Source organism: Spinacia oleracea, chromosome 4 (genome assembly GCF_020520425.1).
Source record: "Spinacia oleracea cultivar Varoflay chromosome 4, BTI_SOV_V1, whole genome shotgun sequence".
In the NCBI taxonomy this organism is placed as follows: domain Eukaryota; kingdom Viridiplantae; phylum Streptophyta; class Magnoliopsida; order Caryophyllales; family Amaranthaceae; genus Spinacia; species Spinacia oleracea.
In genome coordinates, this window is record NC_079490.1 from 31803137 (window position 1) to 31875225 (window position 72089).

The 72089-nt window shown below is 36.8% G+C and overlaps 2 protein-coding genes, 1 long non-coding RNA gene and 1 other non-coding gene across 5 annotated transcripts; 3 read left to right on the top strand and 1 right to left on the bottom strand.

Moving 5' to 3' along the window:
• Window positions 1-5662: 5662 nt before the first annotated feature.
• On the bottom strand, window positions 5663-7273 carry LOC130459259 (uncharacterized). The gene is made up of 3 exons (XR_008918530.1): window positions 7012-7273; window positions 6416-6491; window positions 5663-5818 (listed from the first exon to the last, which is right to left on the bottom strand). It is a non-coding gene; the product is annotated as an uncharacterized lncRNA (long non-coding RNA).
• A 5792-nt stretch (window positions 7274-13065) lies between these two features.
• On the top strand, window positions 13066-15663 carry LOC110801091 (uncharacterized). Its single transcript, XM_022006408.2, has 2 exons — window positions 13066-13573; window positions 14549-15663. Exons 1-2 carry the CDS (start codon window positions 13239-13241, stop codon window positions 15201-15203), a joined length of 990 nt encoding a protein of 329 aa, XP_021862100.1. The 5' UTR covers window positions 13066-13238; the 3' UTR covers window positions 15204-15663.
• Window positions 15664-30764: 15101 nt separating this feature from the next.
• On the top strand, window positions 30765-41637 carry LOC110801089 (uncharacterized). 2 transcript variants are annotated; one of them, XM_022006406.2, is made up of 5 exons: window positions 30771-31109; window positions 31357-31505; window positions 32175-32336; window positions 36343-36458; window positions 41189-41450. In XM_022006406.2, the coding sequence occupies exons 1-5, from the start codon at window positions 30902-30904 to the stop codon at window positions 41208-41210; spliced, it is 657 nt and encodes a 218-aa protein (XP_021862098.1). In that variant the 5' UTR covers window positions 30771-30901; the 3' UTR covers window positions 41211-41450. The 2 variants fall into 2 exon arrangements, with proteins under 2 accessions (XP_056682713.1, XP_021862098.1); XM_056826735.1 differs by lacking the exon at window positions 36343-36458 and having other exon boundaries at window positions 30765-31109; window positions 41189-41637.
• A 16650-nt stretch (window positions 41638-58287) lies between these two features.
• LOC130460459 (small nucleolar RNA R71) lies at window positions 58288-58394 on the top strand. Its single transcript, XR_008920324.1, has one exon. It is a non-coding gene; the product is annotated as a small nucleolar RNA R71 (small nucleolar RNA).
• The last annotated feature ends 13695 nt before the right edge of the window (window positions 58395-72089 follow it).

Here is a 72089-nt window from a genome sequence, read left to right on the forward strand (position 1 = left end):
TTTCAAGTATTACTTAGTCTAGACTTCGACTCTCTCTATTGGTTTTTCACTCTTTCTTTTGTTGGTACACTTTTTAGTTCTCTTTTTTTTTTGTCATTCTTTAGATTTTCGAAACACTTGCCCGTGTGACATTTATAATTATTGGCATGTTCGGTTTTGGTGCCGAGCATTGTCGTCGTAGGAGGCCTAACAACGACGCAAAGAGTTATTTTTTTTATGAGTCGCTTTTAGAATCGAGTGCTTTTCTTACGCCCTCGTAGCAATTCTTTTTACGAACGGTTTTTTTATGCTACGTATTTTCCTTTTGCGCGGGCACCGAGGCTGTTGCGCCTGACCAGAAGGCCAAACAGCAACTTCAGCGCCCAGCGTCGGGCGTGAGAAATTCTGGCGCCCAGCCAGGGGCGTTGAAAATGCGTCCCTGGCTGGTTCTCGTTTTCTACTTGCGTCTACTTTTGTTTATGCGACTTCGATTTCGCGTGCTTGCCTAATAACGTCCTTTACGCGTTGTGCAGCGTTTGTGGGATTCGTTACAGGCTATCCCGAGCGTCGCTTATTTTTGTGGCGATCGTTCGGGTTTGCGGAACACGTGATTCGATATAACTCTTTGGCAAATTGGTTTCTGAATGTTTGGGAAATTTTTAAGGTCGTTGGTTTTTCTAGGATAGTTTGTCACACACAATCATATATTTCGCTACACATAACTAACATTCCATCATGAGGCAATAATAATATGTCATGTAGTTTATGATAGGCTTCTATGGGTAGTTTTTGCGCCTGGCTTGGTACCGCTTCTATCGTAGATCCAACACATGCCCCGGTCGAGGTAGTGCCTTCAACAGACGAATTTCGCTCAAGAGGCCAACCCGCAAGTGCAAGCCAAGGGGGCATGCAGGCGAGAGGGACCTAATGAGCGAGCGATTGGGTTTGGGGCGGGTGTACTACTAGCGAAAGTGCCGAGTGGACAACATTCGAAGCGTATGCACCCCCCGGTTGGCGATGGGTATCCTTAGTCCCAACTCCCAAGATGAAACACCAAGGGAGCTAAGATTCGTTATGCGGTTCTGCCCGTTCACATTAATATGCTGATTTTCAGGTCGTCCCAACTTGATGGGGAAATAAACGCGGGGTAGGATAGTTTCACCCTTCGGCTATTTTGATTACCTACAAGCACGAGTATTTCCTTCACTATCCCCAGTGGAGTCGCCACTGTGAGGGGGTCGAAAAAGCACGAGGCTAATGCGTGACCTCGTCCCTCGTGGGTGTGACGCTTCTTTTTGTCAAATCAAGTGTAATTGGATTTCCTGTGAGTTTACACCCAATTGACTAGTAATATAGGAGTCGTCATTCAGTTTTTAACGACAATGAGAAAAACTGACAAAACCCGGTTATCGTGACATAAAGGGAGTGCAATTATGTTTGACCACGACGGCCGTAGGTTCCCTTGTGATCCCTGGTGGTGGGGATCGCTCAACGTACACCCGCAGGGTAGAGATTGAGGGTTCGGGGGACTGTAACTACCGAGAGGAGTACTCGCTCTTCGATAACTCCAGAGGCAGGATATCCTTACTAGCTCAGCGTAAATAATTGAAGGGACATGCGTTAACTATTAAACAAATCTGAGTTGATTTTAACAATATGCAACATATAGTACTAGATCGAGCGCGATTATCTGATTTAGATTGTTTTAAGGGACCTAGCATGATAATCCAATTTCTCAAAAATATCATATTTATTAAGCGTGATCGAACAATCAGATTTAGTTAGTTTAACAGTTCATAAAAGGGCGAGGAACGCAATTAAACCATGGAAAAGGGACACATTACGACGCACCCTTGAGAGGTGCGTCACGGTTCTCAGAAAACTAACCACTTTGACTTTGCTATTTCTCCTTTTATTTAACGAATCTCAAATTATGGGACGGGATAAGTTCTGTTCGATTTATGGATCGATTGCGACAGAACGCGTGATCAGTTTTGCAGCGTGAGGCTTAGGCTTAGGGGTTTAGAGTCAATACTCAGAATAATAATTGTGTGTTGTGTCCTTTTCACGTCGAACTTAAGGTCCTATTTATAGAAAAGAGTTCGTGGAAAGATAGAATTGCAGAACTCTAATCCACGAGGAATTAGGAAAAAACACGTACCAGGTATTTTCAGCGCCCAGAACCAGGCGTTGAAAATAGGGTTTGGGCTGTTTTCTTAGTCAGATTCGGATTCCTAGAATCCGGAGTATTTGAGATTTAATTGAGTCTTTTGGTGCGTATTAACCTTGTGACGGGATGCGTCTGGGCCCGTTACGAACTCTAGGCTCGTTAGGATTTTAATTAATACGTGACTCTTATTTTCGAATCATATTAGGAATAGGATTCTCTCATAATTTCTATCTCATTTAGGATTTATATTGGAGTGCAACACCTAATTCTGACAGGTTTCTATCTTTTATGACTTGCCACTTTTAACAACTACCCATTACGGCAGTTACTATTTTTAGCAGGTTTCCATAAATAGCAGGTTTCTATAAATAGCAGGTTTCGGGTGAAATGAAAAGGGGAATTGAGATTCGTTATTTTATAGGAGATGCGTTGTCAAGTGGAGATTTACGTTTTCATCATCGAACCTTCCCTTTCGGGAATGGGGACAAAAGTAGGTGTCTACATTAGGAACTCTTACGTATGATAAATTTGGGATGGAAGAGGATTCGGTTTTTTAATTAGAACTCATGGCTATTTAGGAAATGGAGGGCTAAACATGCAGCAAGTCAAGTGAACACTAGCCTCGTACTTATAGGCAGCAAGAACAAAACGGCTATATTGTAATAAAACTAGCCGTTGGATTCAAATTCTGCAGTTTTAAAGGAGTTTGGGTATTTGCTACAAAGAATTTTATAAATAGGTGTATACTATGCAAAAACTTTATATGTAGGTGTATTTTATGAATTATAAACACGACTTAACGGAGGACTAACGGAAAGTCATAATAGGGGTATTTGGTGAACAGTTTGGAAAAAATAGGGGTATTCTATGAATTTTGAAACGCGCAGGGGTATTTGGTGCATTATTGCAAACCTCAGGGGCATTTCATGAAAACACCGAAAAAAATATGTGAAATGGTTAACTAAATATGGTTTAAATAAAGTCCAAAAGTGTCGCATGTTAGGTTATGAAAAATATGAAACATATATTTCATGCGGAAAAACCATAAAGCCAAGAATCCAAATTAATTGTCACATAGTCAATTAGCATAATCTAGGATACATACATGTGACGCGTGCCTTCCCTAGCTGCTCCCGAACCGAACAAGAACAAGTTTAGGACTCCAAGTGTAGTCCCTCCGTAGATAGTCCACAGCACGTTCGGATCCGCCTTAGATTCAATTAACTAGAATATAGTCTAAGGTTTTACGTTATTCGAACTTAATTATTTGGCACATTATTAAGCTTAGTTTAATCTTAAAACTATATGAATACTTGAGACTATGATGTATAAATTGTGATTATTCATCACCTATTTATAGGGTGGAATTATCGGACTTAGAAATCCACTAGGATTCAGTTTACTAATTCAATTAGAATTATACTTAAACTAATCCTTTGTTTTTAGTGTTTAATTAAACGACTAACTCTAGTGGATTTAGGAAAACAATCTAACCGGAAAAATCCTAAGCGTCTAAGGATTCGAGGCATGCACGAACACAACCACACACACGCACAAGCAGCCCACGAAGGGCGCTGTGCGCGCGCGGCCCAGCAGCGCTGGCACGCGGCCCATGCGAGGGCGAGACCAGCCTGCTGCCTTGCCTTGGCTGGGCCTGGCCTTGCCTTGCGCTTGGCTGGGCCTGCCTTGGTTAGGTGGGGCAGCTTGCTTTGTTGCTGCTCGCTTTGCGCAGGCTTCGCTAGGCGCGGGCCTGGCTTCGTGCTGGGCCCTTGCGTCTAGCAAGCTCGTCCGATGTTTATTTCGTACGTCGCGCTTCCGATTCGTTTTCCGATTCCGGAATTCATTTTCGATTCGAACAATATTTAATTTTTCAGATTCCGGAATTAATTTCCGTTTCGAACAAATATTTAATATTTTCGATTCCGGCAATATTTTCGTTTTCGGCAACATTTCTGATTCCGCCAATATTTCCATTTCCGATTATATTTTCCGATACGTACCATGTTTCCGTTTCCGGCAACATCTACGACTTGGATTATATTTATATTTCCGATACGATCCATATTTCCGTTTCCGGCAATATCATCTTTTTCGGAGTATTCATAATTTGCCTTTTGACGATTTCAGCTCCCACTGGAAGCGAGATCCGTCAATTCCGAATATCCATAAATGGAGCATTTAATTCACTTAAATACTTGATCCGTTCACGTACTATTTGTGTGACCCTACGGGTTCAGTCAAGAGTAAGCTGGGGATTAAAATTATTAATTCCACTTGAACTGAAGCGACCTCTAGCTAGGCATACAGTTCACTTGATCTCACTGAATTATTAACTTGCATAATTAATTAATATTGAACCACATTTATTAGACTTAGCATTGAATACATAGTTGGACCAAGGGCATTATTTCCTTCACCGCAAATATTGGTGTGCTCCCGGGAGTACCTCGGACAGGGAAAAATAAATATTAGCTTCATATAAAGTAACATGGGGGAGAAAATAACATTTTATAGAAAATAACACAAGCCTATATGAAAATAACCTAGGTTTAAAACCATTTCTCTAAATTTTAAACTACATAGCAAATTTACATCCAATTTGAATACTAATGTAGTGAAATGTTTTTGAAATAGAAAATTCGAACAAAATTTATAGAAAATCAAATAACTCAAACAAAAATGGATTCAAAATGAATAATTTTGAAAATTTTAGTGCTCAACTTACTTTTTTCATTTAACTTGTGTTTTTTTATTTTTATTTGTTTTTCCTCCATTTGAAATCGTTGAAACAAGAACTATAAATTCAATTGAAACAATTGAATTTCTGTAGCAAGTGAAAAAGAGAAAGAAGCTTTTGAAAGTTAAAAGTTGTGTTAAATGTAGGGGAAAATGGTGAATTTAGAGAGAGAAAGTGGAGAGGAGAGAGAAAGTAAATAAATGAAATGTGGTGATTATGATTTTAATTTTATTTTATATTTATAGTTTCGCTATTATGAATCAGATTTTCATGTTTATCTTTATTTTTATGCTTATGTTACTAAAAACGTTATTATTTATTTTGATGCTTATATTACTCGATTTAGTATGTGTTTCATTCACGCACGTTTAGCTCTTTAATAGTTGTGTTTTTGACGCGGGAGTACCATTAGGTACGTACTTTCGGGAGTATTATTCAGTGATTGCAAAAGTGCAAACAACAATATGCATGTTAACAATAGAGGCTTGTTTGTTATTTTTTTTTAATGCAGAAGAACTGGAAAACTCGAATAAAGAAGGCAAAAAGTACAGGAAAGGAAAACAAAGCTAACAGCAAACAAAGAAAAAGCAGAAACTAACTAAAGAGGAATAAGGCGTGGGAGTGCCACCCCTCTAATATCCTCGTCTAGGATTCGAACAAGTGCCAAAGGTGTAACGTCCCGACCTCTAACTCAAGTAATTAAGCAGCGGAATACCTTAATTCGGTCGGGACATTACCGCCGTAACTCCCTCTTGGGAATTACAAGGCTATTAAACTAATATAAATATGTTCTATATTAATATTCAAAAGTGACTTTACATAACTTAGTAGAAAATTCTTACTTGAACTTAGTACAAATTAAGCTTAAACTAGGTGAGCCCTAATAAGACGAAATCCTTGACACTAATCGCATCCGCCGTCCCGGTCGGCACCTAAAACATAAAACAAAACGGTGAGCCGAAGACTCAGTAACGTACTATTCTAGCAACGTAAAAATCATTTCAACTCATTTTAGTTACTAAAACAGGGAGAATAGAATATCATAAAACATTTAATAAAACATCATGTTAGTTTATTAGTAAACTTTTCTTTATTAAGATACTAGTTGTTGGCAAGTATAAACTGGTGGAACGTCTTCCACGATGGACCGGTGTCCATAAGAGCCTGTGCTCAACTGTGGGCCTGTGCCCCTGGGTACATGCATGACCGAAACTGTAAACTGTGAACTGTAATCTGTGAACTGATACTGCCAACAAAACTAGGTCTTTCACTTTTATTTATCATGTTTTAATGAGTTTAAAATTCTCAACCTCTTTACTTCAGTTGAAGTAAAATAACTCTTGAGATCAGGTGATCAATAAAACATAATTGTTTCATGGTTCTCATAAATATGAAATAGTTTACTTAAAGCATGCTTCTTTCCCGCAAATCATAAAACACGATAAAAATGATTAAATAAATCAAATGTAACTTCGTAATTTTATAATCTCATTTAAAAGGGACTTGCGGGTACTAGCAATAGCCGTTACCTCTATTCGTGATTGACTATGCTTTTTCTCTTGCCTTATTTATCGTCCTTCCTGAGCTCCGAGTCCGATTTTTCTTCTTTTTATATTAGAAGAGATATAGCAAGCTTAATAAGTAAAATTAATAATAATGATTACATGTATAGAAAATATTTATATTTATTAAGAACTATATAATTTATTTTTATTTTTATTTTTTTAAGAAAGAAAGGGAATATGTATACTAGTTTCATGCTTAGGTTTTATAAACTAAAACACGGTATCAATCAAAAAGGATAAAAGTTATACCTTCATTTAAACACAAAAGCTTTGTAAAATTGGTTTAAACAATTTTAATTAAACACTAAACTTTGTAAACCAATTCGATTAGGCAATATAACTTGAATAAAGGCCTACCCAAAAAGATTGAAGTTGGGCCACTCTTAGCACTTAGTTAATGGGCTTAAAGAAACAAAGTTCCAAATGGAACTTGCTTCCCGACATTTTTGGAGCGCCAGCAACGGAACAAAGAGCCGCACGAAGGAAAAGAGAAAAGAGAAAAGAGAAAAGAGAAGGTGGCGGCTACTAGTTGGCTTCACCAGAGTAAGGTGGTCGGATACCTGAGCGAAGCTGGATGGAAGCGGTATGCCGGCAGCAACGCCAGTGACAGTTGCGGTGGTTTCCGGCAGAATGGGGCGGCAGTGGTGGTTAATGTGGTGGTTTTGGTAATTTTCCAGAAATTTATCTTGTTTAAGAGGGTTTTAATGGTGGTTTAGAAATTAAAGGTCAATCTGAATTGTATTGCATTTGGGGATGAACTGACAACTATTTATAGAGGCCTTTGTGCTCTATGAATTCAACAACTCAGCTTAATTGTGTTGATAAATGGAAGATTTGGAGAATAAGAATTGCTGATTAAGAGAGGCTACTCTAGCTTTGGTCTTTAATTCTATAGGTAGGTTGATGAATCAAGAAGTTGAATTAAAAATGGTGAAGACACATCAAAAGATCATGGTTGACTCTCATGGAGGAGGTGACACGGTGAAAAACAATAGCAGAGAGTGTTTATTGGTCTTTTGACTCAAATAGGGACATTTTGATAATTAGGAAATTTTCAGATTTTTAATTCTCCTTTTTGCTGAAAAAAATCAAATATCTAAATAAAATTAAAACAATTCCTTAATTAATCATAAAATCTGAAAATAATATTTATCATTAAGACATTTAAAATTTTCAAAATAAAATATTCATTAATCAGATTAAAGCTTAATTAGAAAGGCTAATTAAAATAATTAGCATAATTAATCAAGTTTAAAAATATGGGGTATTATAAAAGGAATATCCTCTAAGATGACAGTTGTTAGAGGCTTGTTTGTTATCGTTGTGGGTTTATAAATTTCTATCTTTTCCTAAATTAAAAACAAGATATTAAAAGGCCAAAAAAAAAAAAGTTAAAGAAATTGTCCTACAAATGCATCTTAAAAATCTTGTAAGCTCATGGTTTACGGGACGCTATGTAGAAGGCAAGTGCATAACTCTCCCAAGAATTCTCCTCACCCAACCTTAGTTAATCTAAATGATCTAAAATTATTCGACAATACCATCCACTGAACCTGTTTGAATGTATTGAAGTTTGAATTATACTTAGGTACTCTCTCCGTTGCATAATGTTCCTCACTTTTCCATTATACGAAAATCTACATGGAAAGAAATCCATGAGATCTACAAGTTAATATTTCTTCTATTATTTATATTAATAATTATGGTAAAAAAAAAAAATTAACTTTGATCATATAAAATAGTCATGAAGAAAATTATGGAACGGAAGAAGTATTTGATAACCCTAATCCTAGCTTATCGAAACTTCTTGCCCCGGACTTAGACTTTAAAACGAAGTAAAACTTAATTTGTTTGCATATATATATTTGAGAAATTTCAAAACAATCCCCTTGATTGGCATATCAAGTGGTATTCTTGTAATTGTAATGAACAAATATACAATCTAAAATTGTAGTATACAGTTTATTTGATACTTTAAAAAAATAAAAATAAAAATAAAATTATTATAAAAAGTGATTGTATATTTAAATGTGTAGATTGTATATTTTGACAATTTATTTACGAAAATCCCCGTTGATATATTTTGTTGGCCAATCACGGAGATTGATCGGGCGGAGCTCATATATATTTAACTCATTTTCCAATGAAAATGAGAAAAAATGTTCAATGATATAGAAACTACGGAGTATGATGTTGCATGGAAACAGTACATAACATGATTTTTTTTTTTTGAAGGTAAGATGAAGTGCCCTATTGGGTCGGAACCCCGCACGGGTCAACCCGCCTGGGTTAGCAGACTAGACACTTTGAGAGTGGGGGAATGGTAAGGGGAACCCTCCCTCAAAGTGCCCCTAATGGAGATTGAACCCCCAACCTTTTGGGTGGAAGGTGTAATCCTTTCCACTAGGCCAAAACATTGCTCTGTAGTACATAACATGATACATGTACCAAAAAAACACATTATATTTTCTGCATGTATAAAAATGCATTTTGTGTTTTTCTGATCAAAGTTCTCTATTAATTAATCATCTTATGTCGATGTCCTTGTTGTATGTATAAGTATTACGGGCTTATAGGATACTACCTCCGTATTTAAATAGGAGATACACTTGACCGGGTACGGATATTAAGGAAGAATAGTTGAATGAAATAAAATAATAAAACAAGTGGGGTTAGGGTAAATATTTTAATCAAGTAAAATAAGGCCCCGTTCACCTTATTTCTCCTGATCTGATATAAACTTATTTTTCCAGATCTGATCTGATCTGATTTGATTTTTCAGAATTAAGTTTAAACAAAAATATACATTTATTAATATTATACGACTTACGTGTAAAATAAATGTTACACAAATTTATAACATTGTTATTATTTATTTGACTTTGCTCATGATTTAACTATTAATTCCTTATATTTGATAAACTTGGACATGATCTAGATAGATCGGTTATGATCTGGACATAACAGTTCTGATCTGGATATGATATGTACAGATCGGTTCTGATTTGGGGATAATATGTACAAATTTGGTTATGATTTGGACAGATCAATTATGATATGGACATGATCTATAAAGAAATTTTGATATGGACATGATCTATACAGACAAGTTCTGGTTTGGACATGATCTGGACAGATAAGTTTTGATCGAAATATAACGATTCAAATTTGGACATACGGGACATGATCTGAACATATGGGTTTTGATATGGACATGATCTTGACAAATCAGTACAGATTTAGACATGATCTAGATAGATCGATCCGGATATATGGTTGGTTCTGATCTGGACAGGTCGATTTTGTTTTGGACATGATCTGTGTATATCAATTCTGATTTGGACATGATCTATACATATCCATTCTAATCTGGACATGATTTGTACAGATCAGTTCTGATTTGGACATGATCTATACATATCAGTTATGATTTGACCATGATCTTTTTGGACCAGTTCTAATCTGGACATAATCTGTACAAATCAATTCTGATATGGACATGATCTATGCAAATCAATTATGATCTGAACATAATCTATACAAAGTCGATATCTAGACGACTAGACCAGTTCTAATATGGACATATCGATTCTGATCTGGACATGATCTGTACAAATCGGTTATGATCTGAACATATTGGTTATGTAAGGATTTTACATGATTTGTAAGGATCGATTCTGATCTAGACAATATCTTTGTATATCTGAACATGATCAGGACATGATCTGTATAGATCATTTATAATCTGGATATTACCTAATCATACCGGTTCTAGTCTGGATATATTATGGTTTTGATCTGTAAAAATCAGTTCTGATATGGACATGATCTGATCATATCGTTTCTGATCTGGACTTAATGATTTTAATTTGGACATGATGAATTTGAATATTTTGTTAATGTTTTTTATACCTTAAATAATAGATTTTAATTGCACCGACAACAACATTCTTTTTTACTAAAACAATAAGGATAAATTGTTTTTTACCACCTAAAAAAATCAAAAAATTGTTTTTTACCACCTAGAAAAAACTTGTGTGTTTACCACCTAAAAAAACAATAAAAGTTGTTTTTACCACCTAAAAACGGAAAAATTGAAGAAATTATTGTGGGGGAACTAGTTATGTGAATTGCTTCGACTTGACAACGTCATCCTTATTTCCAATTAGTATATCAACTCTTAACAACGTACGATCTATTACGAGCTTTGGGTTTCATCTAGATGACAATAGTTGATGAAGATCATCATCAGCCAATGTCTGCCTTAAGTTCTCACCATAATAATAAAATGACCTCTCACTCTCCAAGACCCTAGGAAGGACCATGCTCCTCATGCTCCTTAAAAATTTCAGGCTCATGCTTCCTTGCAATCTGACACAATGAGCTTATTAATTGTAGAGAAACTATCCTTGAAATGATTGGCATCATCAACACCCTTGACACAAACATCCCAAAATATCTTCTTACATATGGTCGGCCACCACCTGGAGCTGAATAGCAGGGTACCCATATCGGCAATGGTAAGATGACAGATCACTAAGTCACTAACAGTCTAACACAGTAGGGAGGTGACGGAGCTTGACGGGGGTTGAATCAATGGCACCGCACAAGTTAGGCTTAGTAGACATCAGACGGGTGCCTCTACCAGTACCAGAGAAGGGGGTCAGGAGGAACGAGAGCAACGAGAATTGGGAAACACCATTCACATGAGTACTTGCCTCACATTACGGTTTTTTCAATTTTTCTGTTTGTAGGTGGTAAAAAACAATTTTTCGATTTTTTTAGGTGGTAAAAAACAATTTGTCCAAACAATAATAGTTATAAAATAATAGTAATAATAACAATGATATAATAATAATAATAATAATAATAATAATAATAATAATAATAATAATAATAATAATAATAATAATAATCTGATCTGATATGAACTTATTTTTTCTGATATGACCTGGTCTGATATGGTCTGATCTGATCTGATTAAATCTGAAATAAGTAATAAGGTCATGAAATAAGGTGAATTAAACATGGCATAAGTGAGACCATTAAATTTTGAAGGGGTGTGGGGTTGGGGGTTTATGAAATTAATTGTTTAATGTGGTAGTAGAGTTGAAGTATTATTTAATTAGAGGGTGTAGTTAAAAAGTTACTAAAAATGGAAAATGTATCTCCTATTTTAATACATTCGGAAATAATAAGTGTATCTGGAAGTATTAGGCGACATACAACCTTAATATAATTGATCAATTACTTTTATGACGATCTCTTGTGACTTCAGTCTTCATATATATATTTTTCGGATTTTTCACCAAATGCCCATGAGGTTTTCTTTAATGCACCAAATACCCCTAAACTTTCCAGAATGCACCAAATACCCCCGACTTTTTATAAAATAACACAAAATGCCCTTAATGAGCATTTTCCGTCCATTCCGTTAACTTTTCCGTACACTCTAATTTTTTTATTCTTTTCTATCTTCTCCTTCTCCATGTCAGTCTCTGTCTCTTCTTCTTCTCCTTCAATTCTATGGCTTCTCTACCCCCACTGCTCTGCCCTCATCCTCCTACCTCCATGGCCAGTCGATCACCTTAAGCCCCCTTCTCCCCCCGTCATGCCTCTCTCTTGGCCCATTTCCCTCTCTTCCTCATTGCTCCACCGGTGAACACCACCATCCAAAAAAGCATCTGTCGCAACCAGCCAACACCGCGCCCCTTTCGACTGCTACACCGCCCAACTAGAATGTTGCAAACCCCAATCAAATCAAATTACCAGAAAATTGAAAATCCATATTATTTCAATCCCAATTTATTGCAAGTAACTCAAATCACAAATCTCCAACCTCAAGTAAATTGAATTTGGAGGAGAGAGAATCAAAGGATGTTAGAGCCTGCGATGGTGGTGGAGCTTATTACCCTCGATCTTCGATTGAGAAGACTTATATCTGATTTTTCGTTCAAATTTGCTGAAATTTTGGATGGTTATGAATGAATTTGCTTCACTTTTGATAAATTAAATTGAAAATAGATTTTCTTAGTCGAATTTAATTTGATGGATGTGATTTTTTCTGGATTTTGGTGTGAATTATGTGGGTGATATAATTGATTTTTTTTTGGGTTAAGATATGATTTTTGGGTGATTTATTGGATGAATTGTTGGGTTAAAGAAAGAAAAGAAGAAGAAGAAAAAGAAGAACATAGGTGTTCTTGGTGGTTTTTGGCTGCGATGGTAGTCGCAGGTTTGACAACAGAGCAACAAAGAGGAGAGAGAAAGATATGTGGGAGGGAGAAATGACAGGGAGATGGAGGCATGGAGAGGTGGAAGACTCCATTAAAGGAGATCAAAAGAGGCTGTGGGAGGTGGTGGGAGGTGGAACAGGGAGATAGAAGAATAAAGAAAAATAATTAAAAAAAATAGAGTTAACAGAAAAGTTAACGGAATGGACGGAAAATGCTCATTAAGGGCATTTTGTGTTATTTTGTAAAACATCGGGGGTATTTGGTGCATTTTGAAAAATTTAGGGATATTTGGTGCATTAAATCAAACCTCAGGAGCATTTGGTGAAAAATCCGTATATTTTTCCGACCTTACATAATCAGAATCTAATTTCTTATGCCGTTTAATGTCAACAAATTTAATTAGGTAGACGGACCATTTAACCCGAAAATCTAAATCAAATACCGTTTGCACCGTCGCGCGAATTGAGTCCTCCCTAATCCCTATAGAACAAACATCAGAAGAACTCCCCTCCCGACGCTCCAAACAAACCCACACAACTCCAAAGAAAAAAATGGGACTATTTTCATCATCATCTTCAACCTCACAACAAAAGGGGATACTGATCACAGTACCTGTCCTAGTCCTTGCTCTTTCTACTTGCGCCATTTTTCTCTTCTTCTTGCTTTCTTCTCTCTCCTCCTCTTGCTCATGCCCTTCCTCCCCTGCCGTAACCGGAGGATTTCTTGAACCTTCTGGAAGATCCGCGGAAAGGGTTTCGACATCAACGGAGGATATTGATTGGGTTAGGAATCAGATCCAAATTAATGGGTTGCATATGCAGGATAATGTCTTGCGTAAGGGGATTAATCCTCGGACTAGGGATGAACAACTCAAAGATCTCCGACAGTATGCCCTCTTTCTCATATTTGGGTTTTTGTTACTTTTCAATTATACTTTTATTGTTTGTTGCAATTGAATTTTTACGATGGTGGATTTGTTTTGAGTGTTTTTGTGTTGAAATTGATGAGTGAGAAATTGAGTGTTATGAAGTTTCTTGTGAAGATGGGTGTAATTTGATGCGTTAATGTGTGACATTGCTACTGAATTTTAGTAATGTTTGATGAATTGTCTACTTGAAACTCAGAGTTGAGTATTTTGTGTGGAGTGTGGGGGGAGTGGCAAAGGACAGTGATGTACACGGGATTTGATTTGAGGTGTCGGTGATACCCTGAGACTTTTATTTAACTAAGCTAGTAGGCTTCCTCTCGAAATCGAGTGATTCTAAACATGATGCCATTGCGAAGAGTGAATCCCATGATGAACTTCTATCTGTTTACATTGCGTGATCATTGATTAGCGATGCTGTTTTGTTTTGTTGTTTGTAATTCGTGTTAGCAAATCTCATCATTGGTTTGAGTAATTGTTGCTGAAAACCAAGTGAAATTCTATCACTGAAAAGTGAAAACTAGGAACGCTCATGGCGTGTGATTTTATAGGAATTGACCACAACTCAGCTCAAACTTCTACCACCAACCAAATGGGCTGTCATTGCTGTTATGCATTCCTGCAGCAATTATATATCACGCCGTTTGTCGCCTCATGTTTTGATTTAAATGTATAGTACCATGAAGGACAATAGTTTAGCTAGTCAGAACCTATTGAGTGATTCAAGCACTTATTTGGGTTGTGTATTTTTGGCTTCCTCGGTTTTGAACTTTTAACAAGAAGATGTGGGCGTATTTAGAAATATTAGAACTTGCTTTGCTCTCTTATTTCACGCATATTCATCTTTTCATCTGCTCTTTTTGTATTAAGATCTGCAGCCTTTTATACCTATCAAAGTAGCTAGAAATTCAGACAATACCTTATTAAATGTTTCAGGTACAAGGGTATATCACATTATGAAGGGGATGACTCCAATAACCACACTGCTTTGCCCTGCCCCGGTGAGCTCCTTGTAGAAGAGCATCATAGTAACTATGGTGAGCCATGGGCTGGTGGTAGAGATGTGTTTGAATTCCTTGCTGAGTCTGCCCACCTTAGTCCTGATGCACAGGTTCTGGAAATTGGATGTGGGACACTTCGAGTAGGATTGCACTTCATTCGGTACTTGAAACCTGAGCATTTCCATTGCTTAGAGAGAGACGAGTTGTCTCTTATGGCGGCTTTTAGGTATGAGCTTCCATCCCAAGGTCTGTTGCATAAGCGCCCTATTATTGTAAAAGGTGAAGACATGGACTTCAGCAGATTTGGATCTGGGGTGGTCTATGATCTGATTTATGCTAGTGCAGTTTTCCTACATATGCCTGATAAACTTGTTTGGGTTGGTTTGGAACGGTTAGCGGCTAAATTAAAGCCATATGATGGTCGTATCTTTGCATCCCACAACATAAAGTTCTGTTCTCGGTTAGGAGGAGATGAGTGTACAAAAAGACTTGCAAGCTTAGGACTCGAGTATGTGGGTAAACACACACATGATAGTCTGCTTTTCAATCATTATGAAATTTGGTTCGAGTTTCGACGAGTAAAGGCTTAACAGATTGATAGGCAAAAACTTATAGTATTGTTACTTTTTTCATCCGAAAGGAAAAGGTTAGGTTTGCCAGTGTCTTATGTCATGATGGTGAAATCTGGGGGATCCGATGGTCAATCAATGTAGAGCGCTGCGCAGAGGAAGGAATCCTGATGAGTGAATTTGTGATATCTGGAGTTGTTACGACACAGAAGCATGTTCTGTGTGTTGTATCACACGATGTGTACTGTAAGTTGTCTTGAAACTCTGCAAATAGGAGGGGCTATTTTTTGCTCCTTGTTTCTGGGAAATGAATGGAGAAGTCTGGTGTCTGGGTGGTAATTCTTTCCTTTTACTTACTGCTAGTGCTACCTATCTGTAATTCTTTGTAGATTGTACAATTAATTTAAACAAATATTTTTAATTCATAAATTGAAATTTAATTAGAAACGCGGACGCCCGTCTGTGTAATGTTGCACCTGTATTTGATTCTATTGTAACTTGCTCTTTCCAGTGTTACACTTTACTTTTTGTGTTGCAAAAAGGGACTCACAAGCTCATATTTTCCACTACTTGACTCCTGAGGCTATGTGCTTTTTTTTTAATGAGGAAACTCTTGTGCGTTTTATTTCTGAGGAAGGTTCAACATGATTGTTCACTCTATGAAACTTCAGCTGGTTAGTCGTTCGACTCGTTTGCATCAACTATTTCACCTAGTATGAGCCACGAAAGATTGCAGGTTGAGACGAGCTTTATTATACTGTTCCAAGCAAGGACAAGTGTTACCGTAAAGGATAAACATAATGTTATCGAAACAGAGTAAATAGATCTGCAGATCCCTAAACTTTGCCAAAAGGAGCAGTTAGGTCCCTCAAGTTTCAAAAGGAGCATTTAGGTCCCTCAAAATGGATGGAAACCGCTGCTTTTTTACTTCTGTTACTAACGGCCGTTAAAATTCAATTAAATTAAAAGGAAATTAAATAAAAGGCACTAAACGACAAAAAAACAGTTACATTTACCATTTACCAATAATTAAATAAAGGGAAATTCATTTCAGTTAGCTTTTTACAAAAATATAGCCGTTGAGGCTCTCAAAAAACAGAGTATTTAACATTCCATGGCAAATAAAACACTTAAAAATTTTGTAGAACGTGAATTATGAATTTTGTTACAAGTTACAATTAGACGTTGCACTTACCGATATGTCCAATATTTCATGCTCCTGAATCTAATTTATTTATCAAGTTTAGATGTGTGTTCAAGCCCGTCTAATTAATTAAATAAATGAACATAAACGAGCTTGTTCACGAGCTTGTAACATGAACGAGCATGTTTGTGTTCAGATCATGTCCAAACTGATTTGTTTAATGAGCCTCATTTTGTGTTCTATCTCGTCTCAAAGCTAAGCTCGCTCATCAGAGTATTATTTAACGAAATTCAATTAATGGTCATACTCGTTAGATAAGAGGACGTAAAAGAGCTTCGTCCGAGTAAGGTAATGAACCTTAATACGGAGTATGTGTTCAAACTAGGCACATATACGGAGTATGTATCCACTGTTCTGGAAATTTAAACATTTGTATTAGATACAAGTTGCATTTCAGACGCACTATATTTAATTTGGTCTTCCTTGGTCTACTAACTACTCCTAAGTATTTAATGAGGAGCATTGAGATGTGAGAAACAGCTTATCTTCCATTGGTCTTCCTTGACTATATAAACACAAGGGGGTTGGCTTAAAGCATTACAACAAGACTATATTTAATTTGGTCTTCCTTGGTCTACTAACTACTCCTAAGTATTTAATGAGGAGCATTGAGATGTGAGAAACAGCTTATCTTCCATTGGTCTTCCTTGACTATATAAACACAAGGGGGTTGGCTTAAAGCATTACAACAATATTCATCTCTTATATCTTGGTTTGTATTCAATACTCCATATATATTTCTTCTTCTACTCAACAACCCAGTTTTTTTTTCCTTTCAATTCATCACAACACAATGAATATCTTCTTAACCATAGAAGATTTCGTATACAAATATCACCCCCCATATCAGAAAATAAAAATTAGTCATAAAAAAAACACGACCGTAGTTTCTCTGTCTAAGTAGCCTTCCAATGTCATGCTTCCATGACCCCTTGTTGAGTCATTCTCAAAGGGGTTGTGAATGTTGGAGAATCCTGAAAAGCAGATCATCGAATGGTGAGGAAATCATTTTTCGATGAAGTGAAGCTTGGGTTCGACAAAGGCGTGTTGTGAAGGGATCCACCTCGTGGGGCCTCACCTCGAGAGTTCTAGATGATGGCCATCAAACCAAGGCTTCAAGCAGTACATGAAACGAATGGATGGCATGTGAACAGAAGGTTGTAACACCCCGACAATTCCCATTTTCTAAAATAACCTGTTTTTAAATATAACTGTAGGGAATCATCAAAGTATTATCGCCCGTGTAAAAACGTACGGCTTATTCAGAATTTTGCAGCGGAAAACATAAAACTAACTTTTGGGTTCATAATTAATCTATTACATATTAGGTCCAAAACAATTAACTGAAATAAGGAAATACGAATAGTACGACAAGTTTCAAATCCAAGTTGACAAATTGAATCACTTAATTAAACAAATAGAACTACAAGCTCTCTAATCCCGATCCCAATGATGCATCATCTTCAAACCTGTAGATGGGCAATGCTTATTGATCCTTAGAGACTGCTCACCAAAGATGGGTCATCACAGGATCAATAAGGCATAGCCATGATCAACACACACAAACAAAGCACGTAATCAGCAAAGCTGAGTACTACATACTAAAGCAATAATAATCCTAACATGATACTATTAAACATAATTAAGGGCAGACAAAGCATGATAATCTGACGACCATACTTAACTAGACTAGGCTAGACTGGACTAGACTTTTATAACAATAATATTATTTTAATTGAAATAGGCAATGGACCGAGTTTTCTAGCTAGGCGAGGTACGGGCGCGACTCCGTAACCTCAGTGACCTGCGATATCGAGGAACGTTTGACTGAAAATAGGACGCGGTGATCAATCCGGTCCGAATGAAAGGCCATGGGCTACCACCATGAACCCCAACTCCTGTTTTTCCGTCACTTTAGACGTGCACAGTCTAAAGCTATTGCTACTCAGTTTCACTTTACATGATTTACAAATTGACACCCTGTTATGACTCAACAATCACATAAGGCATGCAACTCACATTTATTTATAACTGTTTTTATCTTGGAATTGAGTAAGTGATCACAAAGGCATCAACAAGACTCATTCCAATTAACTCCAATCTTTTCTTTAATACTGATCAACCCCTGAATATGGGTATAAGGTTTCAACTTACTAAATAAGGTCCTCCGCCCTCATAAAGTAGTGAAAAGCTAAAAAGGGAACAACAATTAATTGATCTGAATTATATACTGAATAATCTAGTGTTCCCAATCAAACATGTTTGCATCAATCTTCCATACTGACATGTTATAATCCTCAAAATGCAATAAAGGTTTAATATGTTCATCCAACAGTATCAAACATGCAATTTCAACCTGACTAAGTTCATCAACAACATTAACATAACCAAGTTCATCAACAATTCAACATGGTTTCACAATTAGCACACATTCCAAGCACACAGGTATGTACGTACCTTGTGTAAACAAACTGATAGGCCACTTTAACACTTTCAAAAGTCGCCTAAAGAGAATTCTCCGCCTAAAACAACCAACAAGTAATCTCAATCAACCTCTAATCATTGGCAACCATAATAAAGCATTCTAAATGTATCCTAAACATATTTAGAGCCTTCCCCAATATCAAAACTTAAACATTTGATTTCCTAGCATCATAATTATTGAACTAGTGATTGAAATTCGTTGAAAACTTTTGCAAACATCGTACTTTAAATTTTCAGCAATATAAATTCATTTAAAAGCTTCACCATGGTCAATCTACGTTCCTAGTATCTCAACACAACCAATTCAATGATCCATACCCAACCTATCATGATTAATAATCATAGAAACTTTGAATTTCATACTTTAAACAATCAAAAACCAATATTTCAATATAATTAGATAATCTGAAAATTAATAACTTTATTATAAAATTCATATAATTATATAATCTCAAATTTATAATTTAAATCACAAAACTCATAACTTTAATTCAAGAAAACTTAACTCAAACTAATAAATCATGAATAAACCCTAACTCAATTTTTAATTAACCAAAACTGAAAATAATTCGTTTATAATTAGCAACCCAAAACTGAAAATCATGTTCAAGCCATAAAAATTATAAATTTAATATCAAGAACATAATTTAAATTAACAACTTTTATTTAAAATAATTAGTTACTTAGGGTTTAAGAAATAACCACGAATTAGGGAGAGAGAAAAGCTGGACGGCGGAACGACAGTGGCTCGCGGCAAGGTCTACCGGCGACGGTGGCTGGGCCGCGGTGATGCTGCGAAAAACGAAAAGGGGTAAGGTAATGGACGAAAAACAGAGGGGAGGAAAGGAACGAAAGCAAAGGAAGGCAGGAGAATCGAAGGAGGAGAGAGAGAAGGCTGAGATTACCGTGGTGGTCGGTGGCTGGGACGACGGCGCGGGTGGAGGTGTTGAACGGCTGCGGGTCGAGAGGTTGAAGAAGCTGCTCTCTTTTTTTTTTTTTTTTTTTTTTTTTTCTGTTTACGTGAGTTATCACAAAAGAGGGGAGGGGTTATAGTTTTGGAGTTTTTCATTGGTTTGGGCTTTGCCCAATTGGGCCAGGAGTAGAATTTAGGTAGTTGAATCCGAAAGGGTTAGGACTTGTTTTCTAATTTCAATAGAACGTGGTTTTGCAATTCGAATTCGTTTTAAAGTAAAACTCGAAAATACATTTTGATTTCATAATCATTAAAAGTATTCGAAATGAAATAAGATAATTATATTTCAATTATATATTCGTTTCTAAAATCCGAAATTTATGTTTAAATATATATTAAATATACTAAATATTTGTTAAAATATATAAATAAAATGTATAAAATTACGGGGGATTACAATCTACCCCTCTTAAAAGAAGTTTCGTCCTGAAACTTGGCACGAAAATTCACATATTTTTCCAAACTTTTCAACTTATTCTAATTGTACAAGTACTTTGTGCCACTCTTGTGCACTCTTTTGCCAACTAAGAGTTACTTGCAATACCCAAGAACACAATTTACTTATGTGGAGAATCTATTTACTTGCATCAACATGTAAAGGTTGCTAAAATAAGCATGAAATGCATAAAATATCATAAAAATAGGTAAAAAGCGCGAATTTCTATCGCATTCTACCCCCCTTAAAGAAAACGAGTTACGCCCTCGTAACTCACCTCAGAAAATAACTCCGGATACTTGATCTTCATTTCAGCTTCGGCTTCCCACGTTGCCTCTTCATACTCGTGGTTCGACCAAAGCACTTTCACTATGCTGACGTCCTTATTGCGTGTACTACGCACTTTTCTGTCAAGGATTTTCACAGGCCTTTCTTCGTATGTGAGGCTACTATCAATCTGAATTCTCTCAGGCTCTAAGATATGACGCTCATCAGGGATATAACGCTTTAGTTGGGAAATGTGAAACACGTCGTGCATCTTTTCGAACTCCATTGGCAAGGCTAACTTGTATGCTACTTTCCCTATTCGTTGCAGAATCTCATATGGGCCTACATACTTGGCACTTAGCTTGCCCTTTTTCCCAAATCTCATCACACCCTTGGTTGGTGATACTTTCAAGAACACTTTATCACCTACTGCAAATTCGTCATCTCTTCTTTTCAAATCCGCATAACTCTTTTGCCTATCCTGGGCAGCTTGAATTCTAGCCTGAATCATTTTTACATTCCTGACAGTCTCCTCAATGAATTCCGTTCCCAAGACTATATTCTCACTGAAATCATTCCAGCAGGTGGGACTTCTACACTTTCTCCCATATAGTGCCTCAAAAGGTGCCATCTTAATGCTTGCATGGTAGCTATTGTTGTATGAAAATTCGATCAAGTCTAGATGGTCTTCCCAACTACCCTTAAAGTCAATCGCACAAGCCCTCAACATATCTTCCATAGTCTGGTTAGTTCTCTCAGTCTGACCATCGGTTGCAGGGTGGAAAGCAGTGCTCATTTTCAAAGTTGTCCCAAGGTTCAACTGGACCTTTTGCCAAAATTTCGAGAGGAATCTTGAATCACGGTCTGAGATAATATCGGTTGGGACCCCATGCAACCTCACTACATGCTTAATGTAAGTCTTTGCGAGCTGTTTCTTTTTCCATGTCTCTTTAATCGGAATAAACACGGCTGATTTTGTTAGACGGTCCACAATAACCCAAATGGTATCATTTCCGTTCTTTGATCTAGGCAAGGCAGTAACAAAATCCATCGAAATGGAATCCCACTTCCATCCAGGCACTTCTAAAGGTTGAACTTTCCCAATGGGTCTTTTGTGGTCTATTTTGACTTTCTGACAGGTTAGGCATCTAGACACAAACTCGGCAACTTCCCGTTTCATATTAGGCCACCAATAGATTTGCTTCAGGTCTTTGTACAACTTGTCACCCCCAGGGTGCACAGAATATGGAGTATTATGCCCCTCATCCATAAGACGTCTCTTGAGTTCTTCACACTTCTGTGGTACACACCATCTCCCTTTGAACCTCAAACTACCATCCTCATGAATCTTGAAATCCACTTCTTTCCCTTGACCCATCTTTTCTTTGATCTTCCCTAAGTACTCATCCCCAGCTTGACTTTCTCTAATCTCCTCGAATATGGACAACCCCAAGGATAATGCACTCAATTTTGCTCTGGTTTCCCCGGGATTTACTATTTCCAGGCTAAGTCTCTGCATGTCTCGACACAACTCTTCAGGAACTACCAAGACATTCATACTATGGCTAGATTTCCTACTCAATGCATCGGCAACTACGTTTGCTTTCCCCTCATGGTACTGGATGTTCAAATCATAGTCCTTGATCAACTCTAACCATCTTCTTTGTCTCATGTTGAGATCTTTCTGGGTGAAAATGTATTTTAGGCTTTTGTGATCTGTGAAGATCTTACATGTTGCCCCATAGAGGTAATGTCTCCAAATTTTCAAAGCGAAAACAATCGCAGCTAGCTCTAGATCGTGGGTAGGGTAATTAGCCTCATATGGTTTTAATTGACGCGACGCATACGCAATCACCTTCCCATTTTGCTGTAATACACACCCCAACCCATTCTTCGACGCATCACTATATACCTCAAACCCTTCATTCCCATCAGGCAAGGTTAAAACAGGTGCTGAGGTTAAACGCTCTTTGAGAATTTGGAAGGCTTCCTCACATTTTTCGCTCCATTCAAATTTTGATTCTTTCTTCATCAAGTTGGTCATGGGTCTTGCTATCTTTGAGAAATCTCTCACAAATCTCCTATAATACCCAGCTAGACCTAAGAAACTCCGAATATCAGACACATTCTTCGGAGTAGGCCACTCACTCACAGCTTGAATCTTGGCAGGATCCACAGAGACTCCTTCCTTTGACACATAATGCCCCAAAAATGCTACCTTTTCCAGACGGAACTCGCACTTAGAGAACTTTGCATACAACTGGTTCTTCCTAAGCGTCTCCAAGATAACCCTCAAATGTTCGTCATGTTCCTTTTCATTCCTCGAATAGATCAGAATATCATCAATGAATACCACCACAAACTTATCTAGGAACTCATGGAAAATCCTATTCATCAGGTCCATAAAGATGGCGGGTGCATTGGTTAACCCAAAAGGCATTACTGTAAACTCATAATGGCCATAACGAGTCCTAAATGCAGTCTTAGGAATGTCTTTTTCAGCTACCCTCAATTGGTGATATCCCGAACGCAAATCAATCTTTGAGAATACACTTGCCCCGTTCAACTGGTCAAACAGGTCATCTATCCTAGGCAAAGGATATTTGTTTTTGATTGTTACGTTGTTCAACTCCCTATAATCAATACATAGCCGCATACTCCCATCTTTCTTTTTGACAAACAATACTGGAGCTCCCCACGGTGATGCACTAGGCCTAATGTACCCCTTGTCGAACAAGTCCTGCAATTGTGTCTTTAACTCACTCATTTCTGGGGGTGCCATCCTATAAGGTGCTTTGGATATAGGTGCGGTTCCGGGATTTAACTCTATGGTAAATTCAAGGGTTCTAGCCGGTGGCATACCCGGAATCTCATCCGGAAATACATCTACAAATTCTCTTACGATTGGGACATCCTCTATCTTTACCCCAACTTTCTTACTTACATCTTGGACGCTACAGAAAAATAGTTCACACCCTTTATTGACCAGTTTCCTCACTTGTAATGCGGAGATCACCCCAAAGTTCCTAGACTTCCCAAAACGTCTATATGATATTGACTTTCCAGTAGGGTTCTTTAGGCTTACTTTCTGAATCTCACAATCTATCCTGGCCTTGTATAAGCTTAGCCAATCCATCCCCAGAATCACATCTAGTTCCCCCAAACTAAATTCTATCAAATTAGATGGAAAAGTGAAATCTTTTATCTTCAAAGGCAAGTTCTTAAATAATTTCGTACACCTTATTGTTGCACCATTAGGCATACTAACAGGTAATTCAATTGCCTCAAAATCTACTAACTTCAAATTTTTAACAATAGAGGTCGAAATAAAAGAATATGTTGCCCCTGAATCAAACAATGTTTTAACAGGTAAGGAGTTGATAGAGAAAGTACCCGAAACTACGTCTGCAGAACGTTCAGCTTCATTTCTACTCATTACGAACAGCTTTCCGGGAGCCTTGATGTTATTGTTGTTTCCATTGGCAGGTTTGTTTTGGTTTCCCTGGTTGTTTGGTGCCCCAGCAGGCTTCGAACCTTGGTTCCCCGAATGGTTAAACCCTGGTTTCCCTTGGTTACTACTCCCACTACCATTCTGCTCTCTCTTCTGCTTTGTAAAGCACTCATACTCTCTATGCCCCTTCTTACGACAGTAGTTGCAAGTCACCAATTCCCCCTTACAGTCCTTCCCAAGGTGATTGTTGTTGCACATCTTACAGTGATGCACTCTGTTAGGCTGGTTTTTGTTGGTGTAGTTATTCCCCTGGTTATTTCTTCCCTGAAAGTTACCATTGCCATTATCATTCCCATTTCCATTTCTATTTCTTTTGAAGTTCCCCTGACTTCCCCCAGCGTTAAACTCTTTCCTTTTATCCCCAACCACCATATTCTTTTTGTCCCTCCTGGTCTGCAGGCCATAAATATGGGCAGCTCTTCCATACACAATGTCTAAGGACGTAAAGGTTTCCCCGCCTAATCCCAGTTGGATCTCATCGGTTAACCCCTGTTCAAACCTCTGAGCCTTTAGTTCCTCAGTAGCTACCACCTCAGGTGCAAACCTCGACAAAGCTATAAACTTACTGTAGTATTCAGCAATGGTCAAATTCCCCATCCTAAGGTTGATAAATTCCTGGGCTTTCTGCTTCCTCATAAAAGGAGGATAAAACTTCCCCCTCAAAGCAACAATAAAAGAATCCCAATTGAATCCCTCAGCAGCGCTTAGTCTAGTCCCATTTTCCTTCCACCAAAGGTCGGCCTCATCTTTCAAGTAGAGGAAAGCTTGGCCTACTTTCATATGCTCAGGACAGTTTACCGCCCCAAATAGTTTCTCAAATTCCCTGATCCAGTTTTCAAGGAAGGTGGGGTCTGCCTGCCCCTTAAAGTATGGTGGCTTAACTTTCGCAAGCCTTTCAAACATGTCCCCTGCAGAATCGGGACGCTCAGTTCTTTCCTGGGTTAGTTTTTCCGCCAAGAGGCGAATAGCAGCAGCTAGGTCACTATTATTGGCCATCCTAGAGCGCGACCTGAAATTAATATGCTCTAATTCAGGTTCAAAACTTTACTTACATTATCCTCTAGCAATGCAATATCACATTAACATTCAAAATGCACACGAAATGGACAATCATGCAAAACATTCAACTGAGAGACGAGGAATAACTTCAATCATCACGAATAATAAGTTAGAATAAAAGAAGAAAACATTCCCCTTGCGTGCCCGTAAAACTTTGATCCTTTAGATAGTCAATAATCTAACTTTTATTCCTCAGAAGAATGTCAATAACAATCCTAAATATTAACACACACCTGTTCTCAAAATAACGTAAAAAGGTTCTACGATATAAACATAAACTATGGTTGGGCGGATTGTCCAATATTTTTCTCACACACAACTAAATATGTAAGCAAAGCTAAAGGGAAACGTCATCAGACTTGTCCTTTGATTCGCTATAACCTTCTAGGATGAATAACTCATATTTAAGTTCATCATCGTCATCCATATCAAAATAATAAGCTTCTTTTCTTGGCCTAGAGGATCTTCGTAGACCTTGAAGTTGATGATTAGCTTCCTCTGGCTCAGGCTCAGGTTCAGGTTCATGTTCGGGCTCAAACTCAAACTCAGGTTCAACCTCCAATTCATGTTCGAACTCAAACTCAAATTCTTGTTCGAACTCAAACCCAAATTCATGCTCAAACTCAGGCTCCGAATCGCTTTCAGGTCTCAAAACAGCTTGATAAATATCGACCCTAGTTTGCCCTCTAGCACGATCAAATTCACGAAGGGCTTCATCATCACTATCAGGTTCTCCTGCTCTTAAAACTCGACGCAGAACAAGTTCATGGCTGGTGTAACTGTTAATGTCAGACTCGTAATCCATTTCATTTTCATCATCGCTTAGAATAATAGGGTTAGAGTTGCTCCCTATTCTATTTCCTTCCATGCCAGACATGATTAGAGATCTATAACAATTAAACATAGTTTCTATGTTAGTAATTAGTACTCTCACTTACCGTATGATCCCACAATACACAATGAGTAAGAATGTATATCAATCGCAAAGCATAGGAAAGACACGACAGTTAGCAGGTAGAGAAATTACAATCATGTTGACATAATGCAGACACAATGATTCTATTCTATATGCCCTTTCCTATACTACCCAACTCTCAAAATAATCATAGTATATCAAACATTGAAGCATAAAAGAATAAACAAGAATGATTTATAAGAATTGGATTGATTAAAAGAATAATTATTAAACGATAAATAATTAATTTTTTTTTTTTTTTTTTTTTTTTTTTTACGGTACTGTAGCAGCAGCAGCAGTAAAAATATTTATTTATTTATTTTTTTTTTTTTTTATTTTTTTTTTTGAAATATTAATTTGAATTTCAAAAGAATCGAAATACATTAATTCGCATAACCAAAAACGTATTTCAAAGCACGATTCAAGAGTCAATATTAAAATAAATTCAAACATTTCTAGCTAATAACTTTAAATTTATTCACTAGTGTGAAATTACTTTTACGTAACTAATTAGTTGGTTAGGCGCCTAAGATATAAAAGGTAGACACGAAATGTCAGTAAAACCTTTAGCTCAAAAATACCACTTTGTAACACCCCGACAATTCCCATTTTCTAAAATAACCTCTTTTTAAATATAACTGTAGGGAATCATCAAAGTATTATCGCCCGTGTAAAAACGTACGGCTTATTCAGAATTTTGCAGCGGAAAACATAAAACTAACTTTTGGGTTCATAATTAATCTATTACATATTAGGTCCAAAACAATTAACTGAAATAAGGAAATACGAATAGTACGACAAGTTTCAAATCCAAGTTGACAAATTGAATCACTTAATTAAACAAATAGAACTACAAGCTCTCTAATCCCGATCCCAATGATGCATCATCTTCAAACCTGTAGATGGGCAATGCTTATTGATCCTTAGAGACTGCTCACCAAAGATGGGTCATCACAGGATCAATAAGGCATAGCCATGATCAACACACACAAACAAAGCACGTAATCAGCAAAGCTGAGTACTACATACTAAAGCAATAATAATCCTAACATGATACTATTAAACATAATTAAGGGCAGACAAAGCATGATAATCTGACGACCATACTTAACTAGACTAGTCTAGACTGGACTAGACTTTTATAACAATAATATTATTTTAATTGAAATAGGCAATGGACCGAGTTTTCTAGCTAGGCGAGGTACGGGCGCGACTCCGTAACCTCAGTGACCTGCGATATCGAGGAACGTTTGACTGAAAATAGGACGCGGTGATCAATCCGGTCCGAATGAAAGGCCATGGGCTACCACCATGAACCCCAACTCCTGTATTTCCGTCACTTTAGACGTGCACAGTCTAAAGCTATTGCTACTCAGTTTCACTTTACATGATTTACAAATTGACACCCTGTTATGACTCAACAATCACATAAGGCATGCAACTCACATTTATTTATAACTGTTTTTATCTTGGAATTGAGTAAGTGATCACAAAAGCATCAACAAGACTCATTCCAATTAACTCCAATCTTTTCTTTAATACTGATCAACCCCTGAATATGGGTATAAGGTTTCAACTTACTAAATAAGGTCCTCCGCCCTCATAAAGTAGTGAAAAGCTAAAAAGGGAACAACAATTAATTGATCTGAATTATATACTGAATAATCTAGTGTTCCCAATCAAACATGTTTGCATCAATCTTCCATACTAACATGTTATAATCCTCAAAATGCAATAAAGGTTTAATATGTTCATCCAACAGTATCAAACATGCAATTTCAACCTGACTAAGTTCATCAACAACATTAACATAACCAAGTTCATCAACAATTCAACATGGTTTCACAATTAGCACACATTCCAAGCACACAGGTATGTACGTACCTTGTGTAAACAAACTGATAGGCCACTTTAACACTTTCAAAAGTCGCCTAAAGAGAATTCTCCGCCTAAAACAACCAACAAGTAATCTCAATCAACCTCTAATCATTGGCAACCATAATAAAGCATTCTAAATGTATCCTAAACATATTTAGAGCCTTCCCCAATATCAAAACTTAAACATTTGATTTCCTAGCATCATAATTATTGAACTAGTGATTGAAATTCGTTGAAAACTTTTGCAAACATCGTACTTTAAATTTTCAGCAATATAAATTCATTTAAAAGCTTCACCATGGTCAATCTACGTTCCTAGTATCTCAACACAACCAATTCAATGATCCATACCCAACCTATCATGATTAATAATCATAGAAACTTTGAATTTCATACTTTAAACAATCAAAAACCAATATTTCAATATAATTAGATAATCTGAAAATTAATAACTTTATTATAAAATTCATATAATTATATAATCTCAAATTTATAATTTAAATCACAAAACTCATAACTTTAATTCAAGAAAACTTAACTCAAACTAATAAATCATGAATAAACCCTAACTCAATTTTTAATTAACCAAAACTGAAAATAATTCGTTTATAATTAGCAACCCAAAACTGAAAATCATGTTCAAGCCATAAAAATTATAAATTTAATATCAAGAACATAATTTAAATTAACAACTTTTATTTAAAATAATTAGTTACTTAGGGTTTAAGAAATAACCACGAATTAGGGAGAGAGAAAAGCTGGACGGCGGAACGACAGTGGCTCGCGGCAAGGTCTACCGGCGACGGTGGCTGGGCCGCGGTGATGCTGCGAAAAACGAAAAGGGGTAAGGTAATGGACGAAAAACAGAGGGGAGGAAAGGAACGAAAGCAAAGGAAGGCAGGAGAATCGAAGGAGGAGAGAGAGAAGGCTGAGATTACCGTGGTGGTCGGTGGCTGGGACGACGGCGCGGGTGGAGGTGTTGAACGGCTGCGGGTCGAGAGGTTGAAGAAGCTGCTCTCTTTTTTTTTTTTTTTTTTTTTTTCTGTTTACGTGAGTTATCACAAAAGAGGGGAGGGGTTATAGTTTTGGAGTTTTTCATTGGTTTGGGCTTTGCCCAATTGGGCCAGGAGTAGAATTTAGGTAGTTGAATCCGAAAGGGTTAGGACTTGTTTTTTAATTTCAATAGAACGTGGTTTTGCAATTCGAATTCGTTTTAAAGTAAAACTCGAAAATACATTTTGATTTCATAATCATTAAAAGTATTCGAAATGAAATAAGATAATTATATTTCAATTATATATTCGTTTCTAAAATCCGAAATTTATGTTTAAATATATATTAAATATACTAAATATTCGTTAAAATATATAAATAAAATGTATAAAATTACGGGGGATTACAAAGGTACGCGAGGCAGTTGGTCTGTATCCCAGAATGTCTGTATCCCGGGCCGAACAAACGTGAGTCGGATCAAATTGTGCATAAATGGTATACGTTACTCGGTTGGTCTTATGTTATGGTTCAAGTGTATTACCCTTTTGAGGATTGGGTTGGCAACGGGTATTTACTAGCCTTGTACAGTAGGGAAGGACCATTGTCATGTAACTAGATTATCCTTTATTAATATATGTTGTGATTTTGTGTTTAATAAGTTAAGTGTAAGAACTATTTGTAATCACATCGACACTTGATTTTTAACTACTTAGATATCTCATAGGATTTTGCCTTGGGATATTTGATGTATATTAGACTTCTAGTCATATTAATGAATTAGGACTCGATCATATTGTAATCCCTATATCATTGTTCAATGGAATACACTGCCATTTTCCACCAAATGATCAATCTATTTGTTTGGGGGGATTAGATCTCAGTTTTTTCTTTCTCGGAATTAATCAAGATCAAATATTTTAGCATCTCTTTTAATATATTTTGTTAATTTTTATTGTAGATGTATAGGGTTAAATTGCTCTGTTATGATGAAATGTGTAGGGTGAAAAAGCAAATGAAAAGGCTAAGGAACTTGAAAAAGCTAAGTCAAAATCAAAAGAAGCTATTTTAAATCGTTTATACACATGTAAATTGATTTCCCTTTATTTAAAATCAGTTTTATTATTATTTAATTGAACTTAACGGAAAATGTAACGGTGTTAATAAAAATAGCTTATTCCATCCATTTTGAGGGACCTAAATGCTCCTTTTGAAACTTGAGGGACTTAACTGCTCCTTTTGGCAAAGTTAAGGGACCTCCAGACCTATTTACTCTATCGAAACATAAATACTCCGTACAAAATTTTCTTTGTTACGAAGTCGACGTTAAACTAAACCCTTTGACTCAAAGCTAGTTATACGACTTATACCATACAACTTCAAGTGTAGGATATTGCAAGTTTGTTATTGAGTGAAATAAATATATTTTGACCACTCGTAACAATGAAAAATTACGAGGATAAAAAGGTGGCAAGTTGCAACAAGGCAATGTTTTTGAGTGTCCCTTCAAGACTTCAAGTGTGTATCCATGTAACAAAATACAAAACACATTTTTAGCGTGTGCACTACATGTGTCGATACAGAAAAATCCACGTAGTTAAAAATGCATAAGACTGGAATAATCGATTGTACAATTCAAAATATTTGTATATACTTGATTCTATGTGAACACGCACCTACTAATTAGGGAAATTGATTTTGACACACCACATATTAATTTTACGCAAATTGTTCATTATATCGAATTTACCAAAATCTAATTTTTGTATGCCAAAATCATTCATAATTATTAATCTATCACATTTTAACAAGAACTCAATTAGCGTAGTGTTACTTCATATTGTAAATTTGGAACTACGCCAGTTCAGGAATTTTTTTAGCAAGAAAATTAAATTCCTCATTGATCTTAAACCCTAACACAGAGAAGAAAAAAGCTCAAAAACCCCTGACCAAAATCCAACAATGGCGCACAGAATTCTAGGCACCATTCGCAGCAACTCCATCTTTTTCTCTCACCTCAACAGTCACCAAAATCCATCGCAGTACCGTTGGATTTCCACCACGTCTCACCTTGATGCCTCATGGATGGACTCGATTAAAGGAGTATTCACCGGCAAAAAACCCACCTCCTCTGATTCAGATTCTGCTGAGGGAAAATTCAGCCTACACAGTAAGCCCCCTTTCCCCTCTCAATTTGATATTTTGGGTTTCTATACGCATTTCCGTGGACATTGACATGAAACTTCCCAAACAAAATTATGATTATTCCATAAATGTGATGTAGTTATGTTGATTTATTACCGCCTACCAAACGGTCCGTTAGGGGGGTGATGGGGTTATTAATCATTGTATCATGCTACTTCATGTTTATCCAAGTGTTTAGCTAGTTTGTTTAATTTTCAAAATGGTTATTGAAGGTTTTGCTGATGAGTTGGCTAAGGCAAGAAAGCTAGGAACTTTGAAGCAGTATGTAGTAGGTCGGAGTAGTGAGGCTACATTTGCTGATGCTTTCGAGAAGCAGGAATCAATTCTTCGGTTTCTTGCCAACTTTGATCCAAATGGAGAGGTTGGTTTTATTTAATTCAGTATTTCAGAGTTCATTTCATGTTATATTAGCTGCAAGATTTTTCCCGTTTTCAGAATAACAGTCACATAATGTACATAAAAACTCGTCACTTTTGCAAAATAGTAATGGGTTATGGATGGACTGCCCAAGACATCCCTGCCAAAAATGAGTGACGGAAGAGTGGGAATGACGAAACTATTATGAAGGTTCTTTTAGTTAAATAATACTGTATTCTTATGGTCAGAACAGCGTGACAACTATTTTGGGACGTACAGTTGTGTAGATTATGTTTTTCAATGCTCTAGATGTTAGTAAGTTTACTCTCATCTGTAGATGCTACTGTTCTGGCCTATAGGTTCTTCTGTAGCTTTGGGTTTTGCAAGGGAAATTAAACGTGCTGGCCATTTGTTGAGCTAAGCCTTGGGGGGTGGGGGGGGGGGGGGGGGGGGGGTGGGAGTACGTGTTTGGGGAGAACGGATCAATATGTGTAATAGTTGCATAGGAGAATCCTGTTCTGATGATACTTTTGAGTTTTGATTTGCTTAATTTTGTGATTCGTTGAAACCTCGTAATGTCTACTGTTGTTTTTGCTATACATGGAACATTAGGTTCTCCTTTTTCAACTTATATTTTGATTGCACCATTGTTATGTTCATCAACTGATTGTAGAATCTCCAAATCAGTCAAAAAAAAGAAGCAGCAAAGCAGTGCAAGTGTACAATGGCTGATGTTGAGAATACGTTGGCAAAGTATACATGGGCCAAAGAAGCACAACACAAACTACAGAAGTTGAAGGATGAGGGAAAACCAATGCCAAAGAGCATGGCTGAGGTAGTGTTTCCTTCCTGAACCATTTTTTTAAAAGTTATACTGTTTTTTGTTTAGCATTTCCTTGAAATTCTTATATATTCAGTGTTTTTGTTTCATAATGTGGTTCACACGACATGAATAGTTGGAGAACTTTGGAAGTCAGAATTTTAATTACTAGAATAATGTGAATTGTGAAATGATGTATTTGTCATATATTGATGACTTAACACTATGGAACTTTCAATTTTTGTAGTCAATGATATATTGCCGAACTAACTATCATACACGAGCTGCTTCTTAAAATATGAAAGCGCTACTCTTCATTTTATTTGACTTTCATTGTGAAAGCAAATCCACTTTAATCATTATATCCTGTGATTTGGATTGTTCATCAGTCTTAACTGAACCAATGGGAACACCGACCCCCTGACGTGAGACCCATAGGCTGGACCATGCAGAATTCCTGAAAAAGTCTGATTGTCATCCTGCATTACCCCCAGCTTCACTTTTTTAATTTTTTTTGGAGGGGTTATCTTGGTAACGGTATCTAGCAGTAAGACGTGTACATTCCACTGGCAACATGCTTTATGACTGGGCTATTAGAGGAATCAAAAGCACGTGTTTTGTGTACAAGTGCAAGTGCTACAAATTTCAAAGGTAATTCCATTTTTCTTCACCTTAATGTTTTGTTAAAGGAAACAGTAAAATAAGTAAATAGACATTTTAGATGAATAAAAACGGGAGGCCTAATTTATCGCATTTTAATCACACAATCCGAAATCAGGAAGTGTATTCAAAAAATAAGAAATATCCACCATTAGATTGAAGCTAGGCCACCTCCTATATGGAACTGAAATGGTTTATAAAAATAAGTTCTATCATCAAATCAAGAATATATTTCTAAAATCATAGAGTGACGCACTTAAGACTAAGGCAAAGGCCCAAGTCTTGACACTAGCTCATTAGAAAGAAGAAAGGAGCAATATTGATGAACATTCCAGAACTAGAAGTATAAAGCAATTCTTGTACATTCAGTGCCTGCAAGTCCTTGTTAAATTGTCAAAGTTCCCAAGGCCCATCCAATGTAGACCCCAAACGCCTTCTAGATGCTAAATTTGGTGTATTTTCGATGATAGAGGACAGAAGATTGTGGAGGATGGGGGGAGGTATGACAAAATATTCAGATTTTAGAGAAGGGAGCAAAACCCTGAGATAACCCCTTTCACATAATGCTCTCACGACAAAAAGAGAAAAGAAAAAGAAAACCTATCCCGATCAATCCGGGCTGATTCTTTGGCTTGCCAGTACAAATAAGAAACGCGTAAAGAGTGGGATATTGGAAGAAGATGTGGCAACTTTGTACAGGAAATTCCAACAATGGAATCATCCCGCCTAGCTTTATACTTTTATTTGGTTTTCTGGTTCAATGAAGTCCAAATCGTCCAGTCTAGATTTAATTGGTTTTCTGATCCTAACCAGTGAACCGTCAATCACAGAAATGGGGAAACCTCTTGATGGTGGGGTTTTGGAAACGGGAAACCTCTGTTCCGTAAGTTTATGTGCTTCCCAGCCGGTGGGTGAATCCCCATACTTGTTGCCAAACAAGTACGTCTTCTTTCCTCAATATTTTTCCAGTTAGCTTTCGACCCATACATATTATAAGTAAACGATACGGAAGTGTAGACTCTTTTGGTAAAGGTAAGAAAAACTTATAATTTAGTGAGAGAGTTAGTGGGGGCCCTACTTTACTCGGGATATGGAGAGAGCGAGAGATAGAGAAAGATAGAGAGAGAGAATTTGTGGAGGGTAATAAATATAACAAAAAAATCCGTATCAATTTTTTTTCAATTTACATTTCATTTTAACTTTGACAAAAAAAAAAAATTATACAAGAAACTATGACAAACTATGTTACTCCGACACTCCATCGGACGGCTTGTGTCGGTGTCGACACGACCCGACCCGCGACACGACGCTCGACACGTGTCCGGGAAGGTGTCGACACCGGTGTCGGAAAAGGATCGGAAATGAAGTGTCGGGATCAATCGGGAGGAGAAAAAAATGAGTAAAAAAATTCAAATTTTGCCATTCAAGATGAAGATATATACAAGGTGTTAAAATTCATCTTACCTGTAACCAAAAACACTAGATCTTGAAGAGTTCAAAACCCTAGATCTAGAAATTGAAGGCCAGGGAAGGAGAAACAAGAAAAATATTGTTGGGGCTTTTGTTCCAGAAGAAAAACCGAGTAGATTGCACTATTCAATTTGCGTTTTCGTTGAAATTAATTTCTTGAGAATGCCATAGCCATGGCTTTTGGCATTCCCTCTTTGAGTTCTTTCCCGTCGTTTGCTTTAGCGTGGTTTTGGTTTGTGCTTTGTCACTTTGTGGATTGGTGGACCGGTGGTTTTTGTTACTTTACTAGTTTACCATGTTTCTTTCTTTTTTTTTAACCTTTTTTTTAATAGATTAAGGCATGGGGAGTGGGGGAAACCCACGTGCAATATCTTCCCCCTTTTTTTTCTTTTTCTTTTTCTTTTTTTTTCCTTCTGTTTTCCATTTATTACCTTACTTTTTATAAAGTGTCACTTCTTTTAACCGACAATTTGAATGGGAGCCGTGTCTAAAAAAAAAGTCAAGACACTCCATTGACCGTGTCGGAGTGTCTGAAAATATTTGGATCGAAGGTTCGGACACTCCGACACCCGCGACACCGACACCCGTGTCTGAGTAACATAGATGACAAACTAATTGGCGAGATCTAACCATCAGAGGCAAATTTGGTTGAGCATATTGACACAAGGAGAGTAAGTTGCTCTGTCTAATTGTGTACTTGCTCACAAGCCATATGCTGGTATCTATGTGCAAACCATGAATCTCCTCTACATCCACCATATGAAAACTTTTGTGTCTGAAACTTCTTCCATTCACGCTTAGCGCATCTATTATACATTTATAGTACTCCTCCCGTCCCTCATTAATTGTCTAGGGAGAATGGTAGGGTGACTTTGAGGGTTGACTACCAAACAATTTTCTTTTTCGTTTTAAGTGTTACATATCAGTTATTCAGTTTTAGTTAGCCTGTTCTCGCGTCTTTTTCTCTAATGTCGGGCCTCACACGACACCCACCTTTTCTTTCTCTTTAATCTCCTTGTCATTTCTCTATGTAACACTTAATAAAGGAAGGAGGGAGTTTTCAATAGCTTATGACTTTATCAACATACCTAGGACCAATGGAAGAGTTAAAACATTTATTCTGTAGGAAATACATTAAACTTCCTGAATTGGAAATTTTCAAGTTTCAACCAAGGCAACATTTCTTAATTGATTAGCTCTATAGCTGGGATTATATACTTGATTTTGAATGAATGAGCCAGGTTTTCTCCTGCGATACGTAATGGTAAAGGTTTTTATATCACGAATCAGGAAACTGTGTTGGAAATAGGTTGATATTGGAGTTGCTTTTAGATGGAAATGAGTCTTTCTTCACAGTGGACTTCTCTTCAGCTATTTTGTTCATTTGTATGGGACCTGTTTGGTTGGCAACACCAGAAAGACCTTAATACCTGTTTTTGTTGGGGGTAAACCAGGTTTGAACATCTTGCAGACTGCAGACTGCAGACTGAGAGGGTTTGTGATTTTTTAATTTCAATCAAAATCTATAGTTTAGAGTCTAGACGATTTGAACATCTTGCAGACTGCAGACTGCAGACTGAGAGGGTTTGTGATTTTTTAATTTCAATCAAAATCTATAGTTTAGAGTTTAGACGATAGTGGAACCAGGATTTGACTTTTCTGAACTGAAATTAAGTTTCAACTTTCAACATGGTTCATTTTAACCTAAAACTGAAGGTTTATTATATGTTTGTCATCGTTCAATCTGTATAATATTAGCTATGGCTATATGACGCTTGTTTGTTCAGAAGCACATGCATGATATGTGCTTGCTGTATATGAAAAGGAAATATATGTTCTCTGTAACAGTTTGTTGTAATTGATTGTATATTTGACCAGTTGCTCTGTTCAGATCCAGAAGTTGATGGGATCTACACCTTTGGATCTTGCTAAATCAAATATGGCTCAGAGTGGTCAGATTAGTCGGAATGCATTTTGCCCCTGTGGTTCCAAAAAGAGATACAAAAGGTGTTTCTTCATTGATAATCTTTCATTGTTTTTTTGGTTTATTTTCCAGATTATGATTCGTTGGTTGGCCTTTGTTTGCTAGACTGCGACTATTGCCTGCATGAATTATGCATGATATTTATTTTCAGACCAGAGATACTGTAGTTTCACATGAGGCATGATACATCCATCCCTGAATGCGGACAAAAGGGTTAATCCTCAGGGTTTGGTTTTTTTTTTTTTATATACTTCCTCTGCTTTTTTAGATGCAACATAAGGGCTTGGTGTGAGGTTTTCAGTTTTCTACAATTTTAATTAGCTGGTTCTGATCCAATGTGAGTTGGCTTTGATCCAATGTCACTCACGTGATTAATGAAAAGGAGAAGAAATAACATATTGCTTATTCCAGCTACTAAAACTCCCAATTCAACTTCTCCATCTACCACCTGCCTACGACCACCCATGTCAACCCACTAAAACTAGTCAACCCATTTCCATCAACCATAAAATCTATCACAACCACACCTACTGCTGCCGATAGGACCCCTAGCAACCCCAAACCACAAAACCGCCGTCCTACATCCACAAAATTCACCAAGACATCACATCGACACCTGAATATTGAGAGAAAGTAAAATGGGAAAGTTAAAGAAGATTGATTGAGAAAAGGAGATCGAGAGGAGAGATAGTAATATCAAGATAATGTATATTGTATATTGGGTGGGAAGAGAAGTAAATCCGGAGGAGGGAGAATGAGATTCAGAAAGTTGGAGGAGGATGAGAGAGCAAAAAAAGAAACCAGGTAATTTGGTGTCTGGATTTTGGGCATCTTGGTGGTGCCTCATTTTGTGGCGCCGTTGATAGTGGTGCTGACTGCTCATAGTGGTCACCTGGTGGGGGAGATGGGTTTTGGGTGAAGGTAAAGGTGAGGTTGGTGAATGCTTGTTGATGGAGAGGTGACAGTGTTGGACAGAGGTAGGTTAGAGATCGAAATGGTGGAGGTAAGGTTGGAATTTGGAGGTGATGAAGATAGCGGTGGGCTGGAGAGGAGGATCAAGAGGGTTGAATGACAAATGGGTATTACTTCTTTATTAATTATTCCAAATAAGAATTAAAGAGGGTTTGAGAGATATATTATGATATTTAAAATTTTATAGGAAATAAGGGTAGTGCTGTAAATCTTGCATGCTAGAAGTTACTACATAAGGTTTAATTATAAAAGTGTAAACAATCCTATGATGAAAAAGTTTGCCTGAGAGGGCTCGAAGGGCCAAATACCCATCTCCTTCAATCCTTCCTAGACGCCATGGCAAGGCTTCGAAAGCAAGCTCAAGAATCCAAATCCAAATCAGGGAAGAAAGCTACAACCTGTAGTTAAACCTAATACGCGTGCGAAAGCCAAGGAAACCTTCACTGCATCAATGGAGGACCTTGAAGCCATTTCTGAAAATTCTGACGAACACCTAGTAATCGAACACCTAATTGAAGACCAGATTTTCACTCCTAGGTCTTCTTTGAGAGGATTTACAACAACAATCCAAAGTCAGAACCGAGTTTAATGCGTGGATCAACGGGCTCAGTAATGGTAAGGATATTCGAACATTTCCAATCATTTCAAAATTCTGGCGGGAAAGGGGTTGGATTTGATTTGTCTGAACATGATAGTAATAGCACTAATACTCATCAAATTGGCGATGGAGTAACTGATAATACTGTGATTAATCATGTCCAAAACCCCCAAATGGTGCAAATTGATTTAGAGGACATTGATGAAGAAGTCACCTATTGGAAATCTTTGATTGTATGTTATGTGTTGGGGCTAATCACCCACAGAATGTAGTGGATGGTTTTTTCCATTGCATTTTGGTAAAATGGGGGTAGACAAGGTTTCTTTTGTTGGGAGAGGCATGTTTATGGTGCGCTTAGGCTTTACCACCATGGAAAACTGTAACAAAACCACTTATTCTCAAACCTTGGACCCCTAATGTTAACTTTGCAAAGGATCCTGTCAAAAAAGTTCCAATATGGATTAAATTGCCTGGATTGGATGTGAGCAGAGTCTTAACAAAACTGCAGGGGAAGTTGGGAAAGTCATTAAGGCTGATCAAGCCACTCAGAATAGAGACAAGTTGATTTTCTGGAGTGTTGGTAGAAGTGTTGGTAGAAGTCAACCTTGGTCAACTTTGTCCAAAAAACATCCAATTTCCGAATGAGAAAGGGGAGATTACTGACCAGAAAGTAGAGTATGATTGTGTCCCTGTGATTTGTGCTGAATGCAAGGGTGTTGGACATGATAAGAGTGACTGCCACAATGCTAACCACACCAAAAAAGTTAGGAAGATCCGGTTCAAAGAACCCAGAAAACAATTCCTCCAATCCAACAGGTCACTGACAAGGAAACCATGCTTGTGACCACTTCTGGAAGAATTTCATTTGGCCCAAAACAACATAGTGAGAACACTGATGGGTTTGTATAAGTTACAGGTTTCAGCAGACAGAGGTGTCAGCAATTGACACCAGTAAACACCAGGAACAGCTTCAAGGCTCTTCATAAGGAGCTAGTGAATGAGGAATGCTCCATGGATGTGGAGGATACTACTGCATTCCTGTGTCTAATGGATAACATACTATGTAGGAATGTGAGGGGACTGAACAAAGAGCCAGGCAACTTGAGGTGAGGAAGGTGATCGTTTCTCATCACATTAAGATTTTCGGTTTCTTGAGACTAGGGTTAGGACTCCTAAATGGGGGACATATACCTTATTGTTCGTCCTGATTGGTGTTTCACCACCAATCTCAGTCGTCAAAAAGGTGGTAGAATCATAGTGGCTTGGGATCCTGACTCTTTTATAGTGCACATTGTGTTTATACACTGTCACATCACCCCTATAGGAGCAGGTGCTGGTTTTTAGTTCATTCATCTATGGAATAAATGACAAGAAAGACGGGACTAGATTATGAGATCAGTTGAGAGGTTTCTCGGATAAAATCAACTCCCCTTTGATTTTGATGGGGATTTCAATGGTTTGATGTACATTGAAGATAGAATTGAATTGGGGGGGGGGGGGGGGGGGTGTTATGCTTCCTGAAATTCAACCTATGAGAAACTGTATGGATTATATCAGATGACTGAAGTCAAAACTGTTGGTAGACAGTGTATCTGGACCAACAAGCAAGATGGAAGTGACAGAGTGTCGTCCAGAACTGATAGGGTGCTTTCAAACGATCCATGATATGTCCCCACTGCTGAAGCTGCTCTCTCAGCTGAGGGGGAGTTTGATCATCAGCTTGATCACTGTCCTATGGTGTTGAGCTGTTACAGAAATGAAGCTCAGAGGAGGCCTTTTAGTTTCTATAACATTTGAGTCAATTCTGACAAATTCTTACCCTTGGTTGATGTGTGCCTGTAGAGAGTTGTTTAAAGGTTAAAATGGCTTAAGACAGTTCTTAACTACTGAATGAAGAAGGTTCAACACTGAGGAAGCTGATGATTTGAGATTCTACAAAGAACTTTGTTTAGCTCAAGACAAGCTGCATGCTCAACCTCATGATAGCACTCTTGCAACTGAGGAGAAAGCAGCCAACAATGCTTACAAGATAGCTCACACTGACATGGGGATGACAACATTAGAACCTTTCACCAGAGTATTAAGCGGAGAAGAAAGCACAATAGAATCCACTCCATAATCTCTATGGAGGGAAAATGAGTTCAAACTGCAGATGAGGTTTGACAAGGTTTTATAAGCTTTTATTCCAACATCTTTGGTAGTAAAATGCATAATAGAACAATGTGAAGTCTTCTGAACATTCAGGGATAGGGACTTCTATTATAGAATCAGGAGAGAAGTCCCTACCCCTATTATAGAATCAGGAGTATTATAGAGAGGAAAAGTTAGCTGTATAGGTTCCATGTGAAGTCTTTAGTTCATTCAGTTTGAGGTTAAACATAGAATCAGGAGTATTATAGGGGAAAAAAATTATGTATGGACAGGGATTGGTTCCAGCCCCTTTAGCCTAGTCTGGTCTGTTTTAGCTCAGTTTGTTGAGCTGTTAGTTTTTCTCAGTTTTGGAGTCTAAGGTTTGTCTAGACCCAATTTTTTTTTTTTGTAAATTTGATGATATAAACAATCTCTCTTGCTTGCCAAAATAAATAAATTATAGAAGTCAAGACTATTTCAAAATTGCCAAAATTGGAAAGTGTTGCATCTAACAAAAACAGGGGGTTTGTGGATATTCATTTGTTCTCGACTACTGGGTGGGGAGGGGGGTAACATTTTTGGGAGAAAGACGCATGAAAAGATTCCATCTATTTTTAGTTCAACTTATTTAAGAACAGAGTATTTAAGTGCTTATTACAGAGACACCCCATGAAAAATCGGACCAGATCAGATAAATATAAATTCATGTCAGGAAAAATACATTTAGATGAAAAAGGATGAATCAGACCAGAAAATATTCATATCAGATAAGGTGAACTCAATCTCTGAGATGGGGATGGGGATAGCATTCGCACATCCTACACAGTACGCATCTTTGTATTTGCATTGCACATTATTTTTGATGGATTTCTTCTTCCCAAACTAAACTGCATGCATGTTTTCTTCTGTGTCGAAATCCTAAGTCGCAAGAAAAGTTTTGTGCTTTGTTAATTTTTGCAGACAATTCAACAAGTTACAAGATTGTTGCTGAATTTCATGATTTAGTCTTAGAATCATAAGATTATTTAATAATATCTTATGCATTTTGTGAAGGTGTTGTGGAAAAGACAAATAGCTAGGCTTGCGGAAAGAGGGAAAGAAGTCCAAATTTTGATCCATCAACTGACTGATGATTGTGTGGAGGAAATTATAGTTATTCAACACAAATCACATGTTGACATGATTCCTTTCTTGCTTCTCAGCAATTAGGTATGTTCGCATTCAGAACATGATAATCTCAGAATTCATCAAGAAAGGGTTCTGAAGTATTTTATGTGTTCTGGCTTGATGAATTTATAAGAGTTTGCAACATCCATTGGCAAAAACTCCCCTGCCCTCCCACCCCCACCCCCGGGGGATGCCCTATGTTTTCTCCATTTTTTTAAATCTTAACAGATGAAAATCTTTCTTGTTCTAGAGTTATCTCATCTTGCATTAATTGATTAAGTTACTCATGTTCAGTTGATTGTCATGGCAATCCTGAGCTATGCACACTGAATAAATTGCATATGTATGCAAAGAAAACTTGTACTCCTTATGTATATGTGACGTAGTGGTGATAAGTAGACCTGTCAAACGGGTCGGTCGGGTCGGATTGTAAAAAATTATTTTCGGGTTCGGGTTAGATCGGGTCGGTCACTTTCGGGTTCGGGTTTACAAATGCTTGTTCAAGACCCAGAACTTTCGGGTTCGGGTCGACCCAACGGGTTGAGAGATTTTAAAACGCGCATTATATTTTCATTAATTTAGGTGATAAATATACAAAATATGGGCACAAATTAACAAATTTTCCTACATAAGTTTATATTTAGTCAAATTCAACCATAAAATGGCGTATAGTTCAAATTAAAATCATATTACACACAATAATAGTAAAAACAGCGTGTTTATTATGCTTAAATTTTCTCATAATCGCATTTATTACTATAAATACAACGATTTTCAATCGGTCGGGTCCAAAACGGGTTCGGTCGGGTTTTGACCCATTACTTTTCGGGTTGCTCGGGTTCGGATAAAATCGGGTTACGGGTCACAAAATCTTGTTCAGGACCCAGTATTTTCGGGTCGGGTTCGGGTCGGTTTTCGGGTCGGGTCGATTTTTGACAGGTCTAGTGATAAGTGATGTTGAAGGAGACACTCGATTGTGCATGTTATATAATTTATAGAGCAGTGTTATGTATAATGTATCCAAGATAGACAAAATTTTGTTTGTGGTGAATTCCAAGGATCTACCCCTGCATAAGTGACTGAATGTGGATGACAATAAGATTTATCATCTGAGGTCGACTTTCCAACTAATGCATTATGAATACGTTATAATCTCTATATTATAAGGGAATATCTAAGGTGGTGCTAAATATTGATCATATAAAGGAACGCTTGAGGTGGTGTAAATACTGATCGCATATTTTACCCTTTACTGAAATTAGAAAATAAAGCAAATTAAACACAAAAACATTTGATACAATATAAAAGAGAAATAATTTAAAAGGTTTTTACTAATTTCACCGAATATTAAAATTAAGAAAAAAAGTATCACTAAAAAGGAAAAATTAATTAACCAAATAAATATTATTATGTATACTTTTTTAATCACAAGCACGCATTACGTGCATAGAAAGCTAGTATTAGTGAGCCAAAGTGATTTCGGGGATGAGAGCTGAGTGTGGTACAACCGTACAAGTATTTACAATACCAGAAAGAAGAGCCAAGATCCACCTGCATGGCTGCACGAGGGGCTTTTTCTCTTGAGTTTTACATTATATTGCAATCTAAAAAATGAACCAATTGCTTGTTGGTTCAGTGGTGATTGGGGCTGAACTTGGTAGGGAGAACCCGTGTTCGATCCCTCGCTACAACAATTGAGGGAGGACTGGAACCTATCCACCCAGAACTCGCCACGAATCCGGATTAGCCTTAAAGTTGAACCTGGTGCTAACAACAAAAAACAATCTCAAAAATGAAACAAAATTTATTCTTTTACAAGTCCTTAATGGAACTAAAATATTGAAAATACTAGATCATGTCTTGTGTACGGATTAACATTTAAAGTTATTATTCGACCATTTTTTTTTATAATACTCCATCCGTCCCTTAATACTCGCACTGGTTTGACCATTGCGGAGTTTAAGACACTTGAATTGACTTATTAATTTAATTGGTGTTAGTTGGTAGTGGGAATTTTTTTAATATAGTTAGTGGGAAATGTATAAAGGGTGGGGAGTGGTGAGTGGGGGGTGTGAATTTTTAAATGATTTTTTTGTAGGGAGTAGAGATATAGGTGGGTTAGTAGGTAAGTGTGAAAAATAATATAATATTGGTCAAGTTTTCCATTTATAGAAGCGGGCAAGTATTAAGGGACGGAGGGAGTATTTGACTAAAATATTTCTCCCCAAAAGCTATTGCTTAATTAATAAATCTTGAACGTACTCGTTTAATCATCTAATATGCAATTTCTATCCTATTACGTGTTATATTTTATTTGCTTAATATGCTAATTTAACAAAAATATTCGATATGCTTAATATGCTAATTTGACCCAAGTATTAAGTAAATATAATTTTTATTTTTTATATTAATATACAACTTTGATATTTGGGTAGGATCGAAGGTCATCCAGTGAAACCAAACAGATGCACTGATAGGCTAAAGTCGTATCATCTAATAAAAAATAAACCTAAATCCACTAACTGAATAGCAAGGGAAGTCAAGATCAAATCCACAGGGAAACAATGTTCTTCCTACTAGTAATTACCAAGTCTAAACTATAAGTAACATGTAAAAAGGTTAGTTTTAAGGATTATAACTACGACAATGATTAAAGAACGATAATATCAATATTAAGGAAATCTAGTGCAATGGTTCACCACAAATGCAGACTAGGATTGGACGACCGAAAATAATAAACAATTAACAATCATAACTAGGAAAGCATGCATCTCTCGGATCTTATGAGTTCCTTAGAAAATACAACTAGCAGACTCTCGCAATTTACTAGAAATAATTCCTATCTAATAGCCACAGATCATAAACATTAGATTTATACCTCTCGGCGCATAATCTAAGATTCATCAAAATCAATCAAAATAGTCCGGCCGAACAGAATTGACGAACAATTAAACCAAACTATAGAAATCACGGTTATCAATCAATAATAAACCCAATCCAATCCCAATTATACATTCATTGATCCCCTAAACCCTAGAAAATAAACTACTCACACATATTTAGATTAAACCAAACAAGCATATTTAATGAAAGCATAATTGAAATTGAATAATAAAATAAGAAAGGACCAATACCGAATTGAAGAACGAAGAATTTAAAGCTTGAAACTTGAATTGAATAATAAAAGTAATTAACCCAAGTTTAGAGAGAGAATAAAACTAAGTAATAAACTAAGAGTCTAGAAAATAAGATCCTACAAGTTCTTAAAACTTGAGTATTTATAGTCTTGTTAAAAGTCTAGAGAAATTCAAATCATTAAACTAAAAACTCGGGTTGGGGTTGTCGTCGCCCGATCGGGAAATGGGCCTCCTGATCGAGCGATCGGCTCCTCAAATAGTGCAGCAGCGAAAACATCATCCGCCGGATCGGGCAGCCATTCGCCAGATCAGTCGCGCGTACAAACTGCACGATCCCCTTTACGCACGCGCCCTATCGGGCGCCTGTCTCCCGGTCGCCACTGGGCAGTGGGCTTGATGCCCTATTTCTACGATTTTCCAACTTTCACGCACTTGGGGCCTCAAATCTGCACACAACTCAGCATCCAAGTGGTAAAATTCGCTCCTCTCACCTCTCTAATACCACAAAAAAATGAAAAATAAAGCAAAAAGAATTAAGTGCATCTAATTAAACTACACTAAAAGCAGTAAATGGATAGTGAAGTACTAATCCCCAAGTTAGGTTGATGCAATGTCCCCATTACACGACCCAAGCTAGTAAACACATATGAAAGTATGGGGAGGAGTATGATGATAACTCATCAAATGGGGGCACCGAAGATGGTGCCATCTATTACCGAACCAATAGCTCCAGATGAGCTATGCAAAAGAAACACAGGAGGAGGGAAATCGCGACCACGATCATGAAGCGGTGTCCTCTATTGATAAAATTTTCAGCTTTTTGGCTTTCAAAATAGCCAAGCCTAGCCCTTTTAGTAGTCCCCACCAAGGAGTTGATGCTATGGTCACCACCACCTGCAAAACCATTCAAAACAACTGCATCCTCCGTATAGTCGCTAGAGGTGGCGTGAGGCAAATTATCATTGATACATACATCAGACACATCTATACTACAACATGACTCCTCTATTATGGAACCCTTAGCAACGTGGGTTAAGGTTAATGTAACCTTGTCATCTCCCACATTTAAAGTCAGTTTCTCATTCTTAACATCTATGACTGCCCCTGCAGTATGTAGGAAAGGTCTACCAAAAATAATGGGAATCTGTCTTTCCTCCTCCATGTCTAACACAACAAAGTCCACATGAATAAAAAAAATTTACCTACACTAACATGCACATCTTCCAAAACACCCAGGGGGTATTTCATAAATCGGTAGACCATTTGCAGAGTTATGTTGGTAACTTCCAAATAACTCATGTTCAATTTAGTACAAACATATAAGGGTATGAGACTAACACTAGCACCTAAATCACATAAAGTCTTGTCAATAAAAAGATTGCCAATGTTACATGGATAGAGAAACTCCCATGGTCTTTCAACTTGGGGGGAGATTTATTCTGTAGTAAGGCACTGCACTCTTCAGTAAATGCAACAGTCCCCGCCTAACTAACTGCTCTTTTCCTAGTGAAGGAATCTTTCATGTATTTAGCATATGCAGGTACTTGAGTAATTAATTCAGTAAAAGGAACTGTTACCTGCAGATTCTTGACCACTTCTAAGAACTTACCAAACTGTTTGTCTAGCTTGGTCTTGAGCTGACGTTGAGGGAAGGGAAGTTTGATAGGTGGGACTTGTATCTCAACTTTCTTCTCAGCCTTAGTGCTAGCCTCCTTCTCCTTGACTATTTTTTTCCATTACCTTATCCGTGTCTACCTTCTCAGCTTCTTTTTTCACAGTACCACTAGCAGATGCTCCAACATCGCCCTCAATAGACATAGGCGACTCATCATACTCATAACCACTCCATAGTGTAATAGCATTTGCTAGATTCTGAACTACCTCAGCTAGTTTCCTAACCACATCAGCTATTCCCTGGTTAGCCATACCTCTTCTCCTGAATGAAATAAAAGACTAACTTTAACGTTTGGGTTCGACATAGACAATGCTAAGACTATAGTTCAGACAAGTCAATCAATTTCTATGCAACAACACATCAAACATTTCGAACACGTGGGAAGAAGTGGCGCCACCCATGGCCCTTCTCCTGATCCGTTCGTATCACATATCTAAGTGGTATACAGATACACGACAATGCATTTAGAATTTCATTAATGAAATAAGCACATAATCCCTTTGCGTTAATCACTCAAACTCACTTGAATTGGAATAACTTAGAAGTTGAAGAATAACGAAAGAAACTAAATACTTCCATTGATTTAATAAGAATCCTACATCCTTGCATAACAAAAGATTGCTCCACTAAAACCATAAATAGTAGCTTTGTTACTTAATTTCTCAACAACAAATGAAAGGATTAACTAAAACAATAGAATGCTCAAATGCTAGCGGCATCACGCCTATCAGCTCTGCTAGCGGCATCACGCCTATCAGCTCTCTCTGTAGTTCTCTGGAGTGAAGTCTTGATCTCCAGGATCATCCATGTCTTCTTCTGGATCAGAATCTTCATCCATAACCTCACCATCTTGTTGTAGCACACTATTGACCTCATCATTAGTTTCAGGGTCGGCCTCAGATCCACTAGATATCTCAATAGTAGGCTCGGGAATCACTGGGTCCAGATTCTCAACCTCAACAACCTCATCATCATGACCATTATCACTACCCTCCATTGCATTTTCAGTGTCATCATTGCCTTCCACAAACTCTAAGCCCAGACTCTCAGCAAGTTTACCATCCTCAAAACAACTCTCATCCAACTCCAGAATAGTAGTCATGACCTCAACATCATACCTCCATCTACCATCCTCAGTGCCATACTTATGCCAATTAGACGTACCATCCTCATAATTCATATCATGAAATTTATTCTTAAGTGATATGTAAGATGTCCTATGGGGTAAACAATAGATGATCATCTCATCCATAACATCCATATTCCTCAAATGTGGCATGTCCTTGAGTGTAGCAAAATAGTTGCATGCAAATTCAATTTTCTTCACATACAAATGGGGAGTCTCACTATCAAGCCTTTCTAGCTGTCCTAGGTTGGAAAACTTTAAAGGCAACATTCTTAATTCCTGGAAACACACAACTTAAAAGTCTTACTAACGTGTTCCCATACAAGAAATCAACCCCCAAAAGAAAGCAAATTAAGTTCTTGTAGCCAAACAATTTCACTACACAAGTACATGCTTAATCAGGAATTATGATACAATTAATCACATAAAGCAAAACAAAATATGATCAAAGCTTTAAATTAATTCAATTAAGTAAACACTTAGCACATAAAAGACGCTTAATGCATACTTAACTAAATATGTCCTTGTTAATCTACCCTTTCTCACTTAATATAAATAATAATTAAGAAAATAATTAAGAAACAACTCCTAAATAATGGAAATTATTTAAATTAAGTTCGAAAATTATTATTAAATAATCGAATAATTAAAATTATTAAATTCGAATTTAAATACATACTTTTCCGAATCCTAAGGCTACTTTTCCGAAATTAAGTAATTAAATAAATAAATAATAATTTGGAATTAAATTTTAAAATTTAAACAAAATTTCAAAAATTGAAATTAAATAAATAATAATTAAATAATTAAAAATTCAACTTGATTTCAAATAAACTTAAATACTTGGTATTTGATTTTTCAAAATATTGAATACTCAAAATATCGTTTTTGACTTTAGGGAAATAAACTTTCAAAATATCCTAAAGTTCTGCAAAACTAAACTCAAATAGTATGAATTACTATTTAGTAGCCATTTAAATCGTAACTTAAGGACTTACCACTTTGCCTTATTATTTAATGCAAAGTAGCTCTTGAACTAAAGCTCTGCAAATACCATTTTGTAACACCCTAATAAGGAATTACTAAAGTATTACCACCACCGTGATAACGGCTAAGGCTATTACCTGAATTACGCAACGGAATTAACTAACTTTTAAAAGAAAAACTAATAGTTAATGGCCTCCATACAACTTGGAAACATAACAGCCCAAACCAAAATACTGTAAAACAAAATCCATTAACTAATTAAAACGTTATAGTCTAGACTAAATAAAAGAATTAGAGTTTAAATAATGCAAGTACAAAAATTCTCTCAACCAACCCTTGAAGAATTACTTGTCCTGCTAGTCACCTCTAAAAACCCGTTATTGATAGACTACTCTCCAACAATGCAAATGCAAATGATGGATCATCATAAGGTCATTAAGGCAAAGGCCATGACCAAAACACAAAGCACGTAATCAGCGAAAGTTGAGTACAAACAAGCTAGAATGGATTCCTATATCTATCGTAGTTCATTCCAACGATAAATTAGATCACATGCAAAAGCCAAATAAGTAAACAATTAATCATGAAGACAAGACTCGACTCTCGACACGACTCTTGACTCATATATTAATTAGAATAAGCTTCGAACGGGCCTAAAAGAAATATCCATTACAGAAGAGTGTTGGGAGCCCACCAAACACTAAAATAATAATAATAATAACCCAGTTGTCGGACCATACCGACGGGATTCCAGCGCATAAAAGAAATGAAACGTCTTGTATCATTCATAGGAGTACAAGCTGTTAGGTTATGATATATATAAAGCATATATATTTCATGCGGGAAAACCATAAAGCCAGGAATCCAAATTAATTGCCACATAACAATTAGCATAATTTAGGATGCATACATTTGTAGCGTGCCCTCCCTAGCTGCTTCCGAACCGAACAAGAACAAGTTTAGGACTCCAAGTGTAGTCCTTCCGTAGATAGTCCACAGCACGTTCGAATCCGCCTTAGATTTAATTAACTAGAATTGCACCTAAGGTTTTAAGTTATTCGAATATAATTTGTGGCAAATTAACGTTTAGTTTTAATCCTTTAAATTATGTGAATACTTGAATTGGAGTGATTGTAAATTGTGAATGCCATCACTTATTTATAGGGTTGGAATAATGGAATTCGAAGTCTATTAGGTTTCAATTAATCTAATCCTATTAGAATTAGACATTAATTAAAACTAATAAGTTATTGTTTAATTAAACAACTAACTCTAGTAACTTTAGGTAAATTAATCTTTATCTAATCCTAATCGCTTAAGGATTCGATGCATGCACGAACTCAACGCACACATGCACGCACAACCCACGAGGGGCGCTGGACGCGCGCGCGCACGGAGCAGCTCGGCCCACAGCGCTGCGCGCAGCCCACTGCTTTGGGCGCGCCAGTTGCCTTGCGAGTTGGGCCTGGCCTTGCGTGCGGCTTGGCTGGGCATGCGTGCCTTGGCTTGCTGTGTTTCCTTGCGCGCATGGGCTTGCTAGGCGCAGGCCTGGCTTCGTGCTGGGCCTTGCGTCTAGTAAGCTCGTCCGATGTTTATTTCGTACGACGCGCTTCCGATTAATTTTCCGATTTCGGAATTCATTTCCGATTCGACCAATATTTAATATTTTCGATTCCGGAATTAATTTCCGTTTCGAACAAATATTTAATATTTCCGATTCCGGAATTATTTTCCGATTCCGATAATATTTCAGATTCTGACAATATTTCCGTTTCCGGCAATATTTCCGATTCCGGCAATATTTCCATTTCCGATAATATTTTCCGACACGTACCATGTTTTCGTTTCCGGCAACATCTACGATTTGGATAATATTTATATTTCCGATACGATCCATATTTCCGTTTCCGGCAATATCATCGTTTCCGGAGTATTCATAATTTGCCTTTGACAATTTCAGCTCCCACTGGAACCGAGATCCGTCGATTCCGAATATCCATAAATGGAGTATTTAATTCACTTAAATACTTGATCCGTTCACGTGATATTTGTGTGACCCTACGGGTTCAGTCAAGAGTAACCTGTGGATTAATATTATTAATTCCACTTGAACTGAAGCGGCCTCTAGCTAGGCATACAATTCACTTGATCTCACTGAATTTTTAACTTGTATAATAATTAATTCTGAACCACATTTATTAGACTTATCATTGAATGCATACTTGGACCAAGGGCATTATTTCCTTCAGTCTCCCACTTGTCCTTAGGGACAAGTGTGCATTGCCTAATTCCTTTGTCGCTTGATGCTTGCTCATGAACATAAGGTAAGAGTTGTCATCCTTATTATGTCCAGAGGTGTTTCTCGGTTTCAGAGTTCAACTGATCAAATAAACAGATAATCATAGCCTATGATTTATCTGAGCACGGCCATGCATTTTACAGTTTCTAGCTCTCCGAGTGGTCTTGTACAACTTTCAGCATCTCATCCCGATTTATGGGAGGACAATCCCAATCTTGCGATCTTGAGATTAGACTTCGTTTGATAGGTGATTACCCGAGCGTTGCCTTTATAGCCTTCTTTTACGGTGCGACGGTTGACAACGTCAAAGTAAGCACTTTTCAAACAAGTAATCTCAAATCATTCAGGTATTGTGGATTAGTGTCTAATAATTTTAATGAAATTTACTTATGACATATTTTCATCTCTTACAGTAAAGTTTCATAGGTCTGTCCGATACTAGTCTTCCCAAAGTAAGTATCTATGCAAATGATTGCGACATTGCCATCCACATAGTTCAAGAAACAGAACTACTAGTCATCTTGCAATCTAGTCGTCTAGCGTTTTCTATGCGCCCATCTTTATAGAAAACTATGAGTCTCGAATCTTTCGACTCGAGCCAGATCTTGGAACATGTTCTTTAACTCACTGATGATCGTGAAAGCATCTGAGTTGATGAACGTTTTCTGTAGATCTGCGCTCATGGTTGCAAGCATTAGACACTTTACATCCTTGTTGGCATAAATCCAACGATTGAGGGCTACCTGAGTGACCCCGTCGCCTGCGGCTTCGGGCATCGCCTCTTCCAAGACATACTCCTTTTCTTCCTGCATAAGAACTATTTGCAAGTTCCTTTGCCAGTCAAGGAAGTTTTTCTCGCTCAACTTCTCCTTTTCGAGAATTGATCGGATGTTGAATGAATTGTTGTTTGCCATAGTTAAAACTACAATTAAAAAAGAATAAACAAATAAATAACCATTCAGAGTTTCTCTTAATAAACTTAAATTCTAGCATACATGCATAATTTATCATTTATTAAGCATTTTATTCAAGTTATGTGTTCCGGCGGGTGTGAATAAAATGATTCCAAGATCCTTAAATCATTGAAGAATTAAGCACATTATGTATTTAGACTCAACTCTAAAATATTTTAGGTAAGCAAAGCCTTTGCTAATAGTCTAGAAACTACTCTTGGTTGATAGGTACGTCTAAGAACTTATTAGGTAAACCTATCTCATTTGCCACGAAATAAAAGGACTCCTTACTTATATCGTTGAGTTTCACCAAAACTAACATGTACTCACAATTATTTGTGTACCTTGCCCCTTTAGGACCAATAAGTAACACCTCGCTGAGCGAAAACTATTACTAGATTGATGTAAAGGATATCCAAGCAAGTGTATATTTTGGCATGGCACCTTTTAACTCAATTTTTAAGTTTGGAACTTAAGGCTCTTACTATGTTGGTTAGATTTCAAGTGAACTAAAATCCTTAATCATGCAACATAATCAAGCTTTTGATCTCATGCATTTTAAGACATATTTAAAGCAATAAATAACTTAAAGCATGCATAAGATAAATGTGATCTAGTATGGCCCAACTTCATCTTGAAGCTTTAACTTCAAAGTCCGTCTTGAAAATCTCCGTGGGAGGCACCATTTTCTTCAAATAGGATAAGCTATAATTTAAACTAATTACAACTATTTGATGGTACGCAGACCATATTTAAATTAAAAAACTTTGGTGCATTAGACCAATTTTACATTCAAATTAATGGTACGCAGACCATATTTTCTATCCTATTTGGGCCATACTAGTCACTTTCCATAACCTGCAAAACAGTACATTTACAATATACCATTCACCCATTCATTTATCAATGAATGGCCCACATAGCTGGTTAGTAGAACATATTATGCATCACATAAATATTTGCAGCAATTAATCAAGGGTTCCAATAATATACCAATTATTCAATCCTTATAAATTCTAATCAAGTTGTTTTAACCTTAAAGGAATGTAGACCTAATCAAGAGTTTATGACTAAAGCACTCCCACTTAAACCAATAAATTTACATGCTTTACTAATTTTAAACATAAAATTGTATTTCCTAGTCTAACCGGAAACATACAAATTTAATTAAAATTTAAAGCTCATATAAATTATCATTGAATCCTTTAATTTATTTTCAGTTTATTAAATTAATTAATTTAAATTTAATCAAGGTTTTAATTTTTGTAAAATAATTAGTATAAATAAAATTCATAATAATTAAATTATTCAAAATTAAATTCTGAGAAAAAATTAAATTACGAATTTTAAAATTAATTAAAATCGTTTTTCCAACTAAAAATCAAAATTAAATTCAAAGCGCATCAATCGGGTCAAGACGAGGCCATGGGCTTGCGCCCATGCCCCGTCGAGTCCACGAGGCAGGATCGCCCCTCACGAGTGATCGCACAGCAAGGCACGAGTAGCAGCCACGCGCAAACGCATCAAGCCAAGCAAGCCACGCTTGCGCGCAGCAGCTTGCTCACTGTGTCGTAGCGTAGCAGCTGCTTGGCGAGGCAGCGCTCGCTGTGGGCGAGCCATCCCTCGCTGGGCGAGGCAGCGCTCGCTGTGGGCGAGCCATCCCTCGCTGGGCGAGGCAGCGCTCGCTGCTGCGAGGCATCCCTCGCTGCCCGCGCGCGCCCGCCTGCTCGCTTGTGCCTTGCCTCTCGCCCATCCTCCCATGCATCGTCGCAGCACTCGACGCAAGGCAGGGCTGCTGCCTTGTGCTCGCGTGCCACTCGCTTGCTCGCTGCATACGTACCGCATGGGCGACGAGCTCCCTTGCTCGTCGTGGCATGCCCGCACTATACAACACCCCTTAAGGGTAACACTTAACGTCCATTGCTTTGTGCGTGCAAGATTCGTGAGCGGATTACATAAAAATCAAAACCTTTAATTTAAATTTATAGACGAATTAATAAATCATATTATTCAAATTAATTTCCGATCAAGTTTATTATCATTGATTCAAATCTAGGTCATAAAATTTAAAAATTTACCAAATTTAACAAATTTTATGGTGGTTTTTAATCATGGATACCTAATTAAATTGTCAATTAATTATGAAAAACAAATCAAAATCTAAATTATTCGAATTTCAACAAATTAATTACAATTACAAATTAGGTTTTATAATTAACAAGCTTAGGCATTAAAATTGTTAAACATATACAGTAGGTCAATCATAGATTCAAGATTTACAAACAAAAATCGCAAATATTTAATTTAACATCTTAAAAATTACAAATTTTGCGTTCGAAAAACAAAAACCTCCGAAAAGTCATAGTTAGGCTTCGAATTTGAGAATTCTGGGTTCGGCATCAAATCTTTGATTTTAGTCAAAATTTTAAAACGTCGTTTACATGCGAAATTCACTATAAAATTATACGATTCCGACCATTATTGACTAAACTGCCGAAAATTCTGCGAACATATAATTAAATAATCGCACGAATTTGCAGTTAATACAAAAAAAGAAATTAATCACCCCTTTAATTCATTGCAAATTTATAAAATTTAACCATGTTAACTATAATTTATTATGGAATTAATTAGAGGCTCGTGATACCACTGTTAGGTTGTGATATATATAAAGCATATATATATATATGTTTCATGCGGAAAAACCATAAAGCCAGGAATCCAAATTAATTGCCACATATCAATTAGCATAATTTAGGATGCATACATTTGTAGCGTGCCCTCCCTAGCTTCTCCCGAACCGAACAAGAACAAGTTTAGGACTCCAAGTGTAGTCCCTCCGTAGATAGTCCACATCACGTTCGGATCCGCCTTAGATTTAATTAACTAGAATTGCACCTAAGGTTTTAAGTTATTCGAATATAATTTGTGGCAAATTATCGTTTAGTTTTAATCCTTAAAACTATGTGAATACTCGAATTGGAGTGATTATAAATTGTGAATGCCATCACCTATTTATAGGGTTGGAATAATGGAATTAGAAGTCTACTAGGTTTCAATTAATCTAATCCTATTAGAATTAGACATTAATTAAAACTAATAAGTTATTGTTTAAGTAAACAACTAACTCTAGTAACTTTAGGTAAATTAATCTTTATCTAATCCTAATCGCTTAAGGATTCGATGCATGCACGAACTCAAGGCACACACGCACGCACAACCCACGAGGGGCGCTGGACGCGCGCGCGCACGGAGCAGCTCGGCCTACAGCGCTGCGCGCAGCCCACTGCTTTGGGCGCGACAGTTGCCTTGCGCGTTAGGCCTGGCCTTGCGCGCTGCTTGGCTGGGCCTGCATGCCTTGGCTTGCTGTGTTGCCTTGCGCGCATGGGCTTGCTAGGCGCAGGCCTGGCTTCGTGTTGGGCCTTGCGTCTAGCAAGCTCGTCCGATGTTTATTTCGTACGACGCGCTTCCGATTAATTTTTCGATTTCGGAATTCATTTCCGATTCGAACAATATTTAATTTTTCCGATTCCGGAATTAATTTCCGTTTCGAACAAATATTTAATATTTCTGATTCCGGAATTATTTTCCGATTCCGATAATATTTCCGATTCTGACAATATTTCCATTTCCGGCAATATTTTTGATTCCGGCAATATTTCCATTTCCGATAATATTTTCCGATACGTACCATGTTTCCGTTTCCGGCAACATCTACGACTTGGATAATATTTATATTTTCGATAAGATTCATATTTCCGTTTCCGGCAATATCATCGTTTCCGCAGTATTCATAATTTGCCTTTGACGATTTCGGCTCCCACTGGAACCGAGATCTGTCGATTCCGAATATCTATAAATGGAGTATTTAATTCACTTAAATACTTGATCTGTTCACGTGCTATTTGTGTGACCCTACGGGTTCAGTCAAGAGTAAGTTGTGGATTAATATTATTAATTCCACTTGAACTGAAGCGGCCTCTAGCTAGGCATACAGTTCACTTGATCTCAATGAATTATTAACTTGTATAATTAATTAATACTGAACCGCATTTATTAGACTTATCATTGATGCATACTTGGACCAAGGGCATTATTTCCTTCACAAGCCCCTTGGCAAGGTACTCCCCCCGTTTATTCATACTCAAGGTATGTACATTCCAAGAGTTTTGAAGCTTGTTCGGGTTGCACTTTACGTTTATTAATATTTATTCACGAAGCCGACTCAAGACATAATCAAGCAAAGAATTTAATAAACGAATAACCAAACAATACTCCTTTTAAGATTATTAGGACTTGTGATCAAAGATTCAAGACTCAAGTGAAATTACTCCCATTGTTCCTTCTCAACATACTTTTGAGTCCACGACATGCCTGTTAACATGCAGGTTGTGCACTAGGCACGAATTATCCTTAATTCAATTCACCTTGACTCGTTCTACATATGCGGTGGCTTGCGTGAGCATACCCTTCATATGTACTTAATAAACATGACTCGAAAGTCTACCCTACACATGCGGTGGCTTACATGAGCATACTCTTCATATGTAGTAAATAAAAATAGTGCAACTAGGCACAACATACTTGGCTCAAAAATGCTAAACAATAAGTACAATAACATAAATCATTCATTGCATGCGAATAAACCATATATGCATAACCATACTTGGACAACATGCTTGTTATTTGAATTAAACAAACATAACCAATCATAACATGCTTGTTCACTTCCATTCAACTAACATAAATAATATCCAAAACATGTTTGCTCACACAATCAAACATGAATCCATAAATATTCCAAGCACATGAATCACAACATAAAATCACCACATGAATTCCCATTAAAATAAGGTGGTCACCCTAGACTTGTACGTACCTTGAATATCTAAGTAAGGGGGGCACTTTATGATTCAATCCACTAAATTAGAAATATCCTCCTATCATTAAAATAATAAAACTTATTTATTATCCATGTTCATTAAATTTTCAGCAACTTTATTTAGTTTTAAAACGTTTGAATGAATTAGAAATTAATCGTTAAAATAATAATTCCAATTAAGCGTTTAAAACCCTAGAAAGAAATTTAATTAATTTCATGCTTAAAACCATTAAAAATTGACACTTTAAGTCTTAAAAATGAATATGAAAATTATAATTGATTATCATAATTAAAATTTTCTTCTAATTATGTTAATCAATTAACCATATGATTTAAGTTAAAACCCTAACCCTAAATCATCGTTAGAATCATTAAAACCCTTAAAAATTGAAGCTTTATTTAACAAACCAAATCTGAAAATTAATGTCCTTCAACCAAAAATAGTCCTCAACATTCTAATCATCAAAATCCTCAACTTTGGTGTTCATAACCAATCCCAGCATAATAACCAATCAAAATCCAATATTAATCAAAATTTAAACAAAATATAAAATAAAGAAGATTAGGAAGAAGAGGAATTATACCAAGTCGGCCTATAGTACGACACGATTACGAATTAGTGTGACCGAGCGCAAAGAGAGACAGAAAGGGATGGTGGTGTGCGGTGCGACACATGAAACAGCGAACGAGTGATGCTTGTGCGTGCACGCGGTCATAGGTGCAACCGCATGGCACCGGGTGCGCGGGGCGACACGAGGCATGGCGTTGGGCGTCAAGGCAGGCAGCTCGCAACAACAGCGATGGCACGAGCTGCGTTGCTCGAGCTGGGCGCACGAAAGGGAAGAGAAGAGAGAGAGAAAGAGAGAGAGAGAGTGTGTGTGTGTTGTGGAGAGGAAGAAAGAGAGAGGATAGAGAATTTTGAGGGTTTGTAAAATATGTGGGGATTTGTGAGGTATCAAGGGGGTATTTATAGTCTTCGTACCCCTTGGTAGGTTAGGTTTTAGGGAAACTTCTTTCGGGCTTCATTAAATCAAGTTGGGCTTGCTTTTGTTTGTTTGGGCTAGAATTAAATAGGCTATTGAATTATTCACTTGAGCTCCTTATAAAAATTGTATTAGGATTTAGAATAATTCAAATCGTTTTAATTTCAAAACCCAAATAAATTCTCAACTTGAAAATTAAATTCCCTTCTTAATTAATTAAAATAATAAATACTTTTAATTAATTAAATACATTTAATAACTTATTTAAATGCGATTTAAATTTGTAAGATAATAAAAATGTTTTATAAATATAATAAAATATATTTATAATTACTTAAAAAACGAGGTATTACGCCCAAGTGGTCCACCATACTGCTGTTGTTGTTGATAATTACTCCTTGGTTGATATGGTTGCTGAGGTGGTGGAGTCTGTTGAATCTGGTGATGGTTTTGAACATTCGAACTCTTATATGACAGGTAGGGGAGATTTTTATACCCCTCGTTGTATGAGTTGGAGTGCGGATTATCCAGTTTGTATGCCTGAAATTAATTACATTGCTCAGTGGAGCTTCTACACTCCTGTGAATAGTGACCAGACAACCCACAACAATCACATAAATTTACTGCTTGAGCATCTATTGCAGCTACACTAGCCTGTTGGGCACTTTGAGATGATGTCGCTTGCATGTTATCGAACTTGTAGTGTAAAGCAGTCAATTGTGCAGTAAGTAACTCAATGGAAATAATCTCGTGCTTACCACCTTCGTTGGGAAGACCTCTTGGATTCCCATATTGGGAATTATGAATGGCCATCTCCTCGATCACCTCCAAAGCTCTAGACACTGGGAGTTGCATGAACCTTCCACTTGCAGCAGAATCAAGAATCAATCTAGAGTCATTACCCATACCATTGTAAAACCGCTGAATAAAAAACCATGGTTGCAGACCATGGTGAGGGCACTCCCATTGCAAATCTTTGAATCTTTCCCAAACCTCATGTAAGCTCTTTTCGGTCTGTTGGGAAATAGAAATAATTTGGTCCCTCAGACGGGAGTCTTCTTAGGTGGGAAGTACTTAACATAGAATGCAAGGGCCAACGACTCCCTGTCAGTAATATTCATAGCCTCTCTATTAAGCCTATTGATCTATAGCTTTGCCTTTCAACTCGGAAAGAATGGGAAAAGCATCTCCATGGCCTGCTCTGCGGTAACACCCTTATGCTTGATTGTTGAGCAGTACTGAATAAAAGACTTAATGTGGAGATTGGGGTCTTCACTCTTTTCCCCACCAAATTCATGTCTCTCAATCATGTTGATCAAGGGCATGCGAAATTTTGAAATTCTCTGCATCAATATTAGGCATGATTGCCTTTGGCAGCACAGACAGACTAGGCTTGGAGTAGTCTGTAAGCCTTAGATCGGTTGGGTCACCCTTCAATGGATCTGGAATAGAAAACATTCCTACAGATGGTCAGATTCAGAGTCAGATAGGTCTCCTACTTGTTTGATGAATTTTCTTCGTCTGCGAAAGCTCCTTTCATGTTTGGGGTCGTATGGAATAAAATCCTTAGTACTTGTGGTTCTGTGTATAAACAACTAAAACTACAAACAATGGCGAGATCCGATCTCAAGGAACAAATGTCCCTTGAGATAAAAGGAAAAAAAAGTCTAAAACAAAACTAATAGTAGAAAATAAAACTGTTTCTCCGGCAACAGGCCCAAAATTTGATAGGCTAAAGTCGTATCACCTAATAAAAAATAAACATAAATCCACTAACTGAATAGCATGGGAAGTCAGGATCGAATCCATAGGAAAACAATGTTCTTCCTACTACTAATCAACCAATCTAGACTATAAGTAACATGTAAGAAGGTTGGTTTAAAGGATTATAACTATGAAAATAATTAAAGAACGATAATATCAATATTAAAGAAATATAGGGCAACGGATCATCACAAATTAAGGCTAGGATTTGACGACGGACAATAATAAATAATTAACAATTATAACTAGGAAAACATGCATCTCTCGAATCTTATGAATTCCTTAAGAAACATAACTAGCAGGCTCTCGCAATTTACTAGAAACAATTCCTATCTAAAAGCCACAAATAATGAACATCAGATTTATACCTCTCGGCACATAATCTAAGATTCATCAAACTCAACCAAAATAGTGCGGCTGAACAGAATGACGAACAATTTAAACAATCTATAGAAATTATAATTGATAACCAAGAATTAAATCCAATCCCAATCATACATCATGGATCCCCTAAACCCTAGAAATTAAACTACTCACTCATAATAATAAAATCAGTTAAGATTAATAGAAACATGAAAAACATAATAAATCAACAATAAAAATTGAAATATAACAGAGAAATATTAATCTTAAGAAACAAAGTTGAGTCTTGAATTGAATTAACGAAAATAATCGAAAAACGTTTAGAGCGAAATTAGGTACCAAAAAAAAAACTACGGAACTTTTGATACTAGAAACTAATGCGGAATAATAGATTGTCTCTAAGAAAAACTAAGTTTAATATATATAGGCTCCCCCTAAAACATACGGAGGAAACCAATTAAAACAGGGAAGAGCACCGAAAACCAGTCGGGTTCCGAAAACTGGCCGGTTTTTGGTGCAACCTGCTGGGCGGAATTTTGTCCAAAAACTTTGTTCCACTCGTAACCGGTCTGATTTGGAAACCCGGTCGGTGTTCGGTGCAAAACTACACAAATCTCTATCTTCAAAACGCCATAACTCCTTCGCTATTCATCGAAATTAGGAAAATGTCCACTTGTTTGAAAGCTCTTGAAGTCTAGAAGCCAAACCAATTGAAATAACTGAATTTGGAGTGTAGAAATTGAGTTATGATCAAAAGAATAGACGAGAGTTGATTTTCTACTTCTTTCACTATTCGCTTTGCTTGAAAACTCTTCCAACTCAATGTTTATGCTCTTAAAAGTACATAATTTCTTGTAATGATTCAAATGAGTAGGAAATGCACACAAATATGCTAATTCTTACAATGATGAACTTGAAGCTAAAAACACACTACAAGGAGCACATTAGTACTAAAAATTGCTCCGAAGAGCACAATTAAGACCAAAAGTACATACAAGACAGGGGTAAAAACTCTATAAAATATGACTATATCATGCACTTCTCTGCTGAGGCCTATGTGGGTGGCCGAACTCATCAACCCGGATAGAACTTGAAATCATAACCTGTTTGGGAGCTTTTTGACATGGCAACGGAAAGGGAGGTACTAGCCACACACATCCAAGAGAAGGAATCAGTAGATGATTGGGGTTGGGCTCCAACCTCTATGGGAAACTACTCCACCAACTCAGGTTATTGGATCTTGCAGGGGAAACACCTACATAACCCAATATCGTCCCAATTTGGGTCAAATGATGGAAAAGAAAGCTTTGGCCGAAATGAAACATATTTGTATGCAAAATTATCCACAATCCTCTTCCCACTAGAGATTTCTTGCGATGACATGGAATAGAAGTGCCAACTACCTGCCCTCTTTGCAACTCACTGGTAGAAACTATCGACAATCTTTTTTTGAATTGCGAGGTTTCCACGAGGGTTTGGAAATCAAGCACAACGGGCTTGAATGTTTCTAGTAACCCAAAAATTGGGGTTGTTACTTGGTTAAAAAATATAAAATTATGCTTGATGGAAGAAGATGGAAGGGATGATCTTAGGCTAGCTGAAGTCATCGTCGTCATGTGGAGTATTTGGATCCATCGAAATGAATGCGTGTTTCGGGGAACTAGATGTGACCCCTCTTCAATACTCATAATGGCTCGAGTTTGGAAGCAAAGATGGGCTGCCTCGGTGGGCTATGTGGAGGAAGACATAGGCATGGTTGGTGATTGTTAGGAAGCCATATAAGTTACAATGGGCTACTGGTCGGGCTCCAAATTTTTCCCGAGTGGTTATAGTTGTAGATGGAGCTTGGAAAATACATAAAGGAAGACATAATCATCTATGGGGTGTTGCGATTGGTTGGGTTATCACACAAGGTGGAGCAGTCCGAAAGTAGGGATCCTCGAGAGTTTTTGCCTCAACCCCACAACAATCAGAAGATATGGTTGTTAGGTTATGAACAATCTAGTGTCATGCAGAAAAACCATAAATTCCAGAATACAAATTAAGTGCACATAATCATTTAACATAATTTAGTGAACACACTTTATGATGCGTGTCTTCCCTTGCTGCTACCGAACCGAACAAGAATAAGTTAGACCACCAAACGTCGTCCCTCCGTAGAAAGTCCACAGTACGTTCGGATCCGCCTTAGATCGTACCGACTAGGATATAATATAAGGTTTATGATTTAGGGGTCTCACTTTTAGATGATAGGAAAAGAGTATTGAATTGTATTTCAATTGATGTGTTTATTCATGACCATAAGCCATGTATTTATAGGAAATAGGAAAAATACTAGGAGCCAAAACCCCAGATCGTTTTAAGAATTTACAAAAACCTAAAACCCTAAAACATTATTGTTGGTCGGCTGCTTGCAAGGCAAGCAACCGACCAGCCGCTGCCCTTTGTGCACACGGCCCAGCAGCGTTGGCCAAGCACAAGCCAACAACGCTGGCTCGAGAGCAAGGCGCAACAATGCTGGCCCATGCGCGGCGCGCGCTGGTCAGCAGCGCTGGCCTTGTGGCTGGCGTGAGTTGTGCCTCGGCCCATGAACGATGGGATATTGCTTTGTGCAATGGTCTGTCGCTCGTTTCGTGCTTCCGATACGTTTTTCCGATTCCGGAATTTATTTCCGATTCGAACAATATTTATGTTTCCGATAATATTTCCGATTCCGATAATATTTCAGATTGCGACAATATATCCGATTTCGATTGTAATCCCCCGTAATTTCATTACATTTTATTTATATACTTTAACGTATATTTAACATATTTAAATAAGAATTTATGAATTTTGAAAATAAATATATAATTAACGTATATTTATTTCATTTTAAGTACGTTCTAAATATTTTAACGGTTTGTGCAATCAAAAATAATTTTAGAATTTTATGTTGAAAAGAAATCGAATTACGAAAACCGTTTGAATTTGGAAAACAATCTTAATTAGTTTGGATTCAAACAATTATACTCAATCCTAGTTCTAACCCAAATTGGTAAAGCCCAAATAAATAAACCCAAAACAAACCCAAACCCCTTCCACGTGAAACCAAAGATCTCAAATCCCTCCTCTTGTTTCAGCATTCACGTAAAAGAACTCCTACTTCTCTCTTTTCCCTTGTCAGCCGCCGCACCACCCTGCCACCACCGCCGTGTCGCTGCGTCACCGGCCTCCTCTGCTTGGTAACTTCTCCTCCTTCCCTTCCCTCTTATTCTTTCTTGATCTCTTTCGCTTTTTGTTCTCTCACTCGTTGGTTCTGTTGATTCGAACCAGTACCTCCGCGCCGGGGTGTCGCGCAACCACCGTGCCCTCACTACCTCGTCACCGCCGTCAACACCAGCCGACGACCCCCTCTTGTTCTCCCTCACACTCACGAAGCCCTCCTTTTCGTTTGCCCTATACTGCACGCACAGGTCACTGCAGCCGCGAGTAACCACCGCTGCGCCACCGGCCAGCCGTGCTCCGTGCTCCATCCGTCGCTGCCGCACCACCTGTGCTCCGCCGGCCAGCCACTCCTCCTTATTTGGTTATTTATTAAACCCTAAGTAAATTAAATGTTTTAATCATATGTTATTAATTTAATTTATGTTTTGGTTGAATTAAATTTATGATTTTTATGATTTAGTTTTGAATTTCAGATTTTAATGTTGAATGAGTGAATTGTTAATTTTCAGATTTCATGAATTATTTGAAACGAAAATTTGAATTATTTAAAGAATGAATTTTTAAGGATTTATTGATTTTAAATCATGGTAGGATGTTTATGAATTATTAAAGTTATGATTTTTATGATTTTAATCATGTTTTATTAATTCGAATTATGTTTTCTTGAATTAAAGTTATAGTTTTATGATTCAAATTATAGATTTCAGATTATACGAATTATATAATAAAGTTACTAATTTTCAGATTATATTATATTGGTTAAATTAGTGCCTTTAAGTAGTAAAGTGTGACTTTTGAGGTTTAATGGCTTTAAATCATAATATAATGATTATATATTATTAAAGTTATTATTTTTATGATTTTGAAGATGTTGAATATATTTTGAGCAAGCTTTTAATTATTTTAGATTGCTGGAAATTTAAAAAGGAAAATTTATGGAAGTTTAAGATTTAGGATCCTTAATATAATTATTATTATTATGCTTGGAGGTTAATTAGTTAAGTTTCGATATTGGAGAATATTCTAAATATGCTTAGGATGCATTTAGAATGCTTTATTATGGTTGTCAATGATTAGAAATTGATTGGGATTATTTGTTGGTTGTTTTAGGCGGATAATTCTCTTTAGGCGACTTTTGAAAGTGTTAAAGTGGTCTATCAGTTTGTTTACACAAGGTACGTACATACCTGTGTGCTTGGAATGTGTGCTAATTGTTGAAACCATGGTTGAATCTTGTTGTTGAACTTCGTTATATTGATATTATTGTCGAACTTGGTGATGTTGATATTATGGACGAACTGGGTTATATTGAATGTGCATGTTTAATACTGTTGGACAAACTTATTGAACTTATTTTGCACTATGAGAACTGTAACATGTTAGTATGGATGATTGATACAAACATGTTGGTTGGGAACACTAGATTATTCTATATGATTGGGTTGGATCAATTGGTTGTTGTTCCCTTTCTATCTTTTCACTACTTTATAAGGGCGGAGGACCTTGTTTAGTAAGTTGAAACTTTATGCCCATATACAGGGTTGCTCATGGTTAAAGGAAAGGTTGGTTAAGTTGGAATGAGTCTTGATTGATGCTTTTATGATCACTTACTTAATTCCAAGATAAAAACAGTTGTGAACAAATGTGAATTGTCTGTCTTATGTAATGGTTGAGTCATAACGGAATCTCAATTTGTAAATCATGTAAAGTGAAACTGAATAGCAATAGCTTTAGACTGTGCACGTCTGAAGTGACGGACAAACAGGAGTTGGGGTTCATGGTGGTAGCCCATGGCCTTTTCTGGGACCGGATTGATCACCGTGTCCTATTTTTATTTAAACGTTCCTCGATATCGCAGGTCACTGAGGTTACGGAGTCGCGCCCGTACCTCGTCTTCCTTAGTGAAGACTTTTGGATGGTCAACTCAGTCCATTGTCTATTTCAACTAAAATAATATTATGGTTATTAAGCCTAGCTTAGTCTAGTCAAGTATAATCGTCAATTTATTATGTTTTGTCTGTCCTTACTTATATTTATTAGTATCATGTTAGGGTTGTTGGTTTGATAGTATCATGCTAGGATTGTTGTTGTTTTAGTATGTAGTACTCAGCTTTGCTGATTACGTGCTTGTTTGTGTGTGTTGATCATGGCTATGCCTTATTGATCCTGTGATGACCCATCTTTGGTGAGCAGTCTTTAAGGATCAATAAGCGTTGACCATCTACAGGTTTGAAGATGATGCATCATTGGGATCGGGATTAGAGAGCTTGTAGTTCTATTCGTTTAATTAAGTGATTTAATTTGTTAACTTGGATTTGAAATTTGTCGTACTATTCGTATTTCCTTAATTCAGTTAATTGGTTTGGACCTAATATGTAATAGATTATTTATGAACCTAAAAGTTAATTTTATGTTTTCCGCTGCAAAATTCTGAATAAGCCGTAACGTTTTCACACGGGCGATAATGCCTTGATAATTCTCTACGTTTTATATTAAAATGTTGTTTTAGAAAAGAGAGAATTGTCGGGGTGTTACAAAGTGGTATCTAGAAGCTAAGGTTTTACTTTAATAATTTTTAGGCGCCTAACTATCTAGTTATTTAAAATAAAATTCTTAAAAATCGAGCTTCTACGCACTATATTGTTCAAAAATTGGTACTTTTTTTTGGGGGGGCGATTTCCTTTTATCTTGTTTCAAAGCGTATAACATTAACTTATTGATTAGTTTCGAATTTTTTTTTTCTTATTATTTATGATTCAAAAAAATTGGTACAGTTTTTAAAGAAGTTCGTAATTTTTAGATGCTTTAAAAGGTTATAAGTCTTTGTTTTAGGAAATATAAATCCTTTTTCGAATTAATAACTTCATTTACGATTTTATTCGCTACGAATTTTCTTAATTTATTTTATTTTATTAATTTTATATTTTTGTTTATTTATTAATTGATTTTCTTATTTTCCTATCATTATTCTCGTTTTATTTTATTATTTAAGTTACTTCAATGTTTTAGTTTATGAGAGGTGGGTAGTATAAGAAGGGCATATAAGATAGAAATACATGTGCATTAGTAGCTAGTTAATGCTAGCATAAGAAATTGATTGTTATGTATGTGCATGTGCTAATTGTTTAAGTGTTACATTTACAAGTGCATAAAGAATTGTTTGATTCCACCAAACTTATCGATTACTGAACCTTGTTTATGTTTTGGCTGGAAAATCGTTAGTGAGACCTTGAATTGTGTATTTCAGGGATAAAATGTTTCTTTCCAAGTATACCAATATAGGATCCTTCGAGAAACTTGATATAGAAACCCCAGATATTTATGTGAAGAAAATTGTGTTTGGATGTGAATATTATGCTAAGGTTCAAGGGCAACCTATCTTAATGAGAAAGGATATCATAGCAGCCACTATCATTAATTGCTTACCTAACAAATTTCCATACCTAGAACTCAAGGAAAAGTTTAAAGACATGCATTTTGATAATGGAACTCCAAACTTGGCTAAGTATGGAACTTGGGATGGTAGATGGAAATATGATTCAGAAATTCTGACCACCGTTATTGAAGCGGCAGAAAGTGGGTTTAGAGACGGTAAAATCGTAGGGAGTCATGTTGGGGATTCAGTTACAGAAGAACCTATGGGAATTAGTGTAAATAATGACCTAGAGGAAAATGATGTAGCTGTGGAGAATGAGAATGTAGGTGTTGAGGCAGAGTATCCTAACCCAGCGGCTCATGAGCCAACCATTGAGATCTCTAGTGATTCGGATGCAGAGCTCGAAAGTGAACAGGAGATGGCAAGTGAGCCTAATCAAGATGAAGACATGGGTGAAGATGCAAACCCTGAGGAAGACCCCGATGAAGACCCTGAAGAAGAGTTTGATGATTTTGAGATCTAAATTTCACTCCGCAAGTTTCAGGAGCAATGGATAGGCAAGAGGCCACAAATATTTTGAAGTCATTAATAGTTAATTAGCTCTTTTATGTTTTAAAGAATAAGTAGCAAAGCTACAACAGTTTAAGGTTAAAGTTTATTGAAATTTGAAATGTTCTTTATTATTTTCAAGGATATAATAAACCTTTATAGAGTCAGCAATAGAAGTTAAAGTATTTTTTTCCAATTTGGGAATTCCATAATTCGCCAACAGTAGTTTAAATTTATAACATAGAACCTTTACTTTATTTTAGGACAAACTCGATGTTACGATTTAGGAAGTGTTATCAACATTTTGTTTCGAGGAATAAAGCTAGATTATAGATAATCCAAATGATCATGAGTTTATTTTGGGCACCCGAATGGGAATATTATTACTTATTTGTTGTGATTGAACTTCCATTCATTGGTTTTCAAATTGTATGTCCTTGATGGGGATATTTTCTTGAATGAGTGACGATGATTGCTCTATTATTGGTGTACATCCTTGAATAAGTGTTTGTTGATGCGATCTCTATGATCAAATCTAAATTTCTTTCGTAGAGGGGAAATATGAGTTATGGATCGTAGAGTAATTAATTTTAGGTCGCACACTAGAATGTCAAGCAATAATGACTTAGTTGTCGCTATTCGCCTCTTGACGGAAAAGATGATCCAAGAGAGAATTGAGCGTCCCGATTCTGCTGGGGACATGTTTAAAAAGACTAGCCAAAGTTAAGTCACCATACTTTAAGGGGGAAACTGATCTTACTTTTTAGAGAACTAGGTTAGAGAGTTCGAGAAACTGTTTGGGGATTTGAACTGTCTTGAGAACATGAGAGTGGGTCAAGTTGTACTGTACTTGGAAGATGAAGCTGATTTATGGTGGAGAGAAAATGGGGTTAGACTTAGCGCTGTTGAGAGATTCAATTGGGATTCGTTTTTTTTACTGCCTTAAGGAAACCCCTTTTATGAGAAAGCAAAAGGCACAAGAATTCATAAACCTTAGGATGGAATTGACTAAGTTTGTACAAGTCTAAGATAGACGTACTGTGAAATTCAGAAAGTAAATGTAAGGAACCATATTGGAAGATTGACCTCGTATAGATGTTTTGGGTAGTCCAAGAACCTTTGGTTATTTCTGTAACGCGAGTGAGGAAATTGATGAATAGGGAGCGTGAACTATTTTTCTGTAGGGTGCTAGATGGGAGTAAAGAAATTGGAGTCAAGATCGAGGACGTTCCCATGGTGAATGAATTCTTTGATGTGTTTCCGAGTGAAATTACCAGTACGTCACCAGCTAGAGCCCTTGAGTTCACAATAGAGTCGAATCCCGGACCGACACCTATATCCAGAGCACTTGATAGACACCTCTTGGAATGAGTGAATTGAAGACATAGTTTCAAGAATTGTTCGATGAGGGTTATATTAGGCCTAATGCATCACCACGGGGAGCTCTGGCGTTGTTTATTAAGAAGAAAGATGAGAGCGTGAGATTGTGTATCGATTTTAGGGAGCTAAGCAATGTAACCATCAAGAACAAGTATCCTTTGCCTAGGATAGATGACATATTGGGTCAATTGAATTGGGCGAGTGTGTTCTTGAAGACTGATTGTGTTTGAAGTATCACCAATTGAGGATAGCTGATAAGGGCCTATAAGACCTCATTAGGACTCGTTATTGTCATTATGGGTTTAGAGTAATGTCGTTTGGGTTAACCAATGCACATGCCATAATTATGGATTTGATGGATGAGATTTTCTACGAATTCCGAATTAAGTTTGTTATGATGTTATTGATGATATCCCTATTTATGCAAGGAATGAGAAAGAGCATGACAAACACTTGAGGATTACTTGGAGACGCTTAGGAAGAATCTAGTTTTATTAGATGAAGTATACAAATCTTGAAGTCATATGTGTATAAGTGACACCAACGGAAAAGTGAAGGACTAACTTGATTGAGAACTATGTTACGTAAGGGAATAAATCTAAGAGACGGTTTGAGTGGTCCAGGATCGTTAGAAATCATTGTTGTCTGGAAAAGATGTAAAGAAATACATGAATTGGCGCAAGAGTTAAGAGTTAAGCCCGAAATTTATACATCCATGAAAGGTGAATTGAGGTTTGGTAAAAAGGAAAAGTGACCAGAAAGAGTTTCTGTAGATCCTACTAAGAATCAAGCTGTGATTGAGTGACCTACTCCAAAGGAACGTGTCTGATATCTGAATTTTCCTAGGCCTAGCTGTCTATTATAGGGGGTTTGTGAAAGACTTTTCGAGCAAAGAAAAACCAATGACCAACTTGATGAAAAAGGAATCGAATTTCAAGTGAAGTGAGAAATGTGAGGAAACTTTCTAGATTTAGCTGTTGTCACGTCAATTGAAACCTTATAAGGCTAATTACCAAACCCATGACCTAGAGTTAACTGTTATGGTGTTATCTACGAATATTTGGAGACATTACCTTTATAGGGCAACTTGTAAGATCCTTACCGAGAACAAAAGTCCGAAATTTTGGCAATAAGGTCCAGTTGAATCTTGGGGACAACTTTGAGAATGAGTATTTCTTTCCACCCTGCAAACGATAGACAAACTAAGATTACTAACGGAATATATGTTGAGAACGTGTGTTATGGATTTTAAGGGTAATTGGGAAGGCCGCCTAGGTTCGATTGAATTTTCGTGCATCAATAGTCACCATGCAAGCATTACGATGTCACATGTTGAGGCATTGTATGGAAAGAATTGTAGAAGTCTTACTTGTTGGAATGAGTTTAGTGATAATATTTTATTGAGGACATTATTCGTTGAGGAAGAAATACCCAAAGTTATTCCCTGAGATGAGTTACGAGGGCGTAACTCGTTTTCTTTAAGAGGGGTAGAATGCGATATAAATTCGCGCTTTTTACCTAATTTTATGGTGTTTTTATGCATTTTTTTGCTTATTTTAGCAAATTATACAGGTCGATGCAAGTAAATAGATTCTTCGCGTAAGAAATAGGTGTTCATGAGTAATTCAAGAAACTTTAAGTTGGCAAAAGAGTGTACATAAATGCCACAAGTACTTCTACAATAAGAATAAGTTCAAAAGTTTGGAAAGATATGTGAATTTTCGTGTCAAGTTTCGGGACGAAACTTCTTTTAAGAGGGGTAGATTGTAATCCCCCGTAATTTCATTACATTTTATTTATATACTTTAACGTATATTTAACATATTTAAATAAGAATTTATGAATTTTGAAAATAAATATATAATTAACGTATATTTATTTCATTTTAAGTACGTTCTAAATATTTTAACGGTTTGTGCAATCAAAAATAATTTTAGAATTTTATGTTGAAAAGAAATCGAATTACGAAAACCGTTTGAATTTGGAAAACAATCCTAATTAGTTTGGATTCAAACAATTATACTCAATCCTAGTTCTAACCCAAATTGGTAAAGCCCAAATAAATAAACCCAAAACAAACCCAAACCCCTTCCACGTGAAACCAAAGATCTCAAATCCCTCCTCTTGTTTCAGCATTCACGTAAAAGAACTCCTACTTCTCTCTTTTCCCTTGTCAGCCGCCGCACCACCCTGCCACCACCGCCGTGTCGCTGCGTCACCGGCCTCCTCTGCTTGGTAACTTCTCCTCCTTCCCTTCCCTCTTATTCTTTCTTGATCTCTTTCGCTTTTTGTTCTCTCACTCGTTGGTTCTGTTGATTCGAACCAGTACCTCCGCGCCGGGGTGTCGCGCAACCACCGTGCCCTCACTACTTCGTCACCGCCGTCAACACCAGCCGACGACCCCCTCTTGTTCTCCCTCACACTCACGAAGCCCTCCTTTTCGTTTGCCCTATACTGCACGCACAGGTCACTGCAGCCGCGAGTAACCACCGCTGCGCCACCGGCCAGCCGTGCTCCGTGCTCCATCCGTCGCTGCCGCACCACCTGTGCTCCGCCGGCCAGCCACTCCTCCTTATTTGGTTATTTATTAAACCCTAAGTAAATTAAATGTTTTAATCATATGTTATTAATTTAATTTATGTTTTGGTTGAATTAAATTTATGATTTTTATGATTTAGTTTTGAATTTCAGATTTTAATGTTGAATGAGTGAATTGTTAATTTTCATATTTCATGAATTATTTGAAACGAAAATTTGAATTATTTAAAGAATGAATTTTTAAGGATTTATTGATTTTAAATCATGGTAGGATGTTTATGAATTATTAAAGTTATGATTTTTATGATTTTAATCATGTTTTATTAATTCGAATTATGTTTTCTTGAATTAAAGTTATAGTTTTATGATTCAAATTATAGATTTCAGATTATACGAATTATATAATAAAGTTACTAATTTTCAGATTATATTATATTGGTTAAATTAGTGCCTTTAAGTAGTAAAGTGTGACTTTTGAGGTTTAATGGCTTTAAATCATAATATAATGATTATATATTATTAAAGTTATTATTTTTATGATTTTGAAGATGTTGAATATATTTTGAGCAAGCTTTTAATTATTTTAGATTGCTGGAAATTTAAAAAGGAAAATTTATGGAAGTTTAAGATTTAGGATCCTTAATATAATTATTATTATTATGCTTGGAGGTTAATTAGTTAAGTTTCGATATTGGAGAATATTCTAAATATGCTTAGGATGCATTTAGAATGCTTTATTATGGTTGTCAATGATTAGAAATTGATTGGGATTATTTGTTGGTTGTTTTAGGCGGATAATTCTCTTTAGGCGACTTTTGAAAGTGTTAAAGTGGTCTATCAGTTTGTTTACACAAGGTACGTACATACCTGTGTGCTTGGAATGTGTGCTAATTGTTGAAACCATGGTTGAATCTTGTTGTTGAACTTCGTTATATTGATATTATTGTCGAACTTGGTGATGTTGATATTATGGACGAACTGGGTTATATTGAATGTGCATGTTTAATACTGTTGGACAAACTTATTGAACTTATTTTGCACTATGAGAACTGTAACATGTTAGTATGGATGATTGATACAAACATGTTGGTTGGGAACACTAGATTATTCTATATGATTGGGTTGGATCAATTGGTTGTTGTTCCCTTTCTATCTTTTCACTACTTTATAAGGGCGGAGGACCTTGTTTAGTAAGTTGAAACTTTATGCCCATATACAGGGTTGCTCATGGTTAAAGGAAAGGTTGGTTAAGTTGGAATGAGTCTTGATTGATGCTTTTATGATCACTTACTTAATTCCAAGATAAAAACAGTTGTGAACAAATGTGAATTGTCTGTCTTATGTAATGGTTGAGTCATAACGGAATCTCAATTTGTAAATCATGTAAAGTGAAACTGAATAGCAATAGCTTTAGACTGTGCACGTCTGAAGTGACGGACAAACAGGAGTTGGGGTTCATGGTGGTAGCCCATGGCCTTTTCTGGGACCGGATTGATCACCGTGTCCTATTTTTATTTAAACGTTCCTCGATATCGCAGGTCACTGAGGTTACGGAGTCGCGCCCGTAC

What these genes read in the sequence shown, in the direction of transcription:
- LOC110801091 (XM_022006408.2), top strand. Translation starts at nt 13,239, where the DNA reads ATGGGACTATTTTCATCATCATCTTCAACCTCACAACAAAAGGGGATA. An exon ending in CAACTCAAAGATCTCCGACA is followed by an intron (nt 13,574 to 14,548) that starts GTATGCCCTCTT and finishes TAAATGTTTCAG; the next exon opens with GTACAAGGGTATATCACATT.
- LOC110801089 (XM_056826735.1), top strand. Translation starts at nt 30,902, where the DNA reads ATGGCGCACAGAATTCTAGGCACCATTCGCAGCAACTCCATCTTTTTC. An exon ending in GGGAAAATTCAGCCTACACA is followed by an intron (nt 31,110 to 31,356) that starts GTAAGCCCCCTT and finishes TGGTTATTGAAG; the next exon opens with GTTTTGCTGATGAGTTGGCT. An exon ending in TGCCAAAGAGCATGGCTGAG is followed by an intron (nt 32,337 to 41,188) that starts GTAGTGTTTCCT and finishes CATTTTGTGAAG; the next exon opens with GTGTTGTGGAAAAGACAAAT.